The following is a 62,677-nucleotide window of genomic DNA, read 5'->3' on the forward strand; positions in this document are numbered from 1 at the left end:
TTATAATTATTTGTATTACCACAGGGCCTGTGAGCCCAGTCATGAACAGGACCCCATTGTCAGGGCCGGCTCCAGGCACCAGCTTAGCAATGAGAATTTTGCGTAGGGTGCTGATCCTCTGACTGTATCAGCCCACATGAATCCCATAGATTTTCACAGAATTAGGGTTTTTGTTAGAGGATCCCCTTTCAGGATCAGTGCTGACATCCACATGAGATCTGTAAGTAAATACTATTTTCCCCTTTTTACACACAGGAAAATAGGGGCACTCAGAAAGTAAGGAAAAAATTTTCCAACCTGGGTGCCTAAAGTTAGTCTCTTTAATCCGTAGATAGGTCCTAAATGAAAGTGCCCTAATTTTCAGAATGCTCAGCACTTGCAAATACCCTTGATGCTGGGGAACGCAGTGCCTTATAGATGATGCTCTGCACCTTTCAGCATCAGGCCCTAAAAAAAAAATCACACGTGGCAGCTTGTCCTCCAATTGTCATTAGCTAAAAGAGCTAGCTTATCTGCATATATAAATCTCACATCACACGCTTAGATGAAAAGAACAAAAGATAGTGTAGTGCTAATCACCACACCTGCAACTGAAAACAGTTGTATGTAAAACAGACCGTAAATTCATGGTGCAGATTTTCTATACTCGAAGCAAAGAGAAGAGAAGCTGATAGCCAGGCATCTCTACAGAGGCAGAGTTAAGATTATTTTGGTACATCATCTAAAGTACAACTTTAATTCAGCATTTCTGGGCTTCCGATATTTGTAAGTGGGGGGATAATTCCATCATTTTTAAAAGGTAACATGCACCCAAACTGCAAATAATGTGCATGAAACCTTAACTTCACCTTAACACATTTGTTTGTGTTGGAATATATTACAATAATATTAATATTTTAAACATCTGAAGGCTAAGATAAATAGCTCTCTGATTAGATCTCATTACATGGTAGAAGCAGCAAAGAGTCCTGTGGCATCTTATAGACTAACAGACATATTGGAGCATGAGCTTTCGTGGGTGAATACCCACTTTGTCGGATGCATGCATGCATCACCCACAAAAGCTCATGCTCCAATACATCTGTTAGTCTATAAGGTGCCAGAGGACTCTTTGCTGTTTTTACAGATCCAGACTAACACGGCTACCCTTCTGATACATTACTTGGTAGATCAGTCTTGTTGGATTGAGTCACTGCACTACTATGTTGGGATTGCTTCCGAGACTTTATTTTACTCGGCTTTCCAAGAACTCAGTCTGATTCCAGACTTCATCACGCAGGTATTTTTATTTGGCATACAGCAATGCTATGCTGAACTGATCAGACTTAAATGCAAGGCGTAGATGCAGGATACATTACAGATCTAAACTTACACAGAAACCCTCTCCATTTACATATGTTTACACATCTTACTGCATTTACTATACACTGCATTCTACATTTTAGGACTGACTTGGTTACTTTATAGGAACCAATCCCTGTACAGCATACTCTGTCTATGCACTGTCTGTGTTTGACTTTTTACTTCATTTTTACATTTCTGACTTATTTTGTCCATTTTATCTTGTTCTTTGTAAAAATCTCCCTGGGTGTTAGTTAGTTCAGACTTTCTGTCTTCTAGTTCACTGACCCATTTACCTAGTCAGCACATTTTGTTTTCAGTCTGCTAATCTATTTATCTCCTTAATCCTGTCTTCTAAAATATAAAGCCTCCCCCAAGTTTAATTATTCATCTCAAGCCATGTCTCAATTACTGCATACAGAATATGGAATTCATTTTCCCCAGAGGAAGGGTATAATGGCCTTTCCATTTAGGGCAGGGTTATGATAGGTTCTTGCCTGGGCCCGTAAGGAGTCAGGGTCAGAAGTTTCCTGGTCTTGCCTGGCCTGCCCAAAGGCAGGGCACAATAATAGCCCCTCTGTGCAGGGATTGTTCACCACCTTGTACCTTGACAAGCAAATTACCTGAAAGGGGTTGGAGAGAATCAGGGAAGATGGGAGGCCATGACTCCAATACCCTCTATACCAGCTTGTGGAGTGGGGGAAGTGTACCAGGACAGCTATCTGCACCATCTTAATGGATGGCAGAGAGCACACTCCTTCCCCACCCCCTCACTATGTGTACAACGCATCAAAGAGATATTTTTCTTGAGGCAAAATTTCTGTGTGTGCTCCCTGAGGTGATGCTGCTACACCTTGCTTCCTATACCAGACTCTCTGCAAATGGCACAATCTAGCCCCCACCATAGATGGAAAGGGAAAGAAAAAAGGGTAACATAGCAGCATGGAAGACAATACCAGTGAAGAGGTTGTATGTGCCTTGTATTGAGTGTAACAGTCTGAGAAGATCTGGATCCCCACATGGAAAGGGTATTTTCCCACCCTATCACAGTGCATCTCAGGTCCCTACCCATCTCCCCTCTTTTTGTTGATTGCCTTGCAGATCCTATTTACAAGTCAAAACACAGTCCAATTATCTTTCCAGCATTTTGCTGAGAAGTTGCATTTGGAAAGATACAAGAATGCATTTTCCAAGAGATTTAATTCCTTTAAGGGAAGAGCCTCCTTTTGCCACTCGATGGAGAGAACTGTCACATTGGATTTCATTACAGAGTCTTAATGCAACATGACTTTATAAGGCAGCAGAAAATGACCCAATTCATATGAAAAACAACTTGATCAAATACCCACATGAAACACGGGGAGAAAGTTTGCAATTCAAAACAGAACACCTTTGCTTGACAAGATTAGATTTTCTTTATGTGGATACGAGCTGTAAAATAAATACTCAGACTAATATTCTTTCCAATAATAATTGAGTTTCACGTATTTTCTCCAGCAGAGAATCTGGTCCTCAGATCCAACACCTTGGTCACTACAACTAGGTCAAATCCTGAAGTGTATACTCAGTTTTTATTTGGTCTTTACCCAGGCAAGACTTTCCACTGAAGTCAATGAGTAAGGACTTCAGAATTTACCCCATTGTTAGTAGCACCTTCGCCTGCAGTTGCCTTAATATATTTTCATTAACAAAAGCAATTAATCTAGGTATTCTGTACCTACTGGACCAGAGTCTCATTTACACCATTCTCAATCCTGAGTAACCCCAGAGATGTGAGAGCAGAATTTGGCCTCTTGTGTGTTGCACAGAAGAGTCCTTTGCAACAGCAGATTACCAAGCGAAGTGGTTGGAGATGCTGAAGGCAATGTACTTCCACAGCAGAACTAGACAAGGTTCACACTGTGCAAGGGAGGAGCAGTGGGCTGTTTGCTGCTCCTGTACTTCTAGGACCTGAAGATAGATGACTATGCACTAGTTATACAGTCCTCAAGGTCCTAAGCATATGTCAGGCAAGCCCCCTTTGTGTGTTAGCATCTTAACCTCAGAGCAAAGCCCTTCTACCGGGGCCCTGCTCCATTTCTCAGGAGAAGAGCAGATATAAAAAGCAGCATAAGGAAATGAGAATTGACTGGTGTTTATTTCTTACATTGGGAAATCTTTCTTTTTTAGTTATTTTAAACCATTCCAATTCTAAACATGTGTTGGAAAAGCTGCTTTTCAAAATCTAAAGCTGCTGCACAAATCAAAGCTTACGTACCAACTGTTGGACCACCAAGCTGCCAGCGCTGCATTTTCCATTCCCTTTTCTAATGTACGACAGGGCACCTTTAACACACCAAAATATAACAAATCATCTCTAAGAGCCAAACCTTGTTGCCCTAAATCAAAACTCCAGTTGACTTCAGTGGGAGGCTCCTAGTCAGACTCTGGTCCTATGTAAACTGCTAGCAATCCATAGTCATTTACGGCAAGTTCAGTAAAAGCCCATTTGATATGGAGTACACTCAGGCATGTTCCCTCAAATTGACTCTTCAGGGCTTGAGCAATCTTCTGCACTGAGAAACATGGATGTAGCTTTTATTAACTTCAGCTCTTGTTATTACAGCTCAGATCCGGCAAAGCACTTGGACACATGCTTAATAATCCCACTGACTTTTTAAGTGCTTTGCTGGATCAGGCTAACTCCTCTACACGCAGGTGTGCTAGTTTTTTCCAATAGTTTAAAAAGACAAAGCAAACACACAAACAACAAACCCTACTTAATTCCAGTGTGCTCCTAATTTGAATGTCAGATAGTGACTTGTGCCTTTGCAAAAATCCCCACCTAGAATATTTGTCCTGGACTCTATTGTCCATTGTTTTCATAATGAACACGTGTGTGTCAGAAATAGCAGCTTTCTCTTTTTTAACACTCTATGGATAATGGCAAAAATCAGACCCTTATTTCTCCAACACAGTAGCAAGAGTGGAAGCTGTATTGTAGCAGGGCTTCAATATTTTCCCTTCCACATTGTGTAACTTCGTTCTGGTAGCTAAGTGGCTACAGTATAGCTTCCACCATTGCTGCCACTGGTGGAGATGCACCAGTGTTGAAATATGTGGTTGGAGTTTCCATGGTGTAGACAAAGGCTCTTCCCAAATTCATCTGATGATGTCATTTCAGGGATTGAGACATCTGTTATTTCCAAGGCAACAGCGGCATCTCAAACACTTCACTGATACATCACGGGGCGAAATTCAACATGTGCACTAAAGCTATGTCTATACTGCAATAAAAGAACTGCAGTGCCAAGTCTCAGAGCCTGGGTCTATTGATGGGCTTGTGGGACTCTGGCAGTGGGTCTAAAAATAGCAGTGTAGACATCCTGGCTCAGGCTAGAGCCTGGGCTTGGAAATCTGGCAAGAAGGGAGGGTCTCAGATCCTGGACTCCAGCCCGATTGGGAACATCAACACTGCTATTTTTAGCCCCACAGTCCAAAAAGATTGAGTCAATTGACCTAGGCTCTGAGATTCGGCGCTGTGGGTTTTCTTTGCAGCATAGATATACCCAGAGGGGCCAGCACAAGGCTTATGCACACCTTAAGCTCTGTTTTGAATGTCTAAGTGGGACTTTAGGTGGTGCCTAGGCCTTGTCCTGACCCCTCTGCAAATGGGCAAATTTTGCTCCAAGCAGTTAATTAGGAAGAAAGTAGCTTCTGTCTGAAGACTAATGTCTTGGGTATGGGACCAATCCTGCACTATTCATCAAACACAGATCCTAGTCTACTCACTGAGAGATTTGCAGATGTAAGGAGTGTAGGATCAGGCCCCTATCAGCAAAGGTAGTAAGGAAAGTAGGAAATGAATTAAGGTTGGAAAACTGGTTTAATGACTTAGTGAACTTTGCAAATTTTGATGGCAGGGGCCTTAAAGGTTGCTCTTCATTTCCAATCTCAGCAGTTTTGGGGTCAATGAGTCATACTTTTCATGCGGAACCAACACTGGCCTGATGTTTTTGATGACTTGCTCTTCAGTATCCCCAGGTGTCGTTACAGAAATGTCTTGCATGACTTCTTTCCATTACTAAGTGCGGGGAAGCTGCGACTGAGCTAACTGGGGTATGAATGCAACATGGTGTTAACATTCCCTAGCCTGCTCAGCGCAGCTACATAGACTCTTACATTTTTCTCTTTCAGATAACTTCTGAAGGTCACTAAGCCCAAATACTGTATTTGGGGATCCTGCTCATACCTTTCAAGAAGCAACATGGTAAGTATATTTAGTGGGTCTCTTAGGTACAAAAGCTACCTTACACCAAGTCATCTTTGTTCTGTCTAGATAGTGGAAGCAGCAGTGCCCAAACCCCACGGTAAAAGCTGCCCTTAGGGCATTTTCAGCCCACCCCACAAAGCAGAAAATGCTAATAACATGACAAACTAGCCTATTCCCATAAGTTTTCCTATGCTATTTTGTAGACCTGCATGTCCTATTAGGAGGACAGTCTGAACTTCTGAGTGTTTACCCAAGCCAAACTCCAAATTTAGAGGTCTCCCACCACTAGTTTGGAATCCCCTTGGCCACCCAATATACTAACTCAGACATTGCACTGTTTAGAAAATGTACTTTCTCATCAGAGCATTCACAGGACCAAATCCTGCCTTTGGATAAAACAGGAGGTGCAATGTTCATTGATGCCAAACTCTGGAGTGTCTTGTGCTGCTGGCAAGAGCTCTTCACTCATTAGGGCTAATCCAAAGGCCAATAAAGTCAATGGCACTTTTTCCATTGGCTTCAATAGGATTTGGATCAGGCCCATACAGCGCAGGGACCCATGTACAAGAACTGCAATCTTGTTACACCTTCTTTCTCCCTAGCACACAAGGGTAGCCACCAAGTGGCCCAGAACACACAAAGCCATCACTTTCTTCAAGGTCAGGTATTTTATTAATTTTATAAACCTAAAAGCAAACAGCTGTGGCCACCACACTACTGGGGATGATTGAAATGATCCTGGCAGGAACTCACATTAGTGGGGACAAATGTACAACACACCAATATGCAGTATTTTAGGCACAGATTCAACACAGCATTTAAATGCGTGCCTGAGTCCCATTAAAATAAATAAGATGTAAGTGCATGCTTTGCTTCATCGGGATGGTTTGTTGAGTCAGGGCTTTAAACAGTGCTTCCTATCTCCACAGCCAGAGAGGGATGGCATGGGCATGTACCAGCCCTGTAATAATATGCTTTGACGCAAGCACCTCATCTGAAGGCAGCTTAACATAATGGAATGTCGATGTGCTGTGCTCAGTCTTGTTCTCGTTGAAGTCAATAGGAGCTCTGCCACTGACTTAAATCGGAACCAGAGCAGGCACTGCATTGGCATTTATCCTACAGGGTAGCTCCTCTGTGCAAATTTAATACTGTCAATAAAATTCACAAAGATGTGCAAGCCAGACAAACAAGCTGGAGAAGAATGAGCCTCTCTCACTTGGGGATGAGTACATGGAAGCGGTGGTTGCCCAGTAAAGCTATCAAAGCAGACAGCATGAATAAGACTGTGCTGATGGAGACAAAAGTGGCATTGAAGGCTGCAATAATAAAGCAGTGCGGTGACACCGAGTTAAGTGGCAGAGAAACTGGCTGGTCGAGCCAAGTATGTGTCCTTATATTCAGACTGCTAGCAAAAATGGGCACTGGGTATTAAGGCTAGAGTCTATTTACTCTAGAAATTACCCAAGTGTTGGCACAAAATACTGAGTTTACCAAATAGAACTGGGAGGCTTTTGATAGTGGCTGAGCTAATTATTGCAGCCTACCTTTGCGCTCACTGCCAGTCCGTGACAGGCTCTAACTGAGTTTTTCTACACAGATCTTGATGTATGGCACATGCTGTGTGCCTTGGGCTGCTGTAGAGCTACGTACTCCGGGCACTGCACACAGATAGTCCACTGAAGTCAATGAGATGCCATGTTTGTGGGGTCAGACATGTCACATGCATTGTCACCCTGTTACAGGAGAGTGCTTTATGAAAGGGAATCCCCAAGTGGCTCAGAGCTAGTGTAGCTGCTCTTATGCTAGGAACTGGCCCCAGCATCCAGGAACTGTAAAGGTGGCAGAAAGCTACCTTTGCCTCCCTTTCCATTCCAGCGCTGAGTGCAGCTTGGTCAGACAGAGAATCTGGTGGTGCCCCAGATCTGGTCTAGTGTTTTAAGCTGTATGCCTGCAGAGGTCAGGCAATAATTCTCTCTCTCTCTCCCTGCCCTCACCAGGGCCTTACATATACAGGACCGTGGGACCAGCCTGGCACAATGGTCCTGGAGGTAAGGTAATAGATTTACAGTAAAGACTGCTGGATTCTATCTCTATGTCTACCACTGACTGTGTCTGACTTCAGGCACCTTACTGAATCTCTCAGTTCCCCATGTGTAAAATGGGGATAATACTTTACCTCAGATGGGTGCTGAGAAGACATCATGTAAGAAGCCAACACACTACCTTCCGATACATGACAGTTCCTGTAATGTCAATGCACACAAGACTCATCACAATGCGGGGATGTTTCATGACTAGTTTTGGATCACAGGCAGGAGCGGCGCCAGGGTTTTTGGCGCCCTAGGCGGGGTCCTTCCGCGCTCCTGGTTGTTGGCAGCAATCCTGCGGCGAGGGGGTCCTTCCGTGCTTCCGGTCTTCGGGGCACTTCGGCAGTGGGTCCCGGAGTGAGTGAAGAACCCACCACAGAATTGCCGCTGAAGACCTGGAGTGCGGAAGGACCCCCCACCGCCAAATTGCCGCCCCACCAAATCCTGGCGCCCTAAGTGACCGCCTAGGTCGCCTAAATGGAAGCGCCGGACCTGATCACAGGCTAACATCTTGTGCCTTCTAAGAGCAAGTCACAGACACATTCATGACATTTTCTTCTTCCATTACTGACAAATAAACACCAGATGTTTCTTTGAGAACTATTGCATTTTGCAGCAGTTCAGCATTTCAGGGCTAGGGTAGGGTGACCAGATGTCCCGTTTTTAAAGAGACAGTTCTGTTTTTTGGGACTTTTTCTTATTTAGGCACCTATTATCCCCCACCCCCGTCCCGTTTTTTCACAGTTGCTATCTGGTCACCCTAGGCTAGGGGAATATTTAAAAAACCTTTTCTAAACCCCTTCTGCAAAAGTGGCTTTAACTGAGAACAAAACCAAGTACACCCCCCACAAGAAAGGACCAATCCTATCAAAAGCAATGAACAATGGAGGGAAGGTAAGAACAGAAGAATTCTTCTTCCAGAAACCAGTACTGGAAGGAGAGAGAAGCTGGGGAGAGAATATTAACTGGGCTTAGTTATCAGTAAGTACAGACTAATAGCTGGAAAGTATCTCACAAAGGGGAATGCTGCTCTTGGTACTTTTTGATCCTCTTCCAAAACAATTCAGCTCTTAAAGGCTCCCTGTGACCTACAAAGGCCATTAAACAGAAGAATGAAAGGCCTGCACCTCTGTCTGACCCTTTTGTTCTCCCTGTAGGAAATATGGGGGATGTGGATGCTTCCACTGGAGGATGGAGTTTAGTTTCTAGGATTTATTTGTTTAATTAACTGTTTTATTTTCCTCTTTTCTTCCCAGGCCAAGCTGTTCAGTCACTCCAATCCACTGCCCACATCGGTCCCTCTGATGGAAGGGACTCTACAGATCAAGTTCTTCTCAGAGTCACACCCCATGCAACTACACTGCAGCAGGATTGCACACAATGCCAGTCAGAGAATGATTTGTTCCCAAGTGCCAAATACTGTGTTATTGTCGTCATCATTAGACACAGCTATCTATTCGTAGAGGAGAATGCTGGTGTAGGGGGAGGCAAAATGCGGAGAGAGGGCTAAAACAAAACTGCATCCAGCCCCAAATCCCTGGGTTCAGGGGTCCAAATATTTTATGCCTTCCCAGACAGGGTTTCCGTCTCAATATAGTTTTCTGATATTATCATTTGCCAAGTATATTACAACATGCTCTTCATGGAGCTTCAGAACTTCTGGATAGTGTCATCCTAACTTCACCCACATAATAAACCTTACTAATATTTTCCTTCCCTTGCCTCAGTTCCACCATCTGTAATATGGGGATAATGGTATGGAAAGTGCTTTGAGATCTGCTGATGAAAAGCACCATGTAAGAGTTAAGTATTATCATTATTGTCTTGCTTCTGCCAGTCTCAGCCTCTGGGAGGTTCATTTTCTTTTTCATTGCTGTCTGCCCTATGTACTTGCAACTGCTTATTGATTGAATAGGAGGCAGGATTTGTCCACTGGCTGGAATCCCAATTCAGTAATCACTTACAAAAAACCCAGACATATGCTTAAAGTTAAACACATGCATAAGTGCTTTGTTGAATCAGGACCTAGAGCAGGAGACTGAGAAAAAAGGCTCCTAGATTCTACTCTTGGTGCTGTCACTGACTCTCTTTGTGACTCTGGGTATATCTCAAGCTCGATGGGCCTCAGTCTTCCCAATCTGTAAAATGGGGATAATGATACTTCCCTACCTCACAGGGTGAGGAGGCTGCATTGACATTTGTAATGTTGTTCCAGATTCGTGGAGGAAAGGTTTGTATTATATCATCCTCCTCTTTGGCTGTGCCAGAACTTGAAATCAGAGAGCAAGAATGGCTGTGATTTCAAATCAGATCCCCATGTATTCCATAATGTCTGTTATGACTGGACCAGGCACCACCATATGGAAGGTGTAACAGCTTTGGCTAGTTTTAAGGGTCTTGTCGGTAATCACAAGTTTGGGAAAAAGTAAGAGATGGGCTCAAAGCAAAACCCTAGTTCTGAACCTCCTTGAGCTTTAGAAAAATTCAGATCTGAACCTGGCTGCCAACTTTGTAGCTTGGGACTAGCTCCAAGAAAAATCCTATAATAGAATAGCCTGGGCATTCTGAATGGACAAGGAGGGAGGGAGAAGAGTACAAGGGAAAAAATGTTGAGGAAGGAAGAGAAAAGAAGTGAGCAGAGAAAGAAACAGGAAGCAAAGCCGCAGAAAAAATTGAGGTTATTTTGCCTCATGTCTGTCCCAACCAGCTCATTTCAAAAGAGGAGCCATGCATCCACAAAAATCTTCCTATTATATTCATTTCCCTTCCTTCCCAAGTGTGTTGCAGTGCTGCTGGCTTTATGCTTATACTGCACTTGTCAAGAAAGACACACGTTCTCTGTGTGACTATCCAGTCCTTGGATGAGACTTGGGTGAAAGGGATAGATACCACTGAAATGCATGAGAAAACAGTGGTAAATGTTGCCTCACTTCATTCCCAAGATGACAGCTCCTTACCCAGCAGGCGTGGGTTCCCTAGGGGCACATCAGGCAACTCCAGCCGAGGACTCTTTCCACCTGCCACAACTGGTCACATCTGCTTCTCCACTGCCAGAACACTGACTGTCTCGGAGTGATGAACGTTTCATTGTGAGGGCTGCATGGGTGCTACCAGGAACAGGCTGAAATAACCTTGATAGTGCTGCCCCACAATGGACAGCTAGTAGAAATCCGCACTGCTTCTAAACATTACATTTAGGAACCCTGTGCACTGCAGTGGCTACAGGTGCTACAATTTCTGTCAATGGCCCCTTTCTAGTCCACCAAGCTCTCTCTAGGTAGGGAAATTGAGCTTGAAACTGCTGGAACAGTTCATTGATTTTCATTGTCCAAGCTGACAGGAATGCAAGAAAACTCACTTCACTCTGCTCACGTGTCGTACCCGTTGTCGGCCCCGACCTTTTCTGTCTTATCTATTTAGATTCTACGCTCTTCATGGCAGGGATTGTCTGCTGCTCTATTTGTACAGAACCTAACACAATGGGATCCTGTCCTAGACTGGTTCTTAGGCAATACCACACAAAATGAAAATGAAATTGGATTTTAAGTTTCTCTCTCTTTTAACATATTTAAGGTGTTAGCCACATAGGTTAAAATTGTTTATCTACAACAAAAAACATGTTTTATTTAGTGTCCCTTTATGGCTGCAACTTTAACATCAGGGCTTCCTGCATCCAGGTTATTTTCCCCACCTGGGCTGCGTAAGGGGAGGGCAGCAGAGCAGCAGCTCCTGATGCTCGCCTCACAGCACATTCAAGGTGGGGAAAGTGACCTGGATGTACGGAGTGCTTGGTGTTGCTACTCGCTCCCTTCCTTACAGGCCCCTAAGGGGGTGCAGAGGAATGTTGGGATGTGTGTGTGAGCAGTATCCATATATCAGCCAGGTGCAACTCTAGCTTTTTTGCTGCCCCAAGCACAGCAGTCAGGCAGCCTTTGGCGGCTTGCCTGTGGGAGGTCTGCTGGTCCTGCAGCTTCGGCGTATCTGCCACTGAATTGCCGCCGAATCCGCAGGACTGGCGGACCTCTCGCAGGCAAGCCACCGACGGCTGCCTGACTGCTGCCCTCGCAGGGACCAACACGGCGCCTCCTGCAGCCTGCCGCCCCAGGCACACACTTGGAGCGCTGGTGCCTGGAGCTGCCACTGTTATCAGCACTGCTACCCCCCTCCCACCAGAAGAAAGCAGAGAGTAATCCGGCATCCCACCCACACGGCACTCCCCTGCCAGCCAGGAGCAGTTTGACTCTACACCAGCAGAGTGCACCTTTGCGCTGCCACACAGTGCCCCCTTGACCATGACTCCCCTGGGCAGTTGGCTGGATGATTCACCCCTAAGGCTGGCCTTGCTCATGCCCATTTACTCTCCACTATATCTCTATCATGGGCTACACATTCACACCACCCACCACTCACTCTTCCTGGCCCACAGACTATCCTCTAGTTCACCTGCCCGTTATTGCCAATATAGCTCACCTTTCACCTTTTGCATAAGAACCAGACTTGAGCCTGCCCACACTGTTTCTGGTGCCAGTCAAGATGATATAGAGCTCCCCCTTGTGGTTCATCTATATATAGCAAGTTACAGGGTATTAAAAAGAACATGAGTCCTTGTGGCATCTTAGAGACTAAAACATTTATTCTTATGCACTGTTCTTTGCATTTGTTAACACAACTGGTTCTAGTTCTGTGTGTCACACAGACACACATACCTACCTCACACTGCAGTTCTCTCCACGGAAACCTAATAGGTTTATGAAGTATACCTAATAGGAGCACAGCTCTTCCGGAAATTCTGGTCATAGGAGCATAGCTAGGGAACAGTTTTGGTTTAGAGCTACATGTGTAAAACATGTTGTGAGCTTTGGGGCACCCTTGTAGCTAGCCTATACTTTTAAAATTCAGTCAATAAGGAGGTATCTCTTAAAAGTCAGTCCACAAATAATCAAGATACCACAGGATTGTGAAATTATACTAAATAATATTTTCTAGATTTTCATTCTTTTTCTGCAATATTGTGTTGGGAACTTGAGACAAATGCAAAGATCCTGCCTCTGTTTTTACTTTGCTTACTCAGGCAAAATTTGACAAGTAAAGACTGATTACAAATTGCAGAATGCCTATTGAATCTTATCCAGGGGTTTTAACTTAATGTCCCAGTATAAGTTAATTTGGACAGCTTTTCTACAATCTTAACACGTGGGTGAGAGTTAGTAAACAAAATTTGAGAATGATGCAGCTTGTTAGAAAGAGTAACCTAACTCTTCTGTATGATCATAGATGGTTACCAAGGAAACTTCCTCTTCCTTCGGTAAAGTTAAAGAAGCTACAGTATTTTCCTTGGAGAAGCTGTCAGGTGCATGGATCCCACTACTAGAACATTTGAAAGAGTATGTGGAGTCTCTATAGGATGACCAGAAGTCCAGATTTTATAGGGACAGTCCCGATTTTTGGGTCTTTTTCTTATATAGGCTCCTATTACCCCCACCCCCCCCGTCCTGATTTTTTTCACACTTGCTGTCTGGTCACCCTAAGTCTCTACTACACAGAGTAATCAAAGGCAAGAAGAAATTTCTGGACAATTTCCTCCCTAACTTTGGTCTTCACTACTTCCTCCTAACCATGATGAAAGGCAGCCAGGTAGAACTCACAGCCAGCAACTCCCCAAACTGCCAAATCAGCCTTTTCAGAAGCCACTTTCAAATCCTGCCAATTATGTCCTAATGAAGTTTAATGTTTGCTACTGTTTATTATTAACAAAAATAATTAGTTCCTTTATTTGGACCCCAAAATGTGCTAACGGCTTTGTGGTCAAATATGAGGGCAAGGTCCCTGCCCCCAGGAAGTTACAATCTCATTAGTAATATTTTAGTGGAGGATGGGGGAAGGGATGTGGTGTGCAGCAAACGACTAAGCAGTTAGGTTCAGCAGGATTCTGAGTATTACCACCGGTTTCACTATAAGTTTTTGGAGAGGGTGATTAGGCCTCATTGAAGAAATGTTTTGTGGGGGAACTTACTTGACCAAGGAAAAGGTGGAAGCCAGGCCAGAGAGGGGTTCCAGGAATGGGGCAGCCATAGAGGCAGGTGCAAAGAGGAGAGTGGTGGGAGGGCAGCAGCTAGCTATGGGAGCAGTGAATGGCTGCAGGGAGCAGGCTGCTAGGCAGGCACTATCTGGGCAGGAGGCCAGGAGCAGGTGTCTGGCTGTGAAGTGGAGGTCAGGGGCGGGATTGGTGAGAGGCTGGGGAGGATTTTCATGACACCATTTTGGCTAAACTGAGGGGCCAAAGGTGACAGGACTTTCCTGACTGGCCACTGCCCCGCATGGACCTGGCTGGGTCTGTGTGCAGAGGCACTCGCCGGGCCCCCTGGCTGCCCATCCACTGCGCGAGAGCCGAGACGAAGGGGGGCTAGCGGGGGCAGCGCGGTGGGAGCCCCGAGGCAAGTGGAGGGAGGCTCAAGGAACCTTCTCAGCCACGAGGTGGCAGCACGACGCTCTGGCCCCAGCCGCGCCGTCCTCTATGGTCGCTGCGGGGAGACAGGCACTGGAATGGGACGCTCCAGCCTTTCTCTCTATGGTAAGAAACCTCATCACAGGGCGCCGGCGTCGCAGGTGCTGGTTGGGTGGCCGCGAGTTCGGGTGGGAGGTGCAGGAGCGGCGCCCAGGTAAGAGATGCGGGGCCTCGAGGGGGTGGGGTCTCGGGGCGGGCGCGGGGTCAGCGCCAGGTGCCTGCTGGGGTGTTAACTGGTGCGGAAGAGGGGAGCTGGCGCCGCGGCCGGGCGCTGAGGGGGCCCCCGGGGACCCGGGTGGGGCGCTCAGCCGGTTTCCGGGGTGGTACAGGCTGTCCAGGGTCCCGTGCCCTCCATGTCTCTTGGGCAGAGCCCACCACCCTGCTGTTGATCCCGCCCCCAGATCCCAGTAACTGGCCTGGCCCTGGCTGGTCAGTTTCTCCGCACAGTTGGCAGCGCCCTGCGTAGTCGGTGTCACGCCCTCCCCCCCTTCCCCCTTCTTTGTGTGAACCTTTCACCCAGCCAGAGGGGAGAGCAGCATTTTTTAACAATTAGGAAAATATGATTATCAAACCCAGAGAAGTGGCTGGGGGACCCAGGGTAGGTGTACCTTGAAAGTGTTTAAGATCACTTTTAAAAATCAGCTTGATTTCAAGATGACCCTTTTAATCTGTGACAATGCAGGAAACCCCAGATCTTGATATTAGAAAATTTAAGTAATGGGAAAATGGATTGCACGTTTGCTTTACTTCCACTCACACAGCTCTGTCATGTTTCTGTTGTTGTTTCTTCAGGGCCATACACGTGTGTTGTATTTCATCTTTCACTTTTTTCAAGTTTCTCTGCCTTAAAGTGTTTACACTCTAAGGCAGGGGTGGGCAAACTGCGGCCCGGGGGCCACATCTGGTCCTTCAGATATTTTAATCCGGCCCTTGAGCTCCCACTGGAGAGCGGGGTCGGGGCTTGCCCCGCTCTGCATGTGCTGCAGCTCTCTGTGGTTCCCGGAAGCAGTGGTATGTCCCCCTTCCAGCTCCTACGGGTAGGTGCAGCCAGTGGGTTCCATATGCTGCTCCTGCCCCAAGTGCCAGCTCTGCAGCTCCCATTGGCCAGGAACCGCAGCCAATGGGAGCTACAGGGGCAGCACCTGCGGACAAGGCAGCGTGCAGAGCTGCCTGGCCGTGCCTCCCCATGGGAGCGGAGGGGAGACATGCTGCTGCTTATGGTTGTTGCTTGAAGTAAGCACCACCTGAAGCCTGCACCCATGGTCCCTTCCTATTCCACAACCCCCTGCCCTAACCCTGATCCCCCTCCTGCCCTTTGAGCCCCTTGGTGCCAGCCTAGAGCACCCTCCTGCACCCCCAACCCCTCATCCCCAGCCCAGAGCCTGAATCCCCAAATGGAGCCCTCCCCCCGACACCCTAACCCCCTCCCTCAGTCCAGACCCTCCCACAACCTGAACTCATTTCTGGCCCCACCCCAGAGCCCTCACCCCCTCCTGCACTCCAACCCCCAATTTTGTGAGCATTCATGGCTCGCCATACAATTTTCATACCCAGATGTGGCCCTTGGGCCAACAAGTTTGCCCACCCCGATCTAAGGCCTCAGTCTTGGAATGAGCTCCAAGTGGGTCGACTTTCTTTCCCATAGGATGTGTATTGCAGGATACATTGTCCTAGTCCCATCAACCTGTACAAAGTCCAATTGATTTAATTGGGATGCTGTATAGGTGGAGAGAGATATGGTACTGGATTCTGAGGCAGAACTGTGGCCTTGGAAAAATAGTATCTCACTGCATATCAGAACATGATATGATTACTAGAGGCTTCTTATTGCTGAAACTACTTTATATGCCACTGTTTGAATATATGCACTGTAAAAATGATAAACAAAAGAAATAGTATTTTTCAATTCACTTCATACAAGTACTGTAGTGCAATCTCTTTATCTTGAAAGTGTAACTTACAAATGCAGATTATTTTTTTTTTTTTTTTGGTTACATAACTGCACTCAGAAACAAAACTATGTAAAACTTTAGAGCTACAAGTCCACTCAGTCCTACTTATTCTGCCATCGCTAAGACGAACAAGTTTGTTTACATTGATGGGAGATACTGCTGCCTTCGTCTTATTTACAATGTCACCTGAAAATGAGAACAGGCGATTGCATGACACTTTTGTAGCCGGGATTGCAAGGTGTTTACATGCCAGATATGCTAAACATCTGCTCACCCCTTCATGCTTCGGCCACCATTCCAGAGAACATGCTGATGATGCCCGTTAAAAAAATAATGCATCAATTAAATTTGTGATTGTACTCCTGGGGGGAAGGAATTGTATGTCTTCTGCTGTGTTTTACTTGCATTCTGCATATATTTCATGTTATAGCAGTCTCGGATGATGACCCAGCATATGTTCATTTTAAGAACACTTTCACAGCAGATTTGACAAAACGCAAAGAAGGTACTGATGTGAGATTTCTAAAAATAGCTACAGCACTCGACACAAGGTTTAAGAATCTGAAGTGCCATCCAAAATCTGAGAGGGACAAGGTGTGGAACTTATTTTTTAGAAGTCGTAAAAGAGCAACATTCTGATGCAGAAACTACAGAACGCAAACTGTCAAAAAAAAAAAAGCCCAACTCAACCTTCTGCTGGTGGCATCTGACTTAGATGATGAAAATGAACATGCATCAGTCCGTACTGCTTTGGATCGTTATCAAGTAGAACCCATCATCAGCATGGAAGCATGTCCTCTAGGATGGTGGTTGAAGCATGAAGGGACATGTGAATCTTTAGCACAACTGGCACGTAAATATCTTGCAATGCCGGCTACTACGGTGCCATGCGAATCCTTTTCTCACTTTCAGGTGACATTGTAAACAAGAAGCGGGCAGCATTATCTCCTGCAAATTGTAACCAACCTTGTTTGTCTGAGTGATTGGCTGACCAAAAAGTAGGACTGAGTGGATTTGTTGGCTCTAAAGTTTTACATTTGTTTTATTTTTGAATGTGTTTTTTTCATAATTCTACATTTGAATGCGTTTTTTTTCATAATTCTACATTTGTAAGTTCAGCTTTCATGATAAAGAGATTGCACTACAGTACTTTGAGGTGAATTGAAAAATACTTTTTTTGTTTTTTTTACAGTGCAGATATTTGTAATAAAAAATAAATATCAAGTGAGCACTGTACACTTTGTATTCTGTGTTGTAATTGAAATTAATATATTTGAAAATGTAGTAAACATCCAAAAATATTTAAAATAAATGGTATTCTATTGCTTAACAGCGCAATTAATCACGATTAATTGTTTAGACACTTGACAGCCCTAATTCTTATTTCTGATCCTAATGGTGTTTTTTTGTTTCCAGAGTATTCCTATGCATATTCAACTTATATAAAGAAATGACCACACAGGTAAACACACAGGAATATTTAAACTAATCTCTCTAGTTTGATATGTGACCATTTTTATAACATGGATGTTTTTTCATTTCAGTACAGTATTCTCTTCAAGCAAGAACAAGGTGAGGCGATACTAACATGGTATTGTGCTGTTAATTTTTCTTACCTAAAATCTTTATTTCCTTGGATGATTTAAAATGAGTACTAACAGATAGATTTGTGAAATGTTGCATTCTCATTAAATCTAAATCTGAGTGGGTTTTACGGTATTTTTAGCTGCAGTGATCATGGTAAATAAAATTGGATTTAATGCTGCATAGGTATGATCCAAAGCACTCCAAAGTCAACAAAAGGACTCCTATTGACTTCAGTGGGCTTTAGATCAGGCCCTATGAGAACCTTCCCAATCCCTGTTACTTTTTTGTAGACTGGTTCAGGTGTACTTGAGAATGCATGGATTCATAGGCAAGCCCATGATCCATTAGGCTGTTTGCTGTGACCACGGCTCCCTGGATTCTGTGGTTCTATAGCATGTGCCACAGAATCTTGCAGCAGAATCCCATGCTTTCACGAGTGACAATATTCCCAACTGCAGATATCATGAGCTTCCTCCCTGACAACTTTTCCATTGTAGTTATGAATTGTCAATACAAACGTCTGTATCACATTTGATTTACTGAGCTCCTAGATTTCTAACACAATGAATACTATACTATACTGATTTTTCATTTTTGAATCTGATTGCTTTTGTTAAATTTCCCTGTTTTTGTTTTGTAAACTACCTGAACCTGACACAGAATTTCAAAGTCTGTTGGACTGAAATGTTACAGTAACCAGTGGTGGATTAATAAATTTGGCGCTCCTAGGCCCTCAAAAAATTGTTCCCTCCCGCCACCCAGCTCACCTCTGCTCCCCTGCAGTAAGCCTGGGAGGAAGGGGGGAAAAGGAGAGCTGTGGTGTGCTCAGGGAATGGCAGCAGTGGAGTAGAGGTGAGCTGGGGCAGGGAGCAGTTCCCTGCATCCCCCCACATCCCCAAGAGTCACTCCCTGCGCCCGCTGGCCCCAGCTCACCTTTGCTCCGATCGTGCCACTACTTGCTTCTCCCTCCCTCCCTCCCAGCACTTTTGCACAGCGAGCCTGGGAGGGAGCGGGGAGAAGGGGAGTTGTGGCATGCTCTGGGGATGGCAGCGAAGATGAGCTGGGGCAGGGAGCGGTTCCCGGCCCCCTCGGGTTACTCCCTGCGCCTGTGGGCCCCAGCTCACCTTTGCTCTGCCTTCTCCAAGCGCACCGCGACTCGCTTCTTCCTCCCTTCCAGCGCTTTCGCGCGGCAAGCCTGGGAGGGAGCTGTAAGGAGGGAAGAACGGCGTGCCTGGGGGAGGAAGTGGGCTGGGGATTTGAGGAAGAGGAGGAGTTGGGGAGGGGTCGCAAGCAAATTAGCTGCCCTAGGTCTAGGCCTTGTTGGCCTAGGTGATAATACGCCGCTGACAATCACCAGAAGTTTTGCTGCAGAATTTAGGTCCAGCTGGCTACATGGTTCACATGGCCTTGACCAGGACTTGCATTGTGCTATGGGTAGAGTCTAACATGGCTGCTGCTGTCAGATACCATGCTTGCTAGCTTCATTTTGTTCTTTCTATTATGTATATGTTTTCAGTATGACATGAGAATTGTAGGGGAGAGGGGAAGGTACTGTTAGCTGATTCCACACATTATTAGTGCTTTCTCCTGCTTACAGCAGGAAGTAAGAACAAGCAGCTGCTGTGGGTAAATACATCTGCTTGATTCCAAGAAACACCATTGTTTTCTCTCTAATATGTGTGCTCTCTTCTAGCACATGATGATGCCATCTGGTCCGTTGCATGGGGAAAGAATAAAAGAGATGGTTCTGAAACCGTAATCTCTGGATCTTTAGATGATCTAGTGAAGGTCTGGAAATGGTAAGTGAGGGGTTCAGTAAACATTGGTTAAACTGATTAACAATTGGAAATACAATGTAAAGTAGCACAGAAATATAGTATTCTTTCCTTTCTCTAGCCCCCAGAACATCAGTAGCTGTGCACTGCACAGTAAGTAGCAGAGCACTTCGCTTTGCTGAAATGGGGGCTAGGGCTGGGGAAACAAGCTGGAAAAAAAGGGTGTAGTAGTGCTATGCACAAACTGTCTGCTTTTACTCTTCACGTGCAGTCAGTTCTCCCCTTTTGCTGTGCAAAAGGTAAGAAATGCTTTTTTTTAAAAAAAAAAAAGAAGGTGGGGGGAAGCTGGAGGTGGGTGCAATACCTGAAATTACTCTTAATTAGTTTGTTTTTGTTTGTGTTTTTAACAAAAGGACTGATGAAAAATTAGATCTACAGTGGACTTTAGAGGGCCATCAGCTGGGTGTGGTATCAGTAGATATCAGCCACACAGGTACCATTGCAGCATCCAGTTCCCTAGATGCTCATATTCGTCTTTGGGATTTAGAAACTGGCAAACAGATCAAGTCCATAGATGCTGGTCCTGGTAAGATCTTGGTGCTAAATTGGTTATTTGTAATCTCTGCAATGTGTGTATTTGTACAGTACAGTAGAGAATAAACATACTAGCTGGGAGTGAATAGCTTTTTTTTATAGTGTCACAACGGTCTCCTTCCTTTTGCAAAATAAGGATATGAGATTAACAGGCATTCACTTGCATATACTTTACCAATGCACGCTATACTGGTATAAACCAGTGTTAAACTGATGTGTCTCTGTTTGGGGTTGCACTGATAACAATCTATTTAAAAACTGATTTTAGTTAAACTAGTGCAACTTCTAGGTGTTGACAAGGCTTTCATGTAATCCAGCTGGCTTTATTCACTGTCTCGATTGTGACTATTTTTTGTTGAGGATGCATAAGGCAGAATCGAATCCAGTTATCTCATAGGTGTAGTGATCAGAAAGTCTAGTGGGTGGCAACAAAACCCTACTCAAATATACAGTGATGGCTGAGACTTGCCTATTAAGAAGGTCCCAGGTTTGCTGTAGGTGCACTTTGAAACTCAGTACTGTACAGAGGGTGCTTGTTTATGGAATGCATGGCTATGTCCGAAGGTGCAAATCAGGAAGGAAAAAAAAAAGGCTTACGTCTAGATAAGCCTTGACAAGCACTGAATTCCAATTTGGAGGGCATGAGATCTTAACCAAAGGATTTAAATATTATAATAAGGAATGTTGGTAGATCAACCTTGTAGGGTTGGAGAATGAATGACTAAGCACATATATAATAAATCTGTGAGGCACACAGCACCAGGCTAAGTAGATAACTGTAAGAAGTCACCATGTAATTCTATTCCAGTGAATAATGATCTGCTCTGCCCTCTTTCCTTCTATCTGTAAGTGCTTTCTGTCTCTGTTGCTGGGCCAGCTCTCCAGTGCTGCTACTGACAAAGGCAACAGTTCTTCTAATGGTTTTCAAGCAAATAAGAGGATTTTTTTTTTTAATATTTTTTTTGAAAGGCAACGATAGCTAATGCCATTTAACACTATTAATGTGCTGCTGTTCTAGGAGGATGCTCTAAACTAAGATCTTCCTGGAAAATGTCATCTGTGATTAAGCTGAAAAACCAGCCCCTTAAGTATTTATTCTGTCAGCTTTTGTTAGCTTGGTGTGAATTTAACTTTTGTGGCTGAAGTGCAGGGGAATAAACTATCTGTGAACAGGTATATGTGGAATTAACATTGTTGGCTAAAAACTATAAACAGGATTAAATATACCAAATATTTTTTCTTTTTTGTACAGTTGATGCCTGGTCATTGGCTTTTTCACCAGATTCCCAGTATCTTGCAACAGGAAGTCATGTGGGAAAAGTGAACATTTTTGGTGTTGAAACCGGAAAAAAGGAATATTCTCTGGACACTAGAGGGAAATTCATCCTTAGCATTGCATATGTAAGAATTTAACTGATATTCTCTTCTGTTAAAGTATCATCCTTGTAATCTGCTGTAAATCACTCATTTTCTGATGCTGTATTCACAGCGTTAACAGGAACCCTTATTTAAAAAGCAACAACACAGACCTCCTACCTACCCATCATCCACTTCTAGGCAATAACCTCCTAAAGAAGGCACTTTACTTCTGCTTATAATTGCTATTGGCCTTTCCTGTATATATAATGGTCCTTTGTTCCAACTTAACTGATGAATTGGACCAGCCTTAAAGGTAATACAAGCTCTCTATAATGCTCTTGCTCTTCCAGCAAGGATATCAGACCATTACAGATACCAATTAAATCTCTGAATTCCCCTTTAGGAGGTAACTTTGTTGATGGTGAAACTGAGGCATAATAAGTTTGAATAACTTTGCCTAGATGAGACAGAAAATTATTGAAAAGCGCATACTCTGTACTGTAAATTATTACAATAGAAAATCCCCCATTGTTGTACATCAGAATGAATAATGCATCTAGTAAAAGAATCAGGCAGATAGTTTTCAAACTGCATGATGTCCTTAATGTCTATCTGGAAAAGTCACTCCTGCTCTTGCTCATGTGCTGTTTATGAATTTCAGTCTTAGAGCTTCAGATTTTTCTGAGCCCACCATACTAAATATCTTGCATGGCAGATTGTTTTGATGTCATCTTGTCTCTTTTCACCTTCCCCATTCTCCCAATACAAAATAAGAGTAATTATAAAATGTGTAACACATATATTGTTACAGAGTCCAGATGGAAAATATTTAGCCAGTGGAGCAATAGATGGCATCATCAATATTTTTGATATTGCAACTGGAAAACTTCTGCATACGCTAGAAGGTAAGTCTTGGAATGTTTGCAGTGTGTAAGTTATAGCTTTAGTACTGATTAAAATGTTAGTTAAGAAACACTTTAATATTGTATGATGGGTTGCAGTGTCAGGTTAGTTTGTCCATCCTGAATGTTCACTTACAAGCTTATACTGATGGCCAGGTTTTCAAGACAGTCCACCTATATCTGTGCTCTGATTTAGCCACCATCATTTTTATGGTTCTAAATGCTGAAGTATGAGTGGGACCCAATTGTAAATCTTCAACATGCACCATGGATGTGTCTTAGAAAGCATATTCAGTAATACTTAACTGGATTCTTCCTAACAAATCAGTTTAACTTTCCCCAGTGCTAGCAAATAAAGCTGGTCTGTCAGTGCTGCCTAACTCCTTCTCTCCCTCTGCCCCCATTGTATTGATATTAAAAAGTTAGTTCCCATGGGTAGAAGAGAGATGCAACATTCTATAACAAGAGGGAAGGTGTTCCAACTCTAACAGGGATGAAGAGACTCTCTTAAGTAGTTTATGCAACCCCCTTTTTAATGTAATCTTAGAAACTATGTGAAAGACGAAAGATAAATCACACACAGGGCATGATATGACTTCTGATACCATGGTGCTGATTTTTTTTTCTGTAGTTCTTCTAAGAAAGAACCATAGCTGTAAAAACATGGTAATCCTGTGTGGACATGAATATGCTCTGCCATGAGGGACATGAGTGTTCAGGAACCTTCCAGATTCCTGATGCACTTACACTGACTGTATTCAGAAGAGTTTTGGGGGGCAAGGGTGGAAGTAGCCTAAGAATGAGGAGCTTAACAATTGTTCAAATATTTAAACTGAAGAGTATCTCCTTGCTTTTTTTGAGGAAAGATATTATTCTGACTTAAACCCTCTCTCATAATTCTTCTTACCAATGATAGAGTATTTACAGATCAACCATGCCTATTCTGAATTTCAGGCCATGCAATGCCAATTCGCTCATTGACGTTTTCTCCTGATTCCCAACTACTCGTTACTGCTTCAGACGATGGATATATCAAAATCTATGATGTGTAAGTTGTTTTACAAGACGTGATATAAAACTAATATTCTAAGAGGCTGTAGTGTCCCAGTACAAACTACTCCTCTGGGAATTCTGCACTACTGCACATATGTAATGAGCCCCGCAGATTTCTAATTTTTCGCACAGAAAAAAGCTTCTGCCAAATTTGCTGCAGTGCTGCCCTTTGTCCATCAGAGGGCGCTGTGGCGATAGAACAAAGTTGCAGCTCGCTGCAGCGAGAGGTGATCCAGGGTCTGCATGGAGTAAGCTTCCTAACAATCTCTCCCTTGCCCTCCCTCTCCCCCAAAAAGAAAAAAGTTCCAAACTTTTCCCACCAATACTCAATGGTCTTCCAAGTTCACACCCAGGCTCCTTCCCAGCAATTTACTTCCCTCTCCCTCAGCCCCTCCATTACCCCGACTCCCCCAAGCCTTTGCTCTGATTCTGAGGGGGGTGGGAAATATGGTACTGTATTGTAGTTTAAATGAATTATTACTCAGAGTTCTGTTTCAATATGCCAAGTAAGGAATCTGTTTGTCAAAAAACTTTTTTTTTGTTGTCTATATTGTTTTAGACATACTTGCTGACAGGTATTTTGAAATAACTGACCAAAAATAATTGAAACAGGTATAATTATATTGTGTTATTTTGACAAATAAAATACAGAATTTTGCAGAATGTTAAAATATTGTGCACAGAATTTTTAATTTTTTGGCGCAGAATTCCACCAGGAGTAAGAAACCAAGCATTCAGGTGTATGGAATTATCTTGAACAGTGTAGTTGAATTAACTATTTATTTTTTAAAAATCTGTAAAATGCTAAATCCTGTGAACTTGGACTCTTTTAAAAGGGTACAAGTGTGGATGGCAGATCAGGCTCAGAAAACTGATGCCTGCTAGCCATATCTGGTAGTTCAGTATACCTACCAGCCTCATTTTTATCCTTTTTTTTTTTTTGGTCCACCTTTAGAATTTCTGCTTCATGCCTAAGATATGCTGCCTCATTCATTGTCTTTGTCTTCACACTCCACTTAAGCCCTTGGCTTTCTCCCTATAGTCTATCGCTCTCCTGACTCTCTGTGCCAATATCTTCTTCCTCCTGCTATCTGGGCTTTCTTTGATTCCCACCAGTCTGGTTTCTGTCTTTCCCCTTTGCTGAAACATCTCTCAAAATCACTACCTACTTTTTTCTAGCTAAGTCAAAGGTATTTTATGCTCAAATCCTAGGCCTTGTTAGTTCAAGCATGCTGACTGGAGGAGATGCTGCGTCTCAGATAACCGTGACCTAAGCCCCCAAGAACTTGCCTGAAATTAGCATGTGAAATGTTAATGCAATTCTTTTATTATATGGTGGCTTAACTCTAAACTTTTTGTCTCCCATAGACAACATGCAAACTTGGCAGGCACACTAAGTGGTCATGGATCCTGGGTATTAAATGTGGCATTTTGTCCAGATGACACTCATTTTGTTTCCAGGTATTTAGCATTTTTAATTTCTGTAGATTTTCATGAAGAAACTTAATCTTCCATTTATAAATGAAGGTTGATCACACTACATAGATAACTTAAGAGTGGAACCTAGATAACTTGTATTAATGAGTGAAAGATCTGTTATAAATTACTATGGGCCAGACTGATACCCATACTTACATAGAATAGTGCTTTATACACACCATCTCATTGACATCAGTGGGACTTCTTGTGCAGTTGAGGTACTTCTGCCTGTAAACAAGGGTATCCTAATCTGGCCCTAAATTTCTGTAAAGTAGCAAGTAAGTGAACATGCCTAACTGAAGGCAAAGATACTGATTCTCAAAATGCATGTTAATTAATTTATTTTAACAATTGTAGCTTAGCTTCTCATTATTTAATGGAACAGTGCAGACTACTCAACTGTGCTTTCTTTAGCTAACTAATATGCTTCAGAAAATTGGTGATTTGCTGTGTTTGACATTCTCATTTATTTTATACACTGTTCATATTAAAATAATCGCAAATTGAGGCCAGTGTTTCTAGAACCTGCTGGTAGATCTTCATTTGTTCTGTTGCTTTCCCCCTAATTTTGAGGGTGTGGTGTGTGTGTGTGTTTTTTGTTTTTTTTTTTTTAAATACTGTAGTATCAGATCTTTGGTCTCTTAATTATAGTATAATCAAATTGCTACTAATTCAGATTTGATCTAAAATATTTTCCAGTTCATCTGACAAAAGCGTAAAAGTTTGGGATGCTGGAACAAGGACCTGTGTTCATACCTTCTTTGATCATCAGGATCAGGTATATTAAGAATGTAGAACATGTATAATTCTCAGATCTGGTCATCTTATCGAAATAGATTTACTAATATGAAAACTTCACTTCGGGCTTGTCCAAATGCTTAATTTGCAGCAAGCTGGAGTGTGAACTTGCTGCGCACTAAGTGTCTGTGTGGACCCTGCTGCCATACACCAGAAGATCCCTAGTGTGCTTTAATCTACTCCAGTTTTGAAGCAGGCTAGGGTGGGGTTGATTTACACCCTGTCTTGCTGCAAACTAAGTGTTTTTTTTTTTTTTATAAGCAGGTTCTTACATTTTTTAATTGAAATCCAGGCTCCATTGAAGTCAAAAGCCCACTGAAATCAGTAGGGCCAGGATTTCACCACTAGCTCTTCGGATAGTGCACTAACATTTTAAAGCTCTGATGGTATTTGAGAATCGCTATCCTAGAATCTATTTTTTTCCCCAAGCTCCCAGGCTGACCTTTTCTAAGTACTGTAATACTTTTTACAGCCCCAAACAAGAGGCACAGGGTGGTGAAATGGAATCTCATCATTCTATATCAAATCAATACATCTTTGCTACCCTCCTATTTTGGTTCATAGCAAACGAGGTGAGCGTGCTCTGTATGTAAAGAAAAAATATAGACTGTTAAAGGCAGTGGGTTGGTGTCTTTTTCCCCCCCTAATTATGTAGGAAGAAATTCTGAAAGCTTATTTCTTCTTGAGGTTTTTTCTCAAAAATCAGGATTATCAACTTGTTTGCTGAGAGGCCTTCTTGGAATTGGAGCTCTCACTGAAGCGGTAGCTGCCTTTTGAGACCAGGCTGGAGCTAAATCTTTACCAAACTAACCTCTTTCTTCCCAAACATCTTGGGCATTTGAATTTAAGTGTGTAAAAACAAACCAAAAGAGGAGGGTGTATTTAATTTAAAATAAAATAATTAAAAACAAATAAACCAATCCTCTCTTCCCTATTAGTCAGGTTTCAGTTCCTTGGTAATTTGTGCTGTCAACTCTACTAATTTCCCCATTTTCCAGGGAGTCTTCGAGGATTAACAGGGAGTTCTAATTTTTAAAAAAAGTAAAATAAATGATTCTTTTTCTTTTTGAGAACTGTCTGTATTGATGTCTTGCTCTCAGGAGGCTAACACACAGTCATGCCCTTCCAGGTGTGTGAGAGGAGTGTTAATGAAAAGTGGTGATGCAACTGACAGGCTTCCTAAAATAGACTATTGAAGACAGAGCCTTTTTGGCAATAACAGGCTAATGTGCTATTTTTAATTTTTTATCTTAGACCATGTAACATGACTAGGAATAGTTTATGGACTGACCACACCTCTCTAGGGTTTGCATTAGTATTTAAGTCATTAGTTGGCTGTCTGGGTTTATCTTCTGCTGAAGGTGGCCATCCTTCAGCCTGGGGCAACCTTCCATTTCCTTTCAGCCTTGCATTTCTCATGCTGTTTCCTTTTCCTTTCCTTTCCTGAAATTACTGTAAAACTAGTTTGACTTGGAATGGAATAGGCTAACACAGCTACTGAGAGAACCAAACTTGTTGAAACTGATTCACATTAGAATGATCATTTTGTACAGATCACCTTTCATTCCTTATACATCCAGGCTGTTGGGGAACAAACTGTATATTCAGCTAGCTGGGTGCGGTAGGAAGATTATTGGGTTTTCATAGTATTTGACAATATCAGGGTTCAGAAATGGAAAGTGAGGCTAGTGCCTTTTTCAGACAGATGGCAGTCTCTACTGTTCCTTGGTTATCTCAGCAGCTTTGCATTAGTAGTGGAACTGATATATTTAAACTACCATCCCCACTACTTGGTGACTACTTAAGATGTGAAACAGTGGCATCTTGTTACTCACTTTAATGAGCTATTGTTTGCCCTCTTCTATTTGCAGGTCTGGGGAGTGAAATACAATGGAAATGGTTCCAAAATTGTATCTGTTGGAGACGACCAGGAAATTCATATCTATGACTGTCCAATTTAAATATGCCAAGTCAGACATATTGGTTTATTATGTATGTACAGGTTTTCAGGATTACTGCACTTCTCATATGTTGCCACTTACTTTAAAGATGCTTCTGATTATTTTGTGATAATGCATTTTAACAATGCTGAGCTGAATCTTTGACTATTGCTACAATAGAAAAATCAAAATATACATAAGGTTTCTGTGTATCTTTATCACTTTATGTTTGGCATGAAAGAACTCTTCATTTTTAAATAGAAGTTACTATTGTAGTTATATAACTTCACTGCTTTCTCTTAAGCAGTTTCTGGAACAGTATGTATTTGGAAATACGTACCCATGTGAAGTAACTGCTTACTTAAGCTACCTCCATATTTTTCTCTCCAGAACTATGTAAATAAATTTGAATCTGAAATTGTTGACTGGCTCTGGCTGAGGCTTAATTTAGGAAACATTACTGGCTCTTAAACCATGTCTACGTGTCAGACATGGCAACTGGCATGCTGGTGCTAAATAGCTGTCCTGGTGATGTGAGACAGGGTCATTTAAGTTAAACATACTCTAGCACCTGTGCTCAAGGCACATAGTTCACTAGTCAAGGTGTATCGACTTTAAATTTAACCTCCCCCCCCAACTTAAGTTTAGATTCTCTCTTTATTGGATGTGTATTAGCTGTAAAAGTTTTAACCCATTTCCTAGCCTGATGTCCTGACTGTGAACTGATTCTTGAAGGGTGGGGAATTTGATACATAGGAAAACACTTCCTCAGTGTTCCAGTTTAAAATTCAACTTTTTTTAAAAAAACCTATACAACTAAAGCAAGCTGTAGAGGGGAAGTTTCCTTTCATGTCACTGCTTAGATGACCTGTTTCAGGGAGCTCTTTAAATACAGTCTCATTGTAGGGCATATGGTAGGTAAGCTATTGATGCAGATTGTTTCCGTTTCAAATTTCCCTCCTGCTGTAGGTTTTACTAGAGTTTTTTTCAATTCTACCTCAATGCTGAATAGTTATATACAAAGTATACCATTTCTTGCTTTCTAAGGTTAATGCTACCATTTGCTGCTTTTATAAAATAAAAGCTTAATTTCACTCTTTCCCCTCATATATCCTCTAGACAAGGAGAAGTATGTATGGTCACACTGTGTGTGTTAACTACCAGTTTGAGGAAATACTAATAGAGCATCTCACCTTTAAATGTTTAACCGTTCCAGGCAGTATGTAAGACAATTTAAGCATCCCTGTTAAGTTTTATCATTGACACTAATGCTGTGTCAATCTTTACAGTAAAATAACTTCCATAATTCACATTCTATAAATGTTATTCTTCCCCTCTCTATGTAAAAACCCTATTCCTAGCTCTATTACAGGATTAGGTATAGGTTTTTAACTGTAGCACCTATCTTATGTAGTCTAAGTAGCAGCCTGCTTACAGTTCATGTTATAGGCATAGGCTATCCCAAATGTGTAAGACAGCTACTTTAATTATAAAGTGGGCAACAGTAAAAACTATAGTATACTTCATGTAGTGGTAGACAAGTATTTACAAGCAAGGTATGGCACTCTGGTAATGTTCAAAGGGGACTGAGTTTTTTTGCTCCTCTTCCTACTGTAGGGGGTGGGCAAACTTTTTGGCCTGAGGACTACATCTGGGAATAGAAATTATGTGGTGGGCCATGAATGCTCACAAAATTGGGGTTGTGGTACAGGAAAGGGTGAGGGCAGTGGTTGAGGGTGCAGGTGTGGGACCAGAAATGAGTCCAGGAGGGGGCTCTGGGGTGCAGGTTCCAGGCAGCACTTACCTCAAGTGGCTCTCGGAAGCAGCAGCATGTCCTTTCTCTGGCTCCTATGTGGAGCTGTGGCCAGGTGGCTTTATATGCTGCCCTGTCCACAATCAAGGTCCCTGCAGCTCCCATTGGAGTGCCAGAGGGAGCCATTGGAGCCAGAGTGGGGCTATGCTGCAGATTCTGGGAGCTGTGTGCAATGGCCCTGATCCTGCTCCCTGGATGGAGTGCTAGAGTGGAGCCATGTGGCTGCTTCCAGGAGCTGCATGGTGCAGACCCTGGCCCTGTGCCCTGGAGCGCGACCATGCAGCTGCTTCTGAGAGCCACATGGAGAGGACCCTACCCTGCTCGAGTGCTGGAGCAGGGGAAGCCTGAAACACCGCTTCCCAGTGGGAGCTTGAGGGCCAGTTTGAGACAGTTGGTGGGCTGCATCTGGCCCACAGGCTGTTGTTTGCCCACCTGTCCTACTGCAAGCAAGAGCTGAAGGTTCAAGTCTTTATTCTGCAGGTGGAAGTCTTAAGTAAGATCAGCTCTTTTCTTCTCTGAAGCTATTAATTCCTTTAGTGGAAAAGGCAGGTAAATAGAACACAGTAGGGGATTATTATACAGAAACTAAATCAAATTGTGTACAAAGGGATTGCCTTTTTATACCACACTGCCATATGCTTTTATGTAAACAGCAGCTGTATGGTGACCTCTAGTGCCATCTCAGGTCTTGCTGATTCTCCATACAAATACTCTTGGACAGAGCTGTATACTACTAAAAACACAAGCAGCCCTATCAGCTGCATAAATAAAAACAGCTAGCTACTTCGAACTTCAACCTGCCTGGTGTCATTCTGTGCTTGTAAAATTATATATTTACTACTGCACATCAATGAAATTTGAAAAGTTCAGCTACAGGAAGCACCACTTTCCCATTCAACAGAACATAAATATTACACTGATTTAGACAATAGAGCTCTTGTGTGACTACAAACTGCTAAAGGATTGTAGTTAATGAATATGGACAGCCTCTACTACTTCTAGAAATATAACTGACAAGTGCTGATAGCCCCCATGCATTTAATCTTAACACAACCTGGAGCTTTTAGAACCAAGGGATTCTGAATAGGGATTTGTTTGGTATGATTTCCCCCTTCAGAAAACTAACTGCTACCTTATTGTAGGCTGATAGAATCTGAAACTGTCCTAGCTTTGAGAGTGTCACTGAGCTAAGACAGGACCTAAAACACAGGATAGGGCAACATCTACCTGAGGGTGGCACAGTAACACTAACATTTTACAGTTTATTATTTTAACTTGGTGCTGGAATAAAATCTAGAGATCACGATACCAGACAGGCTACTATACTTACTCTACAGCCTAAAGGAAGAGTAGAACAGATCTTACGGTGGAAGAATAAATTTGACAGTATGGGGAGAAAAAAAATAAGTACCTGTTGAAAATACAGCACATAAGTTCCCTTGGCCTGTTAGTGCAAGTGGCAGATAAACTAATTTCTCCGCTCCCTCTAAAGGTACTGTGAATTACAGAGGGGATTTTGGGAAGTCTTAGGGCCTCTACTCACTGTTTGAGTCAGGGAAGTGGAAGAAGTAGGGTCTCGTACTTGGTTTGTGGAAAAGAGAAAGCTGAGTTCTGGCTATAAATGCCCCCTTTGGATATTATATCCAGAACTCAGCTTTCTCTTTTCCAATTTAGCTCATCACTTTGTGAAGTGTTTCAGCTAAACTGACAACACTTACCAGACTAAGTGTAATCATCACAAGGAATTATATTAGTAAAAAGCTTTTCCTAGAACTAACTTTTAGACATACTATGCCTTATCCTATTTGAGATTTTGCTACTTAACCATGCTTATGCTAGGTGGCAAGACAGGCAGACCAAGCTGGTGCTCAAGTAAACAATTACTGCTACACAAAACAAGCTTTTCATTATGTTTGCCCAGAATCCATTATACTTCTGGAAATTGCTAAGGAGCTAGAAAAATAGTATTATACTAAACAGTCTAATGGCATGTTTAAACTAAACCTTAAAGCCCTAGCTGAACTGCATAGCAACAGAGGGAGAGACTTTGAAGAGTTAACAGGGAGACACTAAAGCAAGCTAGTTCTGAGATTGGCTGCTGGACATAAGACAGCCTAAGCTCAACATTTGTTTCTGGGCTGGCATACTGAACTAACATTTGTAGACTCTTAACAGGCTTAATGATGAAAGGCGCATAAGATTGTACTTTTCAGACAGATTTCTGCTTGGACCTAAGATGTTTATTAAAGGAAACAAACTAACTTTACCATATGAAAAAATATTTACATAAGACACTAAGCTGGTATTGCAAGAGTCTTACATAAGTAGTATTGTTGAAGTCACTCTGCTTCTTGAGTGGCACTTCACTAAAGCTGTGGACCTTTTTAGCAACTTAAATATGCAGAGTCAATTTTCTCAGCTGCATAACTAGGAAGTGCTAAGTTACATATAAAGACTATGAATACTTAAATATGAATTGGTTACAAACATATGGGCAACACAGCAACTCAATTTGCTGAAGACAAAATAAGAGGTAGTGGCTATTAAAGCCATGCAGTTTTCATGTGAAAATTTACATTCCAGATGACTCATCCATTCCATTTCATTTTAAGAGGTCTGGCATTGCACTCCTGTTCTGGGGCCTTCTTCATCTTCTTCATATACTTCTCTACTATTACGGCAAGTTTTCTCTCTTGGATCAAACTCTGTAAGTTCTACCTGATCCATGTCATCTGTAATCATGACTTCTTCTCGTGGAGGAAGCAAAGCTTCCAATATACGCAGTTTCTCCCTGGGAAGCCACTGATGCTCTGGAAACATGACCTACAAATAAAAATGTTTTCGCTGTAAGTAATTCCTTGCCTTAAATATTCCATTAAATATGAAGGTGAATTAGAAGCAGTGAACTTACCATAAATTGTATAATTAAATAACCTTTGTCCAGTGGAGACTTGTAGATGGGCATCCCTTCATTAAGGATACATTTTAGGTCACCATGTTTTATCACTTCACCTGCTCACAAAGAGGGATCTGGAATCAGTATACATTTTGGTATCTTTACATTTGGGTTTACAGCCATAAAAGCAAAGCTTTGTAACAGGAAACAGTCCTGGGTTTATGAATTTCTCTTCACCATTGCTGTGAAAGCCCATACAAACACAAGAGACAGCTGATTGTACACAAAGTGTAATGAAAAAAATGTCTGTTCTCCAATCTTAAAAGTAACCCTTAAAGAACTGTAGGTGAAAATCCAAGGAGGAAGAGTTTTAAGTTGGTTTCCCTTTCTGGGATTTTCTTGCAGAAAGTGTTTTAGCTCCACATGGACTCAGTAGCTTTCTGATTCTTCACTCTAATTTTTAACTTCATATATGTTTGACTCCCATTTTAGTTTTGGCAAAGTTATAAAGCAATTAAAACCAGGATTTTATACTGGAAAGTGTCAAGCAACCTCACCTACAGGCAGTGCTATCAGCTCCACTATAATAAAGGAAGCCAACAAAAGTTGGAGTTGGAAACAGAACAGGAGCAAGAACTGTGAGAGAAGTAACTCAATCAAATCAGGGTTGACTGATTTCTAAAATCCCATTCCTGTAACACATTCAGTGGAACCTTAAACCATGAAGTGTGACTTCTGCCAACTAACCAGCAATTTCTAAAAACAAGCATAACTCTGAAAGCCTACCTGGTCTAGAAGTTATAACAAGGACTCTATTATCCAGTGTTTCAATGGTCCTTTTGAAGCCACATAAAGACTCAGAGAGCTGAATTTTCATTTTCATAATTAAATCATGTCCTCGCCTCTGAAAGACACTATGATCCTTCTGATCCAGTACAATTATAACATCGCCAGGTTCCAGGTCAGGTTCCTGATCGCCTTCTCCATGAAATACCAACTTTTGCCCATCTTTCATACCTATAAATGGTAATTTAAATTAATAGGCTAACAAAACAGGTATATAGTAAGATACGAATATTGTAACATGTTTTAAGAGCTCATCAGAACTCATTTTAACACAGCTCAATTTCTGGGACAAATCTGTATGCTTCAAAGATTTACACTAAATTTGAGACTGAGCTACCATTTTAAGTATTCTTACCTTTATCAATGTGAACTTCTATGATCTTTTTCTCTCTGACAACTTTACATCCATTGCAGTTGTCACATCTGTCCTTTGGGTTTATTCGTTCACCTTGGCCTTTGCATTCTGAGCACATAGTTTGAATTTGCTGTACCATGCCAGGTCCAATCTGCTGAACAAGAACCTGCATTCCTCTTCCTTTGCACATGGGGCATTTTTCTATTGCTCCTTTCTTTCCACCATATCCTTGAGGCAGAAAGAAAATCTAAGGTCAACACCTATGGGAAAGCTATTCACTCAGTACTATTCTGGAATAAAGACTGCTTGAACCCTAGTTCTTAGCATTAGAATTACCAAATCCACATTCTGAATTTAGTTCACACTCACTCTCCCCACTCCCCCTTCCAAGTGTTACTGCATGTTAAATCAGACACATTTGGCACAGTCCCAATTGCGCACACTTAATTTCACCCTCCCTTCACATTTTAGCAATTTTCAATGAATGATCAGCATATTTATCATGTCTTGGAAATGTAGCCATTTGGCATTCCAGCAGCATTCTAAAACAAAGCTGTCTGCTAGAATTTTACATAATTGTTTAGTGTCTTTACACTTCAAGATTTATGCTAGTCAACAAGGCCAGACAATTATGTAAGCATATGATGTTTAATGGACATATAAAGAAGATTTTAAGAACATACATGGTTGGTTGTTTAATGTTCTATATGAGTGACCAACTTAACATCCTGTATCTTAATTTTATTATTGCTCCTTAGGGAACTAAGAAATCTAGGTTCTGGTCACTAATATACAATAAGGCCACAGTTTTATTTGAAAGGAATGGCCTTATTCGTGGGTAAGTATAGTGTAATAATGGTTTTCAGACTCTTTCATTGATGGCCAGCTGCCATGACACTGATGGGCTCTACAGAGATTCATGTAGACACTCAGTGCTTCTTTCCCTTTGTATTTTAAAAAGCTGAATTTTAGATGATCCACATTACTTAAGTTCATACCTTTACACTTCTCACAGATTACATTCTTTTGTAGTGCCAACTTCCTTGTAACTCCATTATACAAGTCTTCAAGAGAGACACTCAACTGATGCACAACATTCTTGCCTTCAAGGAAAAGAGTTTAGAAATATTAAAGGCCAATACAAACATTATTAATGGCAATTTCTTATTACAGGGTCTCTAAGCAGACTACTTGTTAATATGTGTTCAGTATAACTGAGGAATCTGTTTGTTACAAATTTTAAAAGCCAAATTCAACTCTGGTGTAAGCAAAAACAACTCCTGTTAGCTTCCACTGAGCTGCATCCACTTACATGAGAACTTAATTTGGCCATAAATTAGGCAGCCATTATTAACCTCACTTTGTAGATTAACTGAGACAGCAAGACATTATAGGGACATTGTCAACATGCAATCATGTCAGTTTAGAAGCACTTTAATACTAGATCTGCCTTCATGTTCCCTCACCAGTTTGTGGCATAATTTAAAAAAGTTTCTCTCCCCTATTACTAAACCCATAAAAATGAGGGATAGGCAAAGATAGTAAAACCAACTATACAGAAACTGCCATCAAAAGCACACAAGAATTCTATTCTATTTTAAATTTTATTCCCCCTATCCTCTCCAATCTTTTGTTTGTAGTGTTAAATGTTACACTTTGAAGTGTTATTTTCAAGTTCATAGTACCCTGTTAAGCAACTTGTCCAAGGTGTATCAGCAAGTCAGCTGCAGACCTAGAAATAGATCCTGACTCCCATGCTTCTGCTCTAGCCACTAAATTGTCTTTCTCCTCTATATTATCCATCTCCCACTTACATAACCTAGCCATGTCACTGATTTTTTTTTTTAGTATCAGCTACACATTAGAAAATTGTTTCTATAAACAACAGATCAGCTCATGCTTTACATGACCTATGCTGTTGCTACTAACAATATCCACATTAGATGCATTTTAATAAAAATAGCAATACTGCAGCACAGTTAGGTGTCTTACGCACTAGTGCATGTTAAGTTTCTACAACTTCTCTTTAGAGCTATGTACCTCTTCTCTCTCTATTCATTCGGCCTCCACCACCAAAGAACATGTCAAAGATGTCCATGGGTGAAGAGAAGTTGCTGCCACCCAAGCCTCCTTCTTTAATAGCCTGCTCCCCACCCTGGTCATAGATGTCCCTTTTCTTTGGGTCCGACAGAACTTCATAAGCCTGGGATATGAGCTTAAACTAAAAAAAGAGAAAAGAGAAAAGCTCTGAGCAACTATGACCAATGGCAAGAATAATCTACAAGTGAATCTCAAGAAAATGAACTGCAACAAGATTCTGCAGTAGTTGTAATCCTTTTGTAGCAGAAAGCACTGTCAACAGAAAGTTGGTTAAAATGTACAGATACTACCTGTGTTTTTGCAAAGTTTTCCCCAATACATATTATGTGATTTCTATGCTGCACAAAGAGATGGTAAGTACATGTTACAACAAAGTCACATCAAGCCTTCTCAAATGTTTGCCACCTACAACTATACATTCGGTTTGGGTGTTATTTGCTTCCATTACAGTTTTATCATCGAGGACTGAAGTACTGGCCTTTGATAGCTATTTCACTGACCACTGACCTTTAACAGCAGCAATGAAGGATTTTATATCCAGTTAAACCTGCAGGATTTAACCCTAATATTCTGGTCAAATTAAGCTTAACAACCCTTCTTTTATGAGAAAAGAGGTGCTTCACTGACATTAAGTGGTCAGAAAGTCAGTTTTATGCCTTGTCTAGAAGTGGATATATCCCTTTGTTTCAAGGGAGATTTTATTATATGAATTCAGACTTACAGTTCTCCTATTACTACGCAACAGGCTGCAGACAAAATGATAACCATTTTAAAACTTTTTTCTACTGACCTGACTCTCATGTCAGTTCTTCTGACTATTAGTTTTATGATCTGTATTCCTCTGCTGTATGTCACCTGCAGTTCTTTTCCCCGACCAAGACTCCACTGTAAGGCAGTTAGCATTCCTAAGTAAGAAGGCTAATCTTGCATTCTTTTTGATACAAGGTTAATTTCTTAGAGAAAAGACTGTCTACACTGTTCCTGAAAGGGTTTTTAATAGCTATGGAGCCAGCGGCGTTAGATTACAATGTATTTAATAAAATGGCAAAATTCCAAAAATGGAAGACACAGCAGACCACATTACAGTAGTTACATGCTAGACCCTGCTATTTCAATTTTTGTTCTGCACACTGCTCTTTAAAACTAGAGATACTGATTTCACTTATGCCCTTTGTTAAAGCCATTTCCAGAAGCTTCACTAAATTCATAAGCCTACTACTCAGAGTACAGCTAGTTTTCTGAGCACATAACTACACTGCTCTTGTCATTTTATCAGATGATGTTTGAGAAAAGCGCTTTATTTCTGACCATCCACAAAAAAAAATTAATGAAAGAATTCCACATGGAGAGCTGATATGGCTCCCTCTGGGCAATTAAGTCACATCTCCATTGTCTTTTTTTGCTGTTGCCATCACAAGCACAGCTTCACCAATTGTTACAAGTAGCGTAGTACAGCAATACTGGTAGCAGCTGCCAGTGTTTTAAGTATCATGCCATCTATCACTGCATGGCAGTGATTAAAGTGCTCATAGCAGTCATTTGAGTCTTGTTTACAGCAGAACTAACAATGATGAACTGAATTTCTTAGCAACAGGATAGCACCAACAATTCCCACAAATCAGAAGAGGCTACAGGAACAACAGTGGTGTCAATCTACTTCTTCCACAAGCTTGTGACAGCTGAGATAGCAATCCTCCCCCCCTTAAAGTTTATGAACGCATATGAGATTATATGCTCCAAAGACAGTAACAAAAAATTTAAGTCTCTAAAGCGTCTGGAAAATGTATTATGCTTAATCGGGAATACCCTTTACTGCAATAAGAACACTATATTCATTCATTAAATATAGAACAGAAAATAATAGAAGAACTAAATAATCCTTTACTCTGCACTTGTCAGGGTGGATAAAAATCAATGATTTAAAAAAAAAAAGATTTTTTGATAAAATGGTTTTTGAGGAAAATACCTCTCTTTTTAAATTAAGATACATTATAGCTCAAAGAGATCTCATCATGGAATAGGATTATAAATTCTAATTCTATCGTAATGAGACAATATATTCATGCAATGTTTAAGAAAAGTTTTGTAAACGAGTTCCAATTGTTCATGGATTCCAATTCTGCAATTTTGCATCGGAATCTTTTTTTGATTTTTTTTTTTTTTGAGTATTGCGACTTTGAGCTCTGTAATTGAGTGACCAGGGAGACTGAAGTGTTCTCCGACTGGTTTTTGAATGTTTTAATTCTTGACGTCTGATGTGTCCATTTATTCTTTCGTGTAGAGACTGTCCGGTCAATTACAGACCTCAAAGTAGCAATACTCCCAACAAAAAAAAAATTCAAAAACAGACTCCAACGAGAAATTGCAGAATTGGAATTAATCTGCAAACTGGACACGATTAAATTAGGCTTGAATAAAGTCTGGGAGTGGATGGGTCATTACATAAAGTAAAACCTATTTCCCCATGCTAGCCCCCACCACCTTCTTGTTAAATGTTGGAAATGGGCCATCCTGATTATCACTACAAAAGTTTTTTTTCTCCTGCTTATAATAGCCCACCTTAACTGATTACTCTTGTTATAGTTAGCATGGCAACATCTATTTTTTCATGTTCTCTGTATATATACACATCTTCCTACTGTATTTTCCACTGCATGCAGCCGATGAAGTGGGTTTTATAGCCCACAAAAGCTTATGCTCAAATAAATTTGCTAGTCTCCAGGGTGCTAATATTTTAAGTTTCTCATGTTGACCTGGCTGACATAGTCATTTTAATTTTTTTTTTAAATATTTCACGTAACTATTTTAGTTAAAAACAATTTTAACAAAAACAACCCTGATTTTAAAAAACTTGAATGTTCAACTAAATTCAAAAATTCATATGCTTGTTTTGTTAAAATACTCTGTTTGCTGTTGAAGAAAAAAAATCCAGAATACATAATGTTATTGTTTTAGTTAAATAAAACAATTTAAATGTCTGTTTTGTGACGTTCTCCTCTTAATACAGCATGGTAAGAAAATCCTCCAAATATTATTGTTGAATTGGAGATAGTTCACCTCCCAGTGACTTCATAAATATCTGCTTCAGTTACCTTTGGTAAATGAAAAATAACCAAACCACCATTCATTTTCTGATATAGCTGTAAAACTAATCTGAAAAGTTTTCAAAATAAATCACTTTAAAAATGTACAGTGTGTACCTTCTAAAAATGAAACCTGCATCTATCTATGAGTTGTGAAGAATATGTATTAAATCTATAACAACAAACAAGAATGCACTTTTATGTAGAAATCCATGACTAAATCGAGTCTTCCTGACTAGTGATTTAAATCAAATCAATCCTGGAACTTGTAGAAAGCATCTGCTATTTACAAGGGCAATGGTGACTCATCTGCACATGGCTAAATATACCTAACTTGCTTTTCACAGACCAATAGGATGACCAGATGTCCTCATTTTATAGGGACGATCCCAATTTTTGGGTCTTTTTCTTACATAGGCTCCTATTACCCCCCACCCTCTCCCCATTTTTCACACTTGCTGTCTGGTCACCCTAGAGACCAATCAACAGTCTTGATACCCAAGTGCTCCTAATTGTTATTCTTTTAATAAATGTAACTGGCATCATTCATGTCACCCAAGGCAAAGCCCTAGACACAGCCAAGTAGGTGGTCCTCGAGAAACGTTTTAAGGTACAAATGCAGAACCAGGTTATAAAGTTAGTTTTCATGTGAGCTCAACCGTCTTGCCCACCCTAGAAGCTTGCCGAAAGCAGCATTTGTTATATGCCGAAACTGAAGCCTATTTTTCAAAAGAGCTTTTCAATTACAAGTGGCTTTTCTGAACACAGCGTGGGAGGCGGTCGTCACGCTGCAAAGCCTCGCCAGCCGGAACACCAGCAGCCATGCACGTCCGTTTGCAGCCGGCTGGCAGACGGGTCCGTCCCTGGCCCCGCTGGCTGCGAGGGCAGAACTAACAGCATCCTCCAACAACAAGGCTCCGGCGAGCCAGGGCCCAGGGTAAGCACAGCCTGCCGCGCGCGGCAGGTGCCTCCCCCGCCTTAGCAGGGTCTCTCTGGCCCGGCCCTAGACTGGTCGGCGAGACTTTACACCCCGCCCTCAGCTCTGAGCTTGGGGGAGGGGGGTGTTCACAGCCAGTTGCAGGGCGCGCCCCCGCGCAGGCCGTTCAACCGCAGTGGAGCCCTCCCGCGTGCCCGCCAAGAGTCGGGCGCGCTCCGTCACGTACCCGCTCGCCCTCGCTGGGGTTCTTGTCGGGGTGGTACTTCAGCGCCAGCTTGCGATACGCGCGCTTGATCTCCTCCGAGGAGGCGCTGGGCTTCACCTGCAGGATGTCGTAGTATCCCGTCTCCTTCACCATGGTGCCCTGGGCGGGAGAGCGACACCAGCGTTAGGGGGCTGCGGGCCGGGGACCAGCGCCTCCGTCACGGCGCTGCCAGGCCCGGCCAGGGACCAGCCCCCCACCCCTACCGGACACTGGCACGTCGTTGCCTGGCCCCGAGGTGGGGATGGCCGAGCAGCTGCCGCCTAGGGCATAGAGGACGCTGGCCGGGAGGCGACCGGCTCCCCCAGGTCAGGCACCGGCTGATCCTTCCAGCACCCAGCAGACCTGTGGGCATCCCTGATCCCCGCCGCGCCTCCCCCACGGCCCCGGCGCCGCTGGGACCAGCCCGTCTTACCGCTCTCACACTCACGAGCCCCCACACGCAACTGCCTTTGTGCGAGCCTATAGCGCAGCGCCCGGCCGGCTCCGCGGCTTTTATAGCGGCAGCGCCGAACCTTCTGGAATGACGCCACCCTGTGTCACAACTCTGGAACGGTCTAGAATTCCCGCGCGTGACATCACCGCCCAGCTTTTGTAGTAGGAGGAGCCGGGGCGGGCTTTGCAAGATCCGCCCGCTGTTACCAGGCAACCGCTGCTACTACCTGCGCTCGCGGCACTAAAAGAGACTGAGACCATGGCTACGCTGACGCTTTACAGTGCTGCAACTGTCCCGCTCAGGGGTGTGAAAAAACACCCCCCCTGAGCGCTGCAAGAAACAGTGCTGTAAAGCCTCAGTGTAATCAGGGCCGCAGGGCTGGGAGCTACACCTGTAGAGGATGTGGTTTACGTGCAGCGCTGGGAGAGCTCTCTCCCAGCTGGCCCTGCCCGGACACTCACACTTCAAAACGCTGCTGCGGCAGCGCTTTGAAGTTTCAAGTGTAGCCGCAGCGCTAGCGCTGGGAGAGAGCTCTTCCAGCACTGCGCATACTCCACATCCTCTGCGGGCGCTGCAGCACTGATTACACTGAGGCTTTACAGTGCTGTATCTTGCAGCGTTCGGGGGTGTTTTTTTCACACCCCTGAGCGTGAAAGTTGCAGCGCTGTAAAGCGCCAGTATAGCCATGGCCTAGGGCTTGGCTACACTCAGAACTTCAAAGCGCTACCGCTGCAGCGTTTTGAAGTGCGAGTGTGGTCACAGCACCAGCGCTGGGAAAGAGCTCTCCCAGCGCTGCACGTACTTCAGTTTCCCGTGGGGATTAGCTTGCAGTGCTGGGAGTCGCGCTTCCAGCGCTGCAGCGCTGTTTACACTGGCGCTTTACAGTGCTGTATCTTGCAGTGCTCAGGGGGGTGTTTTTTTCACATCCCTGAGCGAGAAAGTTGCAGCACTGTAAAGCGCCAGTGTAGCCAAGGCCTTAGCTGCGCCCCACCCTGATACCACCACACAGCCAGCCCCCTTCCCCAGAGAAACTGCCCACACGGCCATCTCCGCCCCTCCCAGACTAGACTGACCAGCGAGTCACTGCGGTACTTACACGCCCTTCTGCTTGCTTGCTCACCACCCTCCTTGCTAAGCCACTTCCAGGGCTTACCTCCCCACAGGACAACCCAGCCTCCCCTCCACCAGAGACATCCCCACCTGCCTCCTTCCAGCTTCGCCAGGACCGATTAACCTTTTGTGGGACCCCCCATGGAGGAAATGGAGCATAGCACTGGGAGGTCAGTCCCTGGGCTTGAGGGGCCAGCCAGAGGCAATGGGGCTTGGCATGGCAGGGGTGGCCCCACTCCACCCAATGCGAGGGCACTATTTACAAAACAGCAGTGGCCAGATGCACAGTGGCCTTCCCAGCCCTCTGCTGCCAGCAGGCCCCTTCCCCTGGGGGGGTGGGCCCATGCCGTGCCACACAGCCCCCCCTTCCCAACACCCCCGACTCCCTATGGCCAGAGGCCCCTTGGACTCACCCACAAATGAATACGCAGCATGTTGCATACCACCACCCCTGCACAGTGCCCCCTGCGCACAGCTCCACAACTGCCCAGCACTCCACACAGAACCCCACTCCCTAGTGCTCCAGTACACACAGATATTCCCTGCCCCTTCACAGCCCAGCACTGCCCCCCTCCCCCCAGATGCCTCACAGGCCCACTCCCCCAAGCCCTGCCTCCTGGCCGCACTCACCGGCCCTGTTGGGAGGTGACTGCATCTGCTGGGCTGAGCTGGCAGCACAGCCAGGGCTGGTCCCAGGGCCAGGAATCATTCTTTCCCTTCAGGAGTGGTGCGATCAGCCAGGCCAGGGCCTGCCGTGGCCAGGGTCCATTAAGACACAATTGCCTGGAGGGGCCTAGCCAAGCCCTCCACGCTGTTGCCCCCACACACACCTGGCTGAGACTGGCCAGGCTCCTGCACCAATCCCAGGTAGCTCAGCTCCAGGGAGACAGGTGGGGCCCCACAGGTGGTGGGAAGCAGAGACTGCCCAGAGCTGCACTGGTGTCTGGCCAGGGGGCTGAGAGGAGCAGGAGGTGGGGCCAGCAGGTGGAGAGGATCCCTCGGCCAGCCGACAGGCAGGCAGAGAGGAGCAATTGGTGGGCAGGGGGAGCCAGCGGGGTGTCAGGCTGCAGTGCAAGCAGAGCAGGCCGGGGCCCCTTCTGAGCATGGGCCCAGCTCCATAGAGTCACTGGAGCCATTGTAAACCTACCCTCCGAGATAAGATGCTCCACACACACACACCCCCGACTCTTTCTGACAAACCCATGCCCAGTACTCTCAACATTTCCTTCCGTGAGACACACCAGGTTGCCCTCGAGGCTTCTTCCCTGCCTTTCCATGTCACCTACCCCCTCAAGTCATTATACCACTGCCCTGACACTCACCTCTCATACTGCCAGGAGTCCATCTTCTACCCGCCACATCAATACCCCACTTCTGTCACTATCCCACTTCCACCCACTGCATTGTCCACCCACCTCTAACCTCACTATCTCACCTATGTCCTCTACATCACCTCCCCTCTGACACACTCTCATTTCCACTACTCTTCTGTGCCTCGGTTTTGTGATCTGTTTTGTGACTCACTTTCTTCTGACATCCATCCCTAAAAACTGGGTCACACACTTCTCACTTGTAAATCCCAACACTGAATGATGAGCTGCACTATTCATAGGTTAGCTGCAGAGGAAGGAACCCTGAAGAGGAAGAACTATGTCTGATTCCAAAGTTCCACCATTCAACGATGAACTGTTTCTAGAACAGTGACGGATGGAAAAAGAAGAGGTGAGCAAGCAAAAAGGAGAGATGGGTGGGGATGGGAGGGAGCTACCGCTTAAAAACACAAGTTTTAAAAAAGAGTGCATAAGACAGAATTTTGATCCAGGAACAAAATAATAAAAATAAAGATGAAGTTAATGGTTGCACAAAGCAACTGGAATGTCTAATAAAAAATTCTCCTGATAATAATCCCAATGTATCATGATAAAAGGCAAGACATCTAGTGGTTGTGCAGAGGGGGATGGGAAGTGGCTTATTCTAATTCTAAGGCTGCTGGGGGCCAGTTCAATCCCTAGCACTGGCTAAACTGAGGCCTGGTCTACACTACGCCGTTAAATCGATTTAAACAGCGTTAAATCTATTTAACGCTGCACCCATCCACACTACACTGCTTTGTAAATCGATTTAAAGGGCTCTTTAAATCGATTTCTGTACTCCTTCATTACGAGAGGAGTAACCCTCAAATCGATATTACTAATTCGGAATAATGTTAGTGTGGACAGAAATCGATGTTATTGGCCTCCGAGAGGTATCCCACAGTGCACCACTGACCGCTGTGGACAGCAATCAGAACTCAGAGGCACTGGCCAGGTAAACAGGAAAAGCCCCGCGAACTTTTGAATTCAATTTCCTGTTTGGCCAGCGTGGAGCTCTGATCAGCACAGGTGACCACGCAGAGCTCATCAGCACAGGTAACAATGCAGTCTCCTGAGAATCGAAAAAGAGCACCAGCAGAGAGGAAGATAGCAGTAAAGTTTACAGGAAAGTTCTTAACATGTCTGGGATGGAGCGAAAAATCCTCCAAGAATCCCATGATCGATCTTGAGGTACTCAAAAAGCTTTGCAGAATGTCTGGGCAAGGTGCCTTATCGGTCCCCCTTGTAGGACACTTTCCCACGCCATGCATGTAGCAAGTAATCGAATCATTGCTTCACAAAGCACAGCTGCGTAAGCTTCCTGGGTGGATTGCTGGCATTCAAGAACATTCGTTCGCATCTTGCGCTGTTGATTTCTAGCATGAGTTATATCATTCATTGTACTGTTGAAATTCAGGAATTTATTCAATTAGGGGGCATACAGCGATTTTCCTACTGGGCTGTCCGCTAATCTCTCTCACGTAGCAAAGTGGGGGTAGGGAGGAAGGATAGGCGCTGAGCTTTTCTGCATTGGCGAGCGGAATTCTCCCCAGGATACCAGCACAGCGGGTGGGGGGTGGGAAGGAAGGAGGGAAGATGATTACCAGTGATCTTACAGATAGCATGCCATGCGGTGGGGGGCGGAGGGGAAAGGGGTTGGGGGCTGCTGGTTCCTCTTAACAGGAACAAGGCATCAAGGTCACTGTGTATTAATGGGAGCGCTGGAGAAGTCCAAACATAAAGCACTATACCATGGCCACCATGAAGCTGATTATTGATGCTGGACTGCATCTGTGAAGATCTGCAACACCAGGCCACAGCACTAGTATTTAACGATGCCAAAATGCGATCTTGTAGTGAAATCACATGTGCTAGGTAAGGTGGATAGTGTTATTCACTGTGAAAGTACAAAGCTTGTTCTGTAAAAATGTATCTTTTACATACTTCTGTCCTTTTTCCCTCCCCATGCAGCTTCACAGTTTGTCCGCCTCCTACCCCATCCCGAAGGCTAGCTCAGATAGGCGAGTGAGGAAGAACTCGAAGATGAAATGTTCTCAGAAATTCCATGTAAACCCGCGAATGACAGAGTCATCAGAATGAGTGGAAGGATTGCTGCAAAAACAGAAAGATGCCAGTGAACGGGAGATAGAGAGACGCTCGAACTGAGAGGTGGCGTGGAGAAGATCAAGAGGTAGCATGAAGACAGCGGTGCGCGTGATGCACGTGGAGCTGCTGCGTGATCAAATCTGATATCCCAGATCGCATGGTGGAATCTTCAGGAGAGCAGCGGGGTAAAGAGTGCACTGCAGCCCATGCTTAACCACCCTCAGTACTCACAATGTTCAATTTCCTCACCCGAGTGTTAGAACGTGTGGGGGAAGGCTTTCTGCACCGCCACTCCACCCCCATGGACAGTCCAACCAAAAGCTGTCATATGTTGAAATGTGCTTAATGCTCTTTCTTCCCTCCAATCCTCCCTCCCAAACCACAGCATGCAGGGATACCTAATAATTCTCTGCCTCTTTTTATATTACTTTTTAATAAAGATACATCAAAGGGGTGGGTGGTTGCTACATGTGAATGACTTTTAAGAAAGAATACATATTTTTAAACAATACTAAATGACTTTAATAAAGAAAATGATTTTAACAAGTACTGATTTATTTCCTTCGCAAGCTGTAAGTAAAGTGGGAAGGGGGGTTGCTTACAGGAATGATGTCAATCGAGGGGGAGGGTCATCAAGGCAAACAAACCAAGCAGTCCCAGCCTGTAACCCTGCCGTGCTGAACTCATTTTCAGGCTGTCTCTGAGGCTACCGCTTCCTGGTTGCTCTTCTAATCACCCTGGTGGCGGCTGCTCGTAGTCAGCGCACAGGTGTTTGCCTCAGCCTCCACCCTCGCCATAAGTCTCCCCCTTACTGCTCACAGAGATTGTGGAGCACACAGCAAGCAGCAATAACAATGGACATGTTTGGCTAGGTCTTGAGCAAGTAAGTAATAGTTGCGCCAGCGTCCTCTTTTAAAGCCAATGCACATTCTACCACCATCCTGCACTTGTTTTCAGCCTGTAGTTAAACAGCCCTGACCACTGTCCAGGCTGCCTGTGTAATGGCTTCATGAGCCATGGCATCAAGGGTAGGCTGGTCACCCAGGATAACGACAGCATCTCAACATTTCGCCAGTTGTTATTTTCCTGGTCTGGGAAGTATTCCCTTGCTGTAGCTGTTTAACAGAGTTGTGCTTCTGAAGACGCGAGCGTCATGAACCGTTCCTGGCATCCACGTGGATGTGGTGAAACGTCCTTGTGACCCACCAGTGCTTGCAGCACATTGAAAAGTACCCTTGCGTTTACCTACTGGTGCCCTGGTGTCTGAGGCCAAATAGGGATATGGGTCCATCTATCGCCCCTCCTCAGTTAGGGAATCCCATTGCAGCAAAGCCATCCACTATGACCTGCACGTTTCCAGAGTCACAACCTTTCGTAGCAGCAGCTTAACGATTGCTTTGGCTACTTGCATCACAGCACCCCACAGTAGATTTCCATTCCAAGTTGATTCCGACTGCTCGGTAGCTGTCTGGAGTTGCAAGCTCCAGAGGGCTTTGCCACCGCTTCTCCACTGTGAGGGCTGCTCTCATCTTAGTATTCCGGCGTTTCAGGGCAGGGGAAAGCAAGTCACAAAGTTCAAGAACGTGTCTTACGCACGCGAAAGTTTGCAGCCACTGCGAATCGTCCCACACCTGCAAACTATGCGGTCCACCAGTCTGTGCTTGTTTCCGCGCGCCCAAAATCGGCGTTCCAAGTGGTAGAACCTGCCCTATTACCAGCAGTAGCTCCAAAATGCAGGGGCTCGCAGTTAGGGAGAATTCAGTGTCCATGTCGTCATCGCTCTGTCGCTGCTCTGCCGTAGCTGCCCTCCTCCTCTCCTGGCTTTGCAGTTTCATGTTCAACCATAGATAGTACCGAGAATGCGCGAGGTGTTTACAACGTCCACGATGCGTTAGCATTCAGCAGGCCATGATTGCTGTGCATCAACACTGCATTTGCTCAGTTCACCCAGGAAAAGGGCATGAAATGGTTGTCTGCTGCTTTCACAAAGGGAGGGGTGAGGCTGTACCCAGAACCACCCGCGACAATGATTTTTGCCCCATCAGGCACTGGGCTCTCAACCCGAATCCAAGGGGCGGGGAGACTGAGGGAACTATGGATAGCTACGGAACAGCTACCCCCAGTGCAGCACCGCTCCAGAAATCGACGCTAGCCTTGGACCATGGACACACACCATCGAATTAATGTGCCTAGTGTGGACACGCACAATCGACTTTGTAATATCAGTTTTATAAAACTGATTTTAGCTAATTCGATATTATTCCGTAGTGTAGACGTGGCCTGAGCCCTGGTTTTGGAGTAGCTGTGAAATAGCCAGGGGGCAGGATTGTCTGGGCTGCGACTCCTCCTGCTGAAACACCCTCCTGCACCTCCTATTCTGATCAACCTCAACCTGATCAGTTTGCCCTGAAATGTCCCTTGTGCCAGGGGCTTCTTTGGGAGTGGCACAAAGCTGTTTGGGGTTATTCTGAACCAGGGAGTATTCACTGGTGGGGCCATGCAGTCTCAGGGCCTCAGCAAATCAGGTTCTTATGCCAAATTCTGCTCTGTTACACTGTTGTAAATTCAGAGGGCCTATACTGACGTTGCTGATGTAGAGCAGAATATATAGTCTTCAATGAATGTACATTAAAATATCTGAAAAATCATGGTCTTCCCCAACTCTTCAAAACTTCAGGATTGTGAGTTTTGTAGCAGGGATGTTTGTGGAAATAGCACTGTTCAAGAGCATACTCATGCAAATTTGTAAACATGAGTATTCACACACCAAAAACCTCCTTCTAGGAGTTATGCTCAACCAACCAGGAAACAGAACAATACCACAGAACAATTGTGCCCAATTGAAATTAACCAATACAGCTTGACTTTTGAATATCGAAAACTCACAACAAACTACTCATAAATGCTGTACAAACTAACCATTATTCATAGATATTACTTATGGTTTGGTCTGGATAGCATTATAAACCTCCCCCTGCCCCGCCCCTTCCTTGTAAGAGATGGCTATATAATGCTGTAGTTGGCACACCTGTCTGAGGATAAATTGTCTTGGAGTTAAGGCACAAAACTTGTAGTCCAGAGGTAGGCAATGGTTGGCATGTGTGCCAAAGGCAGCATGCAAGCTGATTTTCATTGGCACTCATATTGCCCGGGTCCTGGCCACCGGTCCAGGGGACTCTGCATTTTAATTTAATTTTAAATGAAGCTTCTTAAACATTTTAAAAACCTTATTTTCTTTACATACAACAATAGTTTAGTTATATATTATAGACTTAAAGAAAGAGACCATCTAAAAACATTAAAATGTATTACCGGCATGCAAAACCTTAAATCAGAGTGAATAAATGAAGACTTGGCACACTACTTCTGAAAGGTTGCCAACCCCTGTTGTAGTCAGTAGAGCTGGTCCCGTTTCTAATCCTTTTTGTGCTTGGCCTGCTCTATGTAAACTTAGGCCATGGCTACACTGGCGCTTTACAGCGCTGCAAGTTTCGTGCTCAGGGGTGTGAAAAAAACACTCCCCTGAGCGCTGCAAGATACAGCGCTATAAAGCCTCAGTGTAAACAGTGCCGCAGCGCTGGGAGCGTGGTTCCCAGCACGGCAAGCTACACGCGTAGAGGATGTGGTTTACGTGCAGCGCTGGGAGAGCTCTCTCCCAGTGCTGGCGCTGCAGCCACACTCGGCAGCGCTTTGAAATTTCAAGTGTAGCCATACCTTTAGGAATTCTCCCTATATGATGTTGGTGGCACATGCTCAAATCCACACTGCCCTGTCTAGGCAGGAGTAGTTAAACAAAGAAATGTGTGTTTACCTCAATTTACATATAAGTAATAAACAGGCTTGTTGAAACAACAAGAGGGAGACAAGGCAAATCTGCATTTCAGCATACAGAGAGGAGAAGAAAGAGCATGGGGCCACCTTCACCTCCAGATAGTCACCTTGGTTATTGTTTGAATAAACTTAGCTTTGAGGGGTAATCTGCAGAAAAACCCACTTCAGAGGTGACTGGAGTATAAAAGTGAGGTGAGGCAAAAACACCGCAGGTCATCTCTCCCTATTCCCGCTGACCCAATCACCTAAGAAGACAGAGGGACCAGCCCTTGGACTTTGGGAGAGATCCTGACCTGAAATTTGGTCAGCAGCGTGGCCACAGATGGTAACAATGCAACCGGGTGAAGTTTGGAGCACACTGCTCCTTATCATATTACTGTGACTGTTTTCTGTTTGGCTGGCTGGATGTGCTGCATAGTCTTTTGATGAGTGCTGTAATTGGAAAGTATCCCAGTGCAGTGCTGGAACTACTCTAACATACTTCACTGACTTAGGTGCCGTTTACTCCAGCAAAGGATGCTTTTAAGTGGACTTTGCATAAGATGTGTTTCCTATTTGACCAGTCATGCTCATGTCTGGATTTGTGCCTGATTTTCAACTCAGTTACAACAATTTAAATCCAGAGAAACTTCATTAAAGTAAACAGAGGTAGTCTGGATTTACACTGGTGGTAATAAAAATCACAGTCTAGCCCAGAATCTCCCTTCTTTAACCTTCATAGAAAAGGCCATTTACACTGCTGCAAGATGCCTGAATGCCTGATCTTTAGGGATGCTGGACACCTGCAACTCCCATTGACTTCAGTGGGACTTGCTGATGCTCCGCATCTCTGAAAATCAGGCATCTGCTATACTAATGTACAGTTCTCAGTTATGATTCTCAGGTGCCAAAATTACACCCACTTTGCTTTTTGAGATTCTGTTTATACAAGTACAGTATTTGGAATCATAAATTTTAAGTCTAGAAGGGACCACTGTGTTCATCTAGTTTGAGCATTGGGGTCTCTGAGGGTAAATGAAGGAGGGAATGGTATTCCCATAGTCTGTTCATTAATGTAAATCATTTGCATTTTAAGACTTTAACTAATTTAATTTTTTTAAAAAGTTCTGCAGTTTGCTTTTACGGTAGAGACGCAAACATTATTTGTTTGGCAACACTAGAGAAAATAAATTTACAAACAGACTGAATAGTATTTTAATGGGGAGTGTTGGGAAATCCCTGCAGGTTTAAAATAGGAAGCAGTTCAATGAATAATTGTGGCTTTAAGCCAGAAAAAAGGAGCAATAATTTCAGGCTGCTTATTAACAAGCAAAAAGGAAGCAATATGCATTTTTTTTTACTTAATATAAAGCTTTGGATACATAATAAGTTTATTTGTATACTAGCAATCATGATTTCATCTGTTTTGAACTGGGGACTGCAAATATTTTAGTAAGTAGACTGATGAGAATACCCTTCTGGTGCCTGAGGAGGTTCTGTGTATTCTGTTTAAATTCTAGTTTTGTAAATTGCCAAAGCAATATTTAGTGAACATAACAGAAGTTTCCTTTTACCTCCTGAAGAATACAGATTCTAAGGGGTCTGTTTTCCTTTATCAACTAGTGAAGAATGCTAGTGTCACTAAAATCTAATGCCACATAAATGCCTCTTGACGTTGTTATCCACACAGTCGAGGGCAGCCACCCCTACCCTTCCATGGGCTGAGGTGTAACCCGATCAAATTTACACTCCTCCCCTGCCTGGGCTCCTGGTGTAACTCTCTATGGGTTGGCGGGACCTTTTCCCAATGAAAGAGCCTTTACACAATAATATCCTTAACTTTTATTTATTAGCAATTGATCAGCAGAATACACACGCTAAGCATACAATGCTCACCACTCCCAATAAAGCAGACAAACTTTTCCTGATGGCCAGTCAGGGTCCAGCAGGTCTGTTCTTTGGCCAGCATGGAGAGGTGCCTCTCCCTGCCATGGCAAATCCATGCTGGAGCCAGCACGGAGGGGCGCATCTCCCTGCCATGGCAAATCTGCGCTAGGGCCGGCAGGGAGGGGTGCATCTCCCCACTGTGGCAGGTCCGCACTTTGGCTGGCGGGGAGAGGTGTCTCTCCCTGCCGCAGCCCTGAACCCCTGCGTAGGGCTTAATAGGCAGTTGTGTGGCCACGCAGCTTAGGGGGAACTTAGCTTGCAACCTCCTTTTGGGTCAGGACCCCCAGTCTGAGAAATGGTGGTTTCCCTATGCAATCTGTATAGTACAGGGTAAAAGTACACAAAAGACCAGATTTCACAGTCCGTCATGCGTTTTTCACAGCCGTGAACTTGGTAGGGCCCTAGTTATAGATTTCCCAACTTAAACTGCTAAGTGTTTCTGCCAGACAGAGTGTTATACTGCAAAGTTTTTCTTTAAACTTTTGTGGTCTGTCTGTTAATTTGGTCACTTGTTGGTGCCATATCTTCTTAGGGCAGGAATGCTTTCTTAACAACCAGATATTCTATTGTTTTGTACAGTTTAGATCAGTGGTTCCCAACCTTCTTCATCTGGCGGGTGTTGGATGATGAGCCACCAAGGACTGTGGCTGGCAGACAAGCATCGACTGAAATGCAGCTGAGAAGCAGCGACGTCAAGAGGTGTAGCTGCCAAAATGCCGCTGATCTTCAGCGGCTACGCCTCTTGACATCACTGCTTTTCAGCGGTGGTGCCTCTTGACGTTGCCGCTTTTTGGCGTCATTTCGGCGGATGCTTGTCCGGCAGCCAGTACACGGGCACAGAAAGATACCCCGGTGGGTGCCATGGCACTTGTGGGCACCTTGTTGGCGACCATTGGTTTTGATGGAATGTGACTCCCCACCTTTATCTAATGTTTGCAGCTCCTTACTGCAGAAAGGCCTTATACTACAATGTCGCTGTTGCAGAATGTTTTGCAGAATTTATAGTCCTTCTCTCCTGTCGAATTTATTATTTTATATATAGCTTTTGAATATATTCATGAGTAGTCAGACACAAACCCTTCCTAGACTATTAAGAAGCAAAGGTTATATTACATGTTAGTGGTAAGTTATTTTTTCTATTTATATAAATAATTGTATTGGATTTGCATTAGAATTTAGATATTTTGGGCATTTTTAATGTAACCAATCTCTGATGGTGTCTCCACTGGATGTACATTTTTCATTTGTTCTATTCTTTTTCCATTCTGCTTAGAAGAGTTTAGATATCTGGATTGGTTTTCATCTCTCCCCAGGCAACCAGAAACTTCTATGAATAATTTACTACACAGATGCAATGTTTAGATAACTTGTGCTATTAATATAGACAAGTTATGTAAATCATTTCACCAAAAGAGGGTAAGACCAAAAATTCAGCGTAGAAAATCGCAGTTTAAAGGGACACTCTAAGGTACAAACAGTAGGCTTTATAAAAACAAGTTTTGTCCAAACCTAAGATTAATAGAAATGTTTGCAGGATTTTTTTCATTCTAATGGAAACAGCTTTTTAAAAAGAGAAATTCCCATCCAGTTTTTGCAACACAGAGACTGCACCATTCAATTAGAGCTAAAAAATAAAATTCACTACAAATGGCTATAAGGAAAACTGCAAGTTAGTTTGTTTCATTGTCTAACTCCAGTGAAATGCACAATATAAATACCATAACTTTAAATTAATTTTGGTTTTAAAAATCTATTCAATTTTAATAAAAATCTGTTTGGTTGAAAAATCTAGTGTAATTAGCTACATATATACGATCATTTTGCAATATACTTAAACTATATGGTATTTGGCTATGTGAGTGCACCTTTTGGTTAAACAAGAGTTGCATGAAATATGATAAAGCTGTCTTATCATATAAATTCAAGTTGTCTGTATTCTTTATGGACTTTCTGCTTCTGGTTAAGTTGTGTAGGTGTACTGAATAAAATGGAGAAAAAATCCACAGAAAAACAAAATGGCAATCAAGTGCACAGTTCAATACTTAAAAATCACATTGCTAGTAATTCAAATACTGTACATAGCAGCTATGAAGTTATATAGGCAACTAAATGCAGAAAAACTATCATTGTGTATTTTGTAAATATGAAGACTATTATGCTAAATATGCTATTTTTTTTAATAAGAAAAAATTCCCATTCGTTAAAGTGGGGGCATTCTGTTTAAAAATCAGTGGTTTGATATGGCCTTGGGATAGTACAGTTGTCTAAGAATGAATAAGAAATCTAACACTGAGTGGCTGGATTCTCTAGCAGATAGCTAGGGACTGACCATGAAGATTACTAAGAACTTCACTGGATAGTTAATTTCAAAGGTCAATACAAGTTATAGAATAAGGAGCTAGAAAAGAGAGAGAGAGAGAGAGAGAGAGAGAGTGTGTGTGTGTGTGTAATTAAAGATAACTATACAAGAGCAGTTAAATACAGTTAAATGTGAATTCAAACTTTTAAGCAATTTCTCACCAGTAACAGTCAACTATCAGTGAGATGCTGTGACGTTATCTGATTAGAGAATGACTGTGCAAATCATTGTTGCTACCATTGTTATATAATTGCAACAAATCTTATACAAAGTGTAATGCGTGGCCAGAAAAGGTTAAGCAGCTTGCATGCTAATTGACTCAGATTCAACCTTTAGGAACATATTGGTAGATAATGTTTGTGTTTTTGTGGGTTCACACATATATTGTTAGAGGTTAACAATGTAATCAAACAGTCCCTGTCTATGCTGTATTCTGTTAATTCAGAGATCAAAAGGAAGAATTAACATTTAAATGAACTGTAAACATAGGATATCACTGTATTCATCTCTCTTTGAAATGTACAGCAAATCACCTGAGCATGGTGGAAAATGGGCAATTCCCTTATGTTAATCCGTGTAGCTAATTACCAGTGATGGTTAGGAAATAGGTCTACTTCAAAGTCTCCATGATTGCCTATTGTTTACCTAAATAGTCCGACCTGTCAAGAGAAGTCCTGGAACTGTATAAAACCCCTTTGGGTCTGGATCCTGTTTATCTCAGATTTGCTTGATGCTTCATGTAGGGGAAGCTTAAGTCATAAGGCTGAGATCTCCAGTCCTATCTGGATCACCCTGAACATGAACACTGGACTATAACCTATGGACTAACTCTTTGCAACTAGGAAGCTCACCATCTCTACTATGAATCTAATCTTAGAACTGTACTCATGTCTGCATGTATATTGATCTTTTAACCAATACTCTCTCTTTTCTTTTTAAATAAAATTTAGTTTAGTTCAGGGGTCGGCAATCTTTAGCATGCGGCCCATCAGGATAATCCACTGGCAGGCCTTGAGACATTTTGTTTACATTAACCGTCGGCAGGCACAGCCCCCCCCTCCCCCCACAGCTCTCAGGTTTGCCAGTCCTGGCCACTGGGAGCTGTGGGAGGAGGCAGCCAGCACGTCCCTGTGGCGCGTGGCTTCCTGCAGCTCCCATTGGCCAGAAACAGCAAATCGCGGCCACTAGGTGCTGCGAGGGGCCGTGCCTGTGGGCGACCAACGTAAACAAAATGTCTCATGGCCCGCCAGCAGATTACCCTGATGGGCTGCATGCTGAAGGTTGCCAACCCTGGGTTTAGTTAATAAGAATTGGCTGTAGCGAACAGCCCTGAGTTCCTTCTCAAACGTGTCAGCCCGAAACAGAGCCTCAGGAATGTCCAAACGGAAATTACCTTGTTCGTATTTTTTTCTCTTGTTCAAAATAGTTAATGTGAGTTCATAGAGTTTGTTAGTTAGTGCTAGTATGCTCTTTTTCTTTTTTGTTTGAGTTTCTAAAACAAACAATGAAAAAAATTGTTCTTTTCTGATTAGAATAGTGAATGCCTTTATTGAGCATCTTCCAACAGACCAGACGGAGCAATTTCAGGTGATAATTGCTGCAGGCCAACTCTTTGCAAGAACATCTCTGCAGGCTTCTCTAGACCCCACTGACACAGCCACTCATTCTGTCTCCATGGCGGTGGTCATGAGGAGGACTTCATGATTTCAGCTATTCAGCTTTCCAAAGGAAGTCCAGGTTACAGTCAAGGACCTTCCATTTAAAAAAAATCAAAGTTTGCTGAGAAAACTGATGCATCCCTCCACACATTAAGAGATTCAAAAGCCATCTTGTGCTCACTGGGAATTTACATGCCAGCACAAAAAGATGATTCAGTAAACCCGAGATGGTGGAGAGACCCTGTCCTACTCAATTCCCTCCCCCGCCCCCACCCCAAGGCATTATTAACACAGTGCAAAACACCCCAATTGCAGAAACGGAAACCAGATGCTTCACAAGCATCCATTTCACAACCCACTAGATCTAATCATCAATTTTGATGAGTTGGTCAAGGACCTGAGTTACCACCCCCACTCATCTGCTGCAACAATCCAAGTCTCCCTTGCTTCAGCGACTGCCTGACTCTTGTCTACAATTTCTACAAGTTATTCTATCCATTTCCCTCCCACCTCCTGTTCCTCTTCAAGGACCCCTCTCATGAGCACTTTTTAAGACAGGAAACCGACTGTCTCCTGAACCTGGTTGCTATAGAACCAGTTCGCACACAGGGAGGGATGAGATTCTATTTCAAGTACTTCCTGGTCCCAAAAAAGAACACTCAGATTTGTAAAGATTCAGTGGTTCAAAATGGTAACTCTTGCAGCAATAATTCCATCTCTGGTCCAACGGAACTGGTTCTCAGCCCACAACCTATAGGATGCTTACTTCCATATTGCGATTCACCTATCCCACAAAAGGTTTCTATGATTCACTCTGGGTCACGATCACTTTCAATACAAGGTGCTCCCATACAGTCTGTTATCCATGCCTATAGTGTTCTCAAAGGTCCTTTCTGTGGTAGTGGCACATCTTCACAAAGAAGAAATTCTGATCTTCCCATATTTAGATGATTGCCTGCTCATAGCATGCTCCTTCAATGAGGGTTTGATGGCCACACAAAAGGCCATGAACCTATTCCTCCGACTGGAACTACAATTACAACATCTGGAGCTCATAGGAGCCTACCTCGATGCAGTAGCAGCCAAAGCTTTCTTTTCCTCACACAGGTTCAACACTCTGATCAATTTCATCTCATCAATCCAGGTCAGCCCTCAGACATTGTCCAGAAACTGTCTCCAGCTACTGGCTCACATGGCATTGGGCATCTTTGAAATAAATCAGGTGAGACTTCACATGTGCTGCCTTCAAGGGTGGCTCAGAACTGTCTACTTACCAAGTAAACACAGCTTAAACAAACTTCTGTCTACGTTCTTGATAGTAAAAAAGTCACTGACCTGGCGGAAGGACCCTCACAATGTTTTCGCAAGGGTTCCCTTTGCTGAACCACCCCTAATGTTGGTATTAGCAATTGACACATCCCTATAGGGATGAAGAGCCCACTTGGGCACCCACAGTGTTCATAGTATGTTGTCTCCACTTGAGTCCATGCTACATATCAACTTGCTGCAACTCAGAGCAGTTAGAAATGGCTGTACACATTTCCTCCTACTGATTTAGGGACAACCACCAGGGAGGAACGAGATGGACTTCCGTCTGCGCCAAAGTAGTGAAACTCTGGAATTGGTGCACTCATAACCACATCAACATCTCAGCAGTTTACCTTCTGGATACACAAAACATCGCAGCAGAGGCTCTCAGCATATGCTTCTCCCAGGTTGACAAATGGGAAATAGAACCTTCCATTCTCCACCAGATATTTCTACACTGGGGCATCCCAAAAATAGATTTATTTGCCATAGTCAAAATCAAGAAATGCCCCCAGTTCTGCTCCAGGGTTGGTCTGCGTCACTTTCTCAGAGATGCCTTTCTTCTCCCATGGAACAGAGTTCTGTTGTATACATTTCCACCAATTCCACTAATATCCAAGATCCTGATCAAGATAAACAAAGAAAAAGTCAGGATTATACTTATAGTTCCCATGTGGCCAAGATGAATATAGTTCCCCTACCTTACTGAGCTCGCTGTATGCCAACCAATTGTTCTCCAGCCTGTTCCTCATCTCCTCTCTCAAGATGCCACCAGGTCCATAAGCCCAATTTCCAGGTTCTCAAGCTCAAGGCATGGCTGGTTGATGGTTCGAGGGGTTAGAAATGACCTTCGAGGATGTAAATGCAGTGCTGTTATGTAGCAGGAAGCAAACTACTCACCACACGTATATCTGAAAGTGGAAGAGACTCAAACTCTGGTGTGACTCGAGACACATTCCTCTTACATTTTCTCCACTATCATTTGTGCTAGGTTACATCTTAGAGCTAAAAAGATCAGGATATCTCTAAGCTCTGTAAAGGTACACCTTGCAGCTGTCATGACTGCCCATCATAAGACTGTTTTTGCTTATCCCACAACAAGGTTTCTCAAAGGTCTGGGTAACATTTTACCACAAATCAGATGCCCCACACTAGCACGAAACCTCAATTTTGCCCTCAAGTGTCTTATAAGACCTCCATTCAAACCCATGGCCACCTGCTCCCGTTTACCCTCCTCTATGAAAACTGCATTTCTAGTAGCCATTACTTCTGCTCGAAGAGTGGGAGAGATAGGAGCTCAAATGGTGTACACCCGCCTTTACAGTCTTCTTTACAGAGAAGGTCACACTATGACCGCACCCCAAGTTCCTACCAAAAATATCTTCATACTTCCACATAAGTCAGTCTATCCACCTCCAGGTTTTCTTTCCGAAACCAGACTGAGACAAAAGAGATGTGACATTGCACACGCTGGACGTTAGGAGAGCACTAGCTTTTTATTTAGATAAGACTAAGTCCTTCAGGAAATCTCCTAGACTATTTCACTCCATTGCAGACAGATCTAAGGAATCATCAGTCTCCAAACAGAGCCTTTCTAGATGGCTATCAAGCTGCATTACCTACTGTTATCAGTCTCATGATCTTCAGCCTCCTTCTAGAGTATGATCTAATTCCACAAGATCCCTCTCCACTTCCAAAGCTTTTCTCAAAAACATTCTGGTCACAGAAATATGTAGAACCACTACTTGGACATCTATCTGCTCTCATACAATTTGCTGAACTTTATGCTGTCACTCATGACTCAGTGTCCAATGCCATATTTGGCTCCACTGTTTTATTCTCAATTCTAGACCCGACTCAAAAGCCCCACTCCTCCCGTAGGGGTACTGCTGCAAAGTCACCTAGAGTGGATTGCTACTCAAGAAAGAAGTTTACTCACCCTGTGCAGTAACTGTGGTTCTTCAAGATGTGTGTCCCTATGGGTGCTTCTGATGGGGGCCTGACTCACCACCTTGGCACCTCCTGCTGGCTGTGCTGGGAATTAGCTGTTGGTTGCCAGTGCGCCTTCCTCCAGTGGTGTCTCACCGTCATTACTTCTGCTCCACCTCTAAGACCCATGTCGCTACCCCGACCACAATGTCCTCTTCTGGACACAGCCCTCTGGCTGTGCCCCACTTGGTTCTCTCCTCCCTTCTGGGGGACCCAACAGTCCTCAGTCCAGCCACTTGCCTCGATGGAACACTGCAGTCTCTGGTCTGGCCACCCACCTCAGTGGTAAACTGCAGTCCATGCACTGGACACTCCCCTCAGTGGCGGGTGGGGGACCCAGGCCTGCCTGCTACTCCAGATCCCAGCCCAAGGACCCTATAGCCAGCAGCCACGTGCTGCCACTCCTCCAACTCCCACCGCCTATTTCCCTGGGCCACTTTCCCGTAGCCCTAGCACCTTCCTGGCCCTTTGTATCAGGGGGTCTCAGTCTGGCAGTCCTGCTCTAGCTCCAGTACTCCTCTAAGGCAGCCAGTCCTTCTCCCTTGCACTTCAGGGAGAGACTGACTCTGGTCTGTTGAGCAGCCCTTCTTATATGGCCCTCCTTGGCCCTGATTGACTGCTCCAACAAACTTTCTCCTGATTGGCTCTTTATAAGCCCTCCTCTCATTGGTTGGGTTTTGCTCAGCCTCCCTGAGGCCTGCTTTAACCCTCCATCTACCTGTATGGTGCAGCCGCCCCACCACAGTGCTCCACTACCAGCCTTCCTTCTCTCTGCTTTGGAGTTCTTTCCAATGTACATTGTGACAGAGAAGGACCTGAGCACAATTTGCCCATACAGTGCTATGTAGCCCTGATGCAGGGCACGAGATGGGCAGAGTGCATATGCAGGCTGAGTGGACACTGCTACTTAAAATCTCTGATCTGAAGCATAGGGGGTGCAAGCGCACCTAGAGTGGAGCACCCATAGGGGCACACATCTCCAAGAATCACAGAGACTAACAAATTTATTTGGGCATAAATTTGCTAGTCTCTAAGGTGCCACAAGGACTCCTGTTTGTTTTTACTTATACAGACTAACCCGACTACCCCTCTGAAACCAAGAATCACAGTTACTGCACAAGGTAAGTAACCTTCTCTTAGAATCAGATGCTTAGAGCAACCTCCCTGCTCTGTGAATGGTTGCTTCTGCAGTCCAAATCTGAACTGATAGAGTAATTCTACAGTTTGAGGGGAAAACCCCTCTAATATTATTTTCCAGCTATGAACATTTTTTCAGCCTCAATTTAGGGTGACTTAGAAAAGATCTTATAAAAAGATAGATTTGATATCTGTAGTGGTACTGCAAATGGAGTATTTGCCCTGGATAAATACCAGAAAAGGACATCTTAATCAGGAGGCAGCTCTCTTATGGAAGCTGTTTGTTTAGAAGCAACCAGCATTGAAGGGAAGGTCAAAACTATAGCTTTAAGATCAATCAGACAATGCTCTTTGATTCAAGACACTTAAAGCATTACAGGATATATGACTACCATCTTTAATAGTGCTGGTCTAAGGAAAGTCTTAGTTGAAGTGCACAAAAATCTTTAATAAATAATTAATAATAATAAAACAACTGGGAGAAAATATGCCTGCTTTCACACTGTGAGTTCTACTGGCCAAAGAAGTGCTGAAACATACCCCTAAGTGGCTTAGTGCTGTAGACAGGGCAACTAGATGAATGAATAACTGAAGACAAATCTAAAGATTCACTTCAGGTTATTTATTTGGAACTAACTCAGGCCTTGTCTACACTAAAAGGAAAAGTCGATCTAAGCTAGGCAATTTCAGTTACATGAATAGCGTAACTCAAATCAACGTAGCTTAGATCTACTTACCGCGGGGTCCACGCTCCACAACATCGATGGGAGATGCTCTCCTGTCAACTCCCCTTACTCTTCTTGATCAGTTGGAGTACAGGAGTTGACGGGAGAGCAATTGGTGGTCAATTTAGCGGGCCAGGATTCACTAGACCCCGCTAAATTGACCATTGATCCATCGATTGCTGCAGCATCAGTCCTCCAGTAAGTGTAGACAAGCCCTCAGGCCCTTCAGCACAAAGTAGCTGTGTCTTCTAGGCCTTTCTCGCCTCAGGCCAAGTGCCACTCTGGCTAAGTCTACGCTACCCGCCGTATCGGCAGGTTACAATCGATTGCACGGGGATCGATATATCGCGTCTCATCTAGACGTGATATATCGATCCCCAAGCGCGCTTATATCGATTCCGGAACTCCACCAACCCCAACGGAGTTGCGGAATCGACAGGGGAAGCCGCGGACATCAATCCCACGCGGTGAGGACGGGTGAGTAATCCGATTTTAGATATTCGACTTCAGCTACGTTATTCACGTATCTGAAGTTGTGTATCTAAGATCGATTTTCCCCCGTAGTCTAGACCAGCAACAGAATGTTCTTTCCCTCTCCAATTGCCTAGATTAGAAAAAACTATCTGTTTCTTTTCCCTGATTTACATACACATCTCCTTTTTCTTCTTCATGATGCCATGTGTAATTTAATAAATATAACTCTATAGTACCTTTTTTTCTTTGAAATATAACCTTCATTAATTAGGGTGAACTGTAGATGATACTCAACTCCAAGGACGTTTTGTGGTCATTTATTTATTTTTAAAATTCAACTTATCATAGATGGTTGGTGTGCTACAGCACCACCTGGCTTGAAGTGGTTTCCATTATATACAGGGTTTACAGTTTGGCTTAGTGGCTCTCAGCACCCCCACTATAAAAATTGTTCCAGCACCCCTGCAACTTATTTCCAAGTAATTCCCAGGAAATCACAAGGCACTTCATAAGGGCACTGCAGTTCCTGCCTTAGAGGCATGGTGAAGCAGGGAAGCAGGTTACAGGAAGTGAGCTATTGAGTGTTCGTAGGTGTGGCTGGGTATGCTTGTGGCTGGAAAGGTGAATTTCGTGAGGTAAAAGATGCATCTTCTGACTAATGGCTACTAGGTCATCCCCGTATTCCAGCCACAGTGACAAGGTAGTAGAAATGGGTGAGGGTAGGTTGTTGGGGTTTTTTTAGGGGTGGGAGATTCAACTAGGGAGAGGAGTTGCCTTTTTTGAGCTGGATCCCCCTTATTGTAAAAGAAGAGAGTGAGGGGTTGTGCTGGTGGCACAACATTCTCTCAGAGATGTCCCTGAGTTTTGCAACCTAATCGTCTCCTCCCATACTTGGTCCCAAATAGCCCAGATTTGTTCACTTTCAGGGCATGTACCATGTGCATTTGTTTACCAAAGCTTGGATGGGGACACAGTGACACAAATAGGACTGAAGTTTTGAAGGGAAGTTTTTCTTCTCACTTTGATCTCATTGTTTGTTTGAGAGCTTTTAAGTTTTCTAGGTGAAGAGTATTTACTGACTTTTACTTTTGACTCGATTGTATTTTTAATTTTGTCTAGAGCCCAGGGTTGATGCTTTTATTTTATAACAAACTAAAACCCAAAGTATATTTTAAAATTCTGCACAAAGCCATATATTTAATGGACAATTCTCAGCCATGGCCCCAGGCCATGCCAGTTGGGGATATAGCCCAATATGTTTAAATATCTTTGTAAGAAGTAATTTGGTTAATGAGTGATTATTTCTTCATGTTGTAGACATTTTAATTTAAAATAAAATTAATCTGTACGATGACATCTATGTACAATAACATTTATCATAATAATCCTTTAAAATCCATAAGAACCAGACTCAGTCCTGGCATAACTTCAGTGAAATTAGCAATATTTTACTGTTACACCAGGGTAAATATAATCCGTAGGTTTTTATTTGTTAAATCTCTGTTCTCAATTGTTTTCAAACAGCAGAAAATTTAGCCTCAATGAATCCTTTGTGCATTGTTTAATCGGTCATGCTAAAATAATACAGACTGATACCACAGAATATTAACTGGGATTTTTAACACAGAGAAAGCATCAGGGAGCTCACAGTGCTGGTATTAGCGCAGATGAAGAGCAAGGAACATTCAGAGTTAGTATCCTCTATTGCCTGTATATAGTATTTGCAAGTTATTGTAGTTCATATACAGCACTGGCTTATCAAGAGCAGGAATCAGAGAGCATGACACCATTAGCAGTTTCATGCAAATTACATAAATGTACATGTTAACTATTGCTGTTTAGGAGAGGGAATCCTATATTTTTTTTAAGTAAAACTATCATTTTTATCACACTGCTCCTCTGAAAAGCTCTTTAAGTCCAGTTTGCGTTTCAGTGGAAATAGGGACATAGCTTCTGTCTCCAGGGCCAGTGCAACCATTTAGGCGACCTAGGTGGTCGCCTAGGGTGCTGGGTTTTGGGGGGCGGCCGCGGCGGCCGGATCTTCAGCCGCCCCAGTTGCTGCCAGCATTTAGGCAGAGGGAGCTGGGGCAGGGGAGCGCGGGAGGGCTGCCTGCAGGAAGTAAGGGGGAGGGGCGGCATGCAGGGGAACGCCTAAGCTGTTTGGCGCTGCAAGCCTGGGAGGCGGGACAAGTGAAGCAGCCACGGCGTGCTCGGGGAGGAGGCGGGGCAGGGGTGAGCTGCTTTACTTCTCCCCTCTCCTAGGCTTGCGGTGCCAATCAGCTTAGGCGCCACAAGCCTGGGAGGTGGGAGAAGTGAAGCAGCGATGGCGTGCTCAGGGTGCTCGTGC

The 62,677-nt window shown here is 43.6% G+C and overlaps 2 protein-coding genes across 3 annotated transcripts; one reads left to right on the plus strand and one right to left on the minus strand.

The window, feature by feature from the left end:
* The first annotated feature begins 14,257 nt into the window (after window positions 1-14,257).
* On the plus strand, window positions 14,258-28,050 carry SKIC8 (SKI8 subunit of superkiller complex). 2 transcript variants are annotated; one of them, XM_032763087.1, is made up of 11 exons: window positions 14,258-14,342; window positions 17,557-17,602; window positions 17,685-17,712; window positions 19,421-19,526; window positions 19,916-20,088; window positions 21,349-21,497; window positions 22,267-22,360; window positions 23,312-23,405; window positions 24,779-24,871; window positions 25,589-25,667; window positions 27,559-28,050. In XM_032763087.1, the coding sequence occupies exons 2-11, from the start codon at window positions 17,591-17,593 to the stop codon at window positions 27,646-27,648; spliced, it is 918 nt and encodes a 305-aa protein (XP_032618978.1). In that variant the 5' UTR covers window positions 14,258-14,342; window positions 17,557-17,590; the 3' UTR covers window positions 27,649-28,050. The 2 variants fall into 2 exon arrangements, with proteins under 2 accessions (XP_032618978.1, XP_032618975.1); XM_032763084.2 differs by having other exon boundaries at window positions 14,294-14,316.
* A 3,608-nt stretch (window positions 28,051-31,658) lies between these two features.
* Window positions 31,659-40,464, minus strand: DNAJA4 (DnaJ heat shock protein family (Hsp40) member A4). The gene is made up of 8 exons (XM_032763100.2): window positions 40,335-40,464; window positions 39,884-40,021; window positions 35,578-35,758; window positions 34,536-34,640; window positions 33,538-33,765; window positions 33,123-33,353; window positions 32,352-32,452; window positions 31,659-32,263 (listed from the first exon to the last, which is right to left on the minus strand). Exons 2-8 carry the CDS (start codon window positions 40,013-40,015, stop codon window positions 32,048-32,050), a joined length of 1,194 nt encoding a protein of 397 aa, XP_032618991.1. The 5' UTR covers window positions 40,016-40,021; window positions 40,335-40,464; the 3' UTR covers window positions 31,659-32,047.
* Window positions 40,465-62,677: the final 22,213 nt, after the last annotated feature.

This window comes from Chelonoidis abingdonii, chromosome 9, assembly GCF_003597395.2.
Source record: "Chelonoidis abingdonii isolate Lonesome George chromosome 9, CheloAbing_2.0, whole genome shotgun sequence".
NCBI classification, from domain to species: domain Eukaryota; kingdom Metazoa; phylum Chordata; order Testudines; family Testudinidae; genus Chelonoidis; species Chelonoidis abingdonii.

Coding starts and splice junctions, on each gene's coding strand:
- SKIC8 (XM_032763087.1), top strand. Junction 21,498..22,266: donor TCATCCTTAGCATTGCATAT/GTAAGAATTTAA, acceptor ATATTGTTACAG/AGTCCAGATGGAAAATATTT. Junction 22,361..23,311: donor ACTTCTGCATACGCTAGAAG/GTAAGTCTTGGA, acceptor TCTGAATTTCAG/GCCATGCAATGCCAATTCGC.
- DNAJA4 (XM_032763100.2), bottom strand. CDS start 40,015: ATGGTGAAGGAGACGGGATACTACGACATCCTGCAGGTGAAGCCCAGC. Junction 32,453..33,122: donor TGTTATAACTTCTAGACCAG/GTAGGCTTTCAG, acceptor CTTTGTGAGCAG/GTGAAGTGATAAAACATGGT. Junction 32,264..32,351: donor ATTTAATTATACAATTTATG/GTAAGTTCACTG, acceptor TTTTATTTGTAG/GTCATGTTTCCAGAGCATCA.